This window comes from Natrix helvetica, assembly GCF_964273705.1.
Source record: "Natrix helvetica genome assembly, chromosome: Z".
NCBI classification, from domain to species: domain Eukaryota; kingdom Metazoa; phylum Chordata; class Lepidosauria; order Squamata; family Natricidae; genus Natrix; species Natrix helvetica.
The window spans coordinates 59,429,766-59,501,854 of NC_138554.1; the positions used below are offsets into that span (position 1 = coordinate 59,429,766).

At 43.1% G+C, this 72,089-nt stretch overlaps 1 protein-coding gene across 2 annotated transcripts; it reads left to right on the forward strand.

Moving 5' to 3' along the window:
* The first annotated feature begins 804 nt into the window (after nucleotides 1-804).
* On the forward strand, nucleotides 805-51,078 carry SULT1B1 (sulfotransferase family 1B member 1). 2 transcript variants are annotated; one of them, XM_081971037.1, is made up of 8 exons: nucleotides 805-924; nucleotides 36,453-36,599; nucleotides 36,740-36,868; nucleotides 39,354-39,451; nucleotides 42,259-42,385; nucleotides 48,270-48,367; nucleotides 49,900-50,080; nucleotides 50,272-51,078. In XM_081971037.1, the coding sequence occupies exons 2-8, from the start codon at nucleotides 36,455-36,457 to the stop codon at nucleotides 50,382-50,384; spliced, it is 891 nt and encodes a 296-aa protein (XP_081827163.1). In that variant the 5' UTR covers nucleotides 805-924; nucleotides 36,453-36,454; the 3' UTR covers nucleotides 50,385-51,078. The 2 variants fall into 2 exon arrangements, with proteins under 2 accessions (XP_081827163.1, XP_081827162.1); XM_081971036.1 differs by lacking the exon at nucleotides 805-924 and adding an exon at nucleotides 34,058-34,111.
* The last annotated feature ends 21,011 nt before the right edge of the window (nucleotides 51,079-72,089 follow it).

A 72,089-nucleotide genomic window follows, 5' to 3' on the forward strand; every position in this document is an offset into this window, starting at 1 on the left:
CTGCATTCCAAAGAATCAGGCAGCCACCTTCAAATGTTCTCTTGTTTGACAGGACTTTAAAAAACAGGGAGCCTCTTTTTTGTAGATAAGAGTTTGATATCTGTGTCAAGGTCACTTTTAGTAGTCTCGTCACTGCCAGTAGGATATGTGTGTAAGTGCCGATGTTATAATTTTTAAATGTTTTGTTACACCCAGTCCTGCTCCCTGAATGTAGCAAATTACACACCAGAAGGAGAACCAGAATCAATTCCTCAGTTAATTAAAACAACCATAAACTGCTCCCCGTGCTGGCTCACTAGGGCCAGCATTCAAAACTAAGACAGTCTTCATGTGGAGAACACGTAGGCTGGTGACCTTTCACTCTCACCACCTAGGAACTCCTCCTGCCCTTATGAATAAAATCATTCAGGGAGACATTTGTTTTGATGGGTCATCATTGAACTGGTGAAACTCCAGGATTGTGCTTGAACACAGAGGAGCAGCACAACACAACCCCCTTTGTTCTCCCACACACTCTGCTGAAAGTAACCCACAGCTAAGGACTCTGCATTCTTTCCAGCTTCTTAGGCAGCAGTCCACTAGTGCCCAGCTTTATGTTAGGGATTTTGCTTTTTTCAAGTCTTTCTCCAATGCTTTTTTTCTCAGAGAGAAATACCCCTCATCTGTCATCCCACTCCTTATAAGGTCACAGTTCATTTCCCACTGATGGCTTCTGAGAATTTAAAAACACGCCTTTACAGACTTTTATTGTACATGGTGTGCACTGTTGCTGAGTATGGTGATAACTGGAGAAGAGACTATATTGCCTCTAGGCAAAGGAAGCATAGGCCTGTATTTGTTGTGATACCAACATCTCTAGAGGAAGAAACAAGGGTTTCCATTGGAAGACTCGCCTGAAGCAATTTCCCTTAGCAATCAATGGAGGTAATCCTTGGATGCTTTCTGCCTGGTGAGGGCTTACACCGGGTGGTCTTTTGTGTTGCTAAATGTCAATGTAAACCAATACAGGCTGAGTTCTTTGCATACCAGGAGGGCACGAGGTAACTTGGTGACACAATCTTCACCATCTGAAATCTGGGCATGATAAAAATACGATCAAGTAATACAGCTAAAAGGCAAGTAACCTTGACTTTGGTTAAGCAAAGATGTAAAACTTTGTGGTGAACAGTTTTCCTCAAATATTAGTCTGCAATACTATGTTGATCCCATTTTGATTTGAGATCTGCACATAAACATGCAATTCCTCTCTGTAGTTGTTATTTCACATGAACTCATGAACGTGTGTCTGCATGACTTGGTTTCACACAAAGAAAAAGGGAGGGAGGGAGGGAAGGGGAAAGTGCATACAGATTTGCTTGATGTTATTGCTATACTGTGTTTTACAGTAAAAGTAGCACTGACTTGCTTGTCACTGGCTTCCTAAACTCATCGACCTTGACGGCCTGACACATGGTTGCTTCAAAGTCTGTCCCCACCATACCTAGTGCTTGGGTATGATCTCTATCTACCCTATGACTATGAAGATACATAGAAGTATAGCCAGTTGAGGGCTGTCTTTGAAGCACTCCAAAACATGCCTTGCCCTTTTAAAATGCTTTGTATATAATATTTTAACATGCTACTTGTACCACTTTAGATCTAAACCAGGGTGTCAAACTCAATTTCATTGAGGGCTGCATCAGGGTTGTGTTTGACCTTGGAGGTGAGCATGGCCAGGGTGGGTGTGGCCAGGATGGGCATGGCCAGCTCAACACCACTCATGTCAGGGCGCTCTGCCAGCGAAAATGGGCTCCTATGTTCTGTTTTCAGGTGCGACGGCTTGCTGCAACCCTCTGCAAGTGGAAATGGAGCTTGGGAGGCCTGCAGCTCTCCCTTCATGATATATTGCAACTTTGAAACTAGTGGTGGTGGGTGGGTAAAGAATTGTGATTATTATACATAACAATATGAAATCACATTTGGCAATTCTTTAGCTGATGTTGGTCTTCATAGATATTGAATCTTTCCTAGGAGTTTGGAAGTTGTAGGAAAGAGCCTGGTGACATAATGGTTAGAATGCAGTATTGCAAACAAACTCTGCCCACAACCTGCAGTTCGATCCTGACTGGCTCAGCCTTCCATCCTTTTGTGGTCGGTAAAATGAGTATTAAGATTGTTGGGGGACAATATGCTGACATTGTAAACTGCTCAGAGTGCTGTAAAGCCCTGTGAAGCGATATATAAGTGCTATTGCTATTGTTATAACCTGCATTTCTAAAAGCTGCCTCCTCAGTTTATGCTTGGGGGCAGGGAAACTGGGGCTGATTCCTGTCTCTAAAACATGTTTCTCTCTTTCTTATTTAGGGAAATATAATCTTCTGCCTTTTAAAATATTCCTCAAAGTATTTCATTCTTCCGGCAGGGGGGGGGAGGGGGTTTCCCACAATTCTGTATGTAAAGTTTGTTTGTTAAACATCATAGAGCTTTGTGAAATTCAGAAGTATTCAAGCATTGTGAATCATATTAGAACATTATGGAAGTACTGATTGCTAGTTCTACCATTTCATATGTTACTACTGTACTTGGAAAGCTTCTGAAACTCTTCTGAGTTGCTGTTCTTCATTTTCTATGTGCATTTCTTGAAGAATAGCCATGTTTATGTTACTATTCAGAAATGTTTGGAAACATATTGGTTCTTGGATCTGCTGAACCCTGATTTGGCAAATTCAAATGATATCCCCAATCTCTCTTGTCATTTGGGTCTAAAAAGGTCCATTATTTTGTTTATTTTCATTTTTGTTGCCATGTATCTTGAAACCCAGGAAAGTCTACAGAGTAATCTGGCTGCCAACAGTTGCTAGTTCATTTAGTTCATGCTATTGCGTTATCCAGGGTACACCACGAGCAACCTAGAAACTAAGGAAAAATTTCCAACATTGAGAAAAAATCAGTGGAATGGCTTGCCTTCAGAAGTTATGGGTGGTCCATCATTGGAGGTTTTTGAGTAGAGACTAGACAACTAGTTGTCTGGAATAGTATAAGATCTGCTTGAACAGGGGTTGGACTAGAAAACCTCCAAGGACCCTTTCAATGTTATTCTGCTATTCTGAAATATCAGAAAGTAATTTGCTTCAAAGTGTGCTCCTATGCAATTCTTTTGCTGAACACTAGAGACCAGACTTGTGCAACATGGTTCTTTTTAACTTAAGTTCTCATTACTATTAACCTTTCTTTTTTCCTCTTATCTTTTCCAGTAATGGAAAAACTTACCTTGGAATATTAGCGCACAGATCACAGCTGGAAAAAGCAAAGCCAGCATAAATGTTTTTTACATCTCTAAAACATAATTCAAACAACGTGTATCTTATTTCTTCTGGATAGGTACAGGTCACAGATAAGGTTAGCTTTTGATTTTCACAGAAATCTTCAGCCACAATGTTCAATAAAAATCACAAAAGTTAAGTGAACATAGTGAAAGAACCGATACATTGTTTTGGTAGCAAGCAGAACAGAATCTTTATTTGCAAAATGTTAGCGTTGTAAAAGGGAAATCACAAGTCTTTAATACAGCTGAAATTTCTTTAGCACTTACCAAATGAAATGAAGAAGTGTCATGAAACTTAATTGGATTAGATCTTGGGTTTTTTAATGTGTCTAAATAAAGAAATAAAAACATCAACTTTGATTAACACCTCTCAGTTTCATATCAAGACTATTACAAGCATCCTGTCATAAGCCAGCTGCCTACTTTTTCTAACATTCGTTGCCCTCTTTTTCCTCTCTTAAGAACAGGTCTGTTTTGCTCACAACTGCTTTTTATTGGCCTATGCTGCTATAGCTGCTTTTAGATGTAGCTTTAAGTTTGAATTCAGAATAATAGGTATGTAATTTTATGTATGACAGGGCTATCAATATACATAATAATACAATAATAATAAGCTGAATGAGTTTGGGCCAGTCACTGTTTCTCAGACCAATTGACTCCACAAGGTTGTTGTGGGGAAAATAGGATGAAGAAGTATTAGGTGTGTTCACCACTTTATTACTTATAAAGCAGGGGTGTCCAAACTTGGGAACTTTAAGAACTTTAAGACTTGTGGACTTCAACTCCCAGAATTCCCCAGCCAACCATGCTGGCTGGGGAATTCTGTGAGTTGAAGTCCACAAGTCTTAAAGTTCCCAAGTTTGGACACCCCTGTTATGAAGTAATAAAGGCAGGAGATAAAACAAACAAACAGTACTAATGAAATCTTTATTCCAAGAAATTTTAAGATTCCTTCTATAGTCAAGATTGCTGCTGCTCTTGTTTAGCACTATGCTCCTGTGTTTCCAGAATATCGTGAGTTTGGGAATTTTTCCAATTTGAAAAATTAATTTTCGGATCTAAAGGAAGGCACTGCTAAAGGCAGACTTGCAGCATTTCTGTCAGACTTGCCCCTATCTAATCTCCTAGGAAAGTAATTCTCCATTGATTGAAACCAAAAGGCACTTTTGTTAAGAGATGTTGATTGCAATTAAGTCAAGCGTAATCTAAAATTCCTGTGACTAATACAGAACTAAATCCCTGGTTTCCCCTAGCCCTCTCCCCATGATCCACCTGTGTGTAGCCAATCCAGTACTGCTGAGATGTTATGGGATACGCTAAGGTATTTGGGCTGGTGAAATTCTATTCTCAGGGCAAACAGCCTTGAAAATGCAGTGCACCAACATGGATCCCAAACTACTCTGTTCTTCAATTATCACTTCCTCCCCTCCTAATATCCTATTATAAAGGTACACAGCTTTACAGCATTTGTTTTCCTACCCCTTTCCTGATTGATGATGTTAGACCGGCGAGAAGCAACAGATGAGAGGCGCGAGTGAGTTTAACCACTTTTTATTGCAAGAGTGACTGCGCACAGCCGGCTGGGCTGCTGGAGCTCGCCTTTTAAGGAGCTCTAGCAGACCAGCCGCCAAATGTCAGTAGTTTAAACTTCCCGGGGTTTGGGCAACCAATCCCCGGTGAGCATGTGAAAACATGTAAATTTAACAATGTATGTCCGTAGGTAATACCCCTCCCCTCCTAGAATGAACAATGTCCAATCCCCAGCCTATATAGGTGTAGTAGTCTTTCAGATAGGCAGGGCGCGCCGGTCCCCTCTTTGACCTGCGCAGATCACTTGTCCCTGGGAGCTCAGCCGGTGCGGTCGAGCCTGGTGTTCCTCCGGCTGCCTGGGAAGGAAACTTCTGGAGCTCCTCGGCCCTTGAGTCGAGCTCTGTCCTGGTTCCTTTGACTCCTGAGATGCCATTTCTTCACGGGATGGCTTTGGACACAGCTATGTGTTCGCGGCTCAGGTTGGATGGTCGTCCCTCGATCTCTTGGCTTCGTGGGGCCGGTACCTGCCCATCTGTTTCCCAGCTGGCAGTTGAGCATGCTCTGCGGGGTGGAGACCTGGGGTTCTCCGGGAGTTGTTCTGAGCTGGCGGGTGTGGTCCAATTGCCCTGGTTCCGCAGTTTAACTTCCCCAAGGCGGTGTCGGAGCTGGTCAATGTGCCTCCTCCAGATTCATCCATCCTCTAGCTCTACTCGGTATGACTTTGGCCCATGATGGCCACAATTCGGCCTGCCAGCCAAGTCGGGTACGCGGAGTAGTTGTGGGCAAGTACCTGGTCATTTATGTTGAACTCCCGGGTTGGTCGAGTGGAATCCAGGAGGTTCTCTGGAAGGTAGTCCGGGTGGTACCGGTTGAATCTGGACCTCAGTCTTCTCCCCATCAACAGTTCTGCTGGGCTTTTGTTGGTGGTCGCATGGGGGGTAATGTGTTTGGTGAAAAGAAATTGGTTGACCTTTTCCTGCCAGCTTCCTGGTCCCATTTGGGTGAGGGTTTCTTTTGTGAGCCTCACCATTCGCTCAGCCTGTCCATTGCTCGCTGGATTGAATGGAGCAAAGAGAACATGCTGGATCCCTTGCTCTGTGAGGAATGCCTCCATCTTGGCAGTCAGTTGTGGGCTCTTGTCAGAGACCAGGGTGTCGGGTAGGCCGTGGGTTGTGAAAAGTTTCCTGAGAGCTCTGATGGTGGCTTCTGCTGTGGTTGATTGCATTATAATGACTTCCAGCCCTTTGGAGTAAGCATCCACCACGATCAGGAACATCTGCCCTTCCACTGGTCCTGCAAAGGTGATGTGGACGCATGACCACAGTCCCTTGGCTGCTTCCCACTCTCGCACAGTTGCCCGGGGTGGGGCTGGTTGTGTCTCCTGGCAGGGTCTGCAAGTGTCTACCCACTTCGTGATGTCCTTATCCATATTGGGCCACCAGATGTAGCTCCGGGCTAGTGCCTTCATCCGTACTATCCTCAGGTGACCCTCATGGAGGGCTTCAATGGCTCGCTTCTGCAGCCTCTGGGGTACGATGACTCTCTCCCTCCACAGCTAGCAATCCTTGATAGTTGATAGTTCTGCTTGCTTACTCTGGTAGCTCTGGAACTCGGCAATGTCCCTGGCAGTGACCGGGCTGGCTGGGTTGACATTGATTAGCAGTACCATGGGGTGGGGTCTTCCACCAGCTCCGATAATGGGCAACGGCTGAGTGTATCGGCATGGCTGATGTCCTTCCCTGGGCGGTGGATCAGCTCATAGTCATACGCCATGAGGAAAATGGCCCATCTGGTCATCCTTGGGGACATGTATGGTGGGGTTTGTTGGTTCCCAGCGAGGAGCCCCAGCAGTGGCTTATGGTCCATGACCAGTTCAAATGTCTGCCATACACAGACAGACATGGAATCTCTTAATCCCTGCGACTGCAGCCAAGGGTTCCTTGTCGATCTGGGTGTAGTTGCGTTCAGCCGGGGACAAGGTCTTGGAGTAATAGGCTATGGGAGCCTCTGATCCATCCAGTAGGTGATGGCTGAGGACCACTCCAACTCCAAAGGGGGAGGTGTCACAGGTGATCCGAAACGGCGAAGTATGGTTGAACTGGATGAGCACGCTTTTGGAAGATAGGAGCTCTTTTACCACTGTGGAGGCCCAGTCTTCCTTCTGTCCCCAGGTCCACGGCGCTGTCTTTCCCAGGAGCTTGTGCAGTGGCTCAGCAATGGTGGCATTCTGTTGTAAAAAAAATACTATAAAAGTTCAATAGTCCTAAGAAGACTTGGAGCTCTGTCTTGTTCCTTGGGGTGGGGGCATTTCTAATTGCTTTTACTTTGCTGTCAGTGGGGTGGATGCCAGACCCGTCTATGAGGTACCCCAGGAACTCTTATCTGCCTCACACTGATTTTACATTTCTTTGGGTTCACTTTAAGTCCCTTCTCCTTGAACCTCCCCAAAGTCTCATGCACAAGTTCCATCAGCTGCTCTATGGAATCCCCTGAGATGAATACATCGTCAAAGTATGGTACCACCCTGGGATTTCTTGCAGTAGCCACTCCATTAAATACTGAAACAGTCCTCGGGCTATGCTGACTCCAAACTGCAGTCTGGTGCATTTGAAACCCCCCTGTGGGTCACAATCGTCTGTACTTCTGCGGTGGCTTCATCCACAAGCAATTGTTGGTATGCCTGGGCCAGGTTCAGTTTGGTGAATATTTTCCCGCTTCCTAGGGAATGCCACAGATATTGCACAAGTGGCACCGGGTACGCACTTTGTTGTAAGGCCTTATTCAGCATACACTTGTAATCTGCACAGAGGTGGACGGAACCATCTGGCTTCAGGAGAATGACTATTGGGGTTTCCCATACCGCATGGTCAGTCGGCACAAGGATTCCTTGGGCAATTAGTTTGTCCAATTGCTCATCCACCTTGGGCCATAGAGCAAAGGGGACCCTTCGGGATTTGAGCCTGATGGGAGTTACATGGGAATCTAGGCTAAATGAAATGGGTTTCCCCGTATATTTACCTAGGCCCCCATGGAAGATGTCCGTGAACTCTGCCAGTAGCCAATCCAGGTCGTGGGTTGAAATTCGATGCAGGCCAGTGATGTCTAGCCCCAGGGGCTTGAACCATTCCACACCCAGTAGGGACGGTCAGTGGCTGGCGATGACCATGAGGGGTAGACGGCCCTGGAATTCGTGGAACACAACCTCGACCTCCATTCTCCCTAGGACTTGGATCTGGTTTCCCTGGTAGTCATTGAGCTGGACATTTGGTGGTTTGAGGAGCTTCTTGCTCGCTGTCAGGTTCAATTTCTTAATGGTCTGCTAAGACACAATCGTAAAATATGATCCTGTGTCCAGCTCCATCTTGCATGGTCCCCCTTCAATGGTCATAGTGGCATGGAACTTTTCTCCTTCGTAGGTATCTGAGTGGTCCACAGTGGTGTGATGGATCTCCCTCTGGGCTTGGTACTGTTCCTCTCTCCGCCTATTCCGTTGTTGTCCGGGTCATGGATTTTGTCTCCTCTGCGGAGCCATGGGTCTTAGATGGGATGGGACGGGATGGGATGCTCTGTACACCTTGGCAATTTGGCCTTTCCACTGGTATCTGCGGCATGTGACTTCCTGGAAATGGCACGCCGCTCTTGAATGGAATCCCATGCAGTCTGGGCAACGTGGCTGCCTGCCCTCTATGTCCCTTGTGCTTTGTCTCCTCTCTGGGTAAATGTAGTAGATAGCGTCGGTATCGTCCCCTTCATCGTTGTACTCCGGAACTTCGGATGCCCAGTCGGGTTCCCTGAATGTTTGGTGTACCCCACTGGTTTTCCTTATGTGTGCTGCCAGGTTATTTGATGACTCAGCTGCCCGGGTTTCCTCGACCACATCCTTGAATGAGACTCCCCTTCTGATTAGCAGTTTCTTTTGCAAGGAAAGGTCTCTCATTCCTAGAATGATCCGGTCCTTCATCATTTCTTCTGGGTTGATGAATTCGCAACGGGTCACAATTTCTCAGAGGCTGGCCACGAAATCATTCACCGTCTCTCCTTCCCATTGGCACCGGTGGTAAAACTCATTCCGGCTCACCATGGGGGCGGCGGATGGCATGTAGTGGTGTTCCAGGGCACGCTGTAGGGTTGACCCTGCAATGGTCTCTACGTCTGCTGGGGCAATCAACATCTGTGCCATCTTATAGATTTTTGTTCCACAGTAAGTTAGGAATAATGCCTGCTTCCTATTATTCGGCTGGTTCTGGTAGTCGTTGGCTTCCAGGAACATCTGGAATTGCCCCATGTATGTGTGTCAGTCCTCCGTCTGCAGGTCGAAGATGACTGGTGCAGGGGATGCTTGTGATACCATCTCATGCTGTGGTGCAGGGTCTTGGTCCTTGTGCGAAATGGCTGCTTGTCCAACGAGAGTTCTCAGGGCCCTTTGTCCTTCATTGCCAGTGTTAGATTGGCGAGAAGCAGCAGGCGCGAGGTGCGAGTGAGTTTCAGCACTTTTTATTGCAAGAGTAAGTGACTGCGCTCTGCCGCCTGGGCTGCTGGAGCTCGCCTTTTAAGGAGCTCTGGCAGACCAGCTGGCCAATTACAGTAGTTTAAACTTCCCAGGGTTTGGGCAACCAATCCCTGGTGAGCATGTAAAACATGTAAATTTAACAACGTCCGTCAGTACATAACATATGACATTCATTTCCTGAATGCTGGCAAGGTGCCAAGCTGAAGCTGGTGGATCTGATATGCTTTCCTCCCCTCCTGAGTCAAGGACATTAGTCCTGCAAAACAAATGGAAAGCCAAAACAAAGAGAGAGAAACAAGGTACCTATACAGTCAGAATAGGCTCTATTTTGGTTGATCAAGATACTGGTTATAAATGTTTTTTAGACGTTTTGTGGTTTTAATGTGGTCCACCCATTCAGCTTCTGAAGGAAGAAAATCTTTCCACGCCACTAGATACTGGAGCTTTCCTCAGTGCTTGCAAGGGTCTAAAATGTTCTTAATTTTGAAATGTTGTCCCCCCTCAATCATGAGACGCTTGAGAAGTGGCGGCAGCATTGGGAATAGAAGGGACTGAATTTCAGATTTCAGCAGACTATAATGGAAAATCAGGTGAATGCACCTTTTAAAGTCTTTGGTTTGTTTTTTGTCTTCGTGTTTTTAATAAGTTTCTTTCGCCTCCTCCAATGATGTTCTTACAACTAGCCAGAAGTTCTGTAGTTGGGCAACCCAGTCTTTTAAAGATGAAACAGGGAAGGTGGCCAGGGACAGTTCACGCATGGGCACAAAGTCCTGTCCTATAGCAGCTTTGAAAGGGGTAAACTCAGTGCTGCTATGTACAGAGTTAGTATGGGAGGAGCAGGGACGTGCGGTCAGGGGAGGCGGGGGAGGCAGAGCCTCACCACTCTCATCATGAAAATAAAAAAAAGGGAAAAGGCGCTGAGGAGCCTTCTGCACACGTGGTCCGGGAATGTGTGCAGGAGGCTCCTCTAGCCTCAGCCTCCCTCCTGCGCATGTGGTCCCATTCCCCACCTTCCTGAGTGAACATGAAGGGGACCGCGGAGCGTGAGCCGTGGTCCCGTGGAGCGCGCTCTGTGGTCCCCTTCATGTTGACTCAGGAGTCAGGAAGGAGGGGAATGGGACCACGTGTGCAGGAGGCTGAGGCAGCTTAAGCCTCCTGCACACGTGGTCCCATTCCCTGCCTTCCTGAGTCAACATGAAGGGGACTGCGGCTCGCGCTGATGACGTCACCAGCCTCACCAGCCATAAACCTCACCGCACGTCACTGGGGAGGAGGTGTGTCCAATTGGCTTGTTGGTAAATTATGTAACATCTCAGATATTGTTCTAGAACCCTATTCTCATGTTCATACCTCCATTGTTTCAGGATAGTGATTGGAACTGAGCCCTGGAACATTCCAAAAATGTTTAGGAACTGCTGCCAGAATTTTGATTTGAATTTCACTCTGCGGTCAGAAATTATTTGTTGCAGAGTAGTGTGTAGCCTACAGACATGGTGGATTAACAGCTGAGGCAAAGTAAGGGCAGAAGAAATCTTTTGGCAAAGCACAAAATGCACTAGTTTAGAGAACAAATCAGCAATCAGCCAGATTACCGTGTTGCCTGAGCTTCTGGTAGCTCTACTATGAAGTCCATAGAAATTTCCTTCTAGGGAGCATTGGTTGGAGGACTCCTGGTGTCTTCTCTGTTCCTTTGTCATTGCTTTGTTTATTGCTCTATTATTTTAATTCTGTTTGTGCTCCTTTCTTTTTCTTCCTTTTTATTATTGTAAGCCATGTGGAGTAGTAACCTATTTCATGCAGTGAAATAGGCGGAAAATACATTTATCAAATAAATATTTACAACCCATTTTCAAAGTTCTGACAACAACAACACATCCACATGCTGCATTTTTGGGTGCTTGACAACCAGCTTGCATTCACATGACCACGATGTTCAGGGTGTTTTGCTTGTTTCTGGTGATTTCTTCGGGTTTTCAGCCAAAAACATCCATTGGAGAAAACAGATTTGTTTGTTTGTGTTCACAATTGTGAGCTGTGGCATTCACTTAATCACTTCTGCAAAACAAGTTGCACATTGGTCGCTATTACGTGGTGACCTGCCATGACATATAACCATAATTCCATGCTCAATTATGGTCATAAGCTAAGAACTATCTGTACAGACTGGTTTTCCTCACCCATCTACAAGCACATTTGGGAAGAGGCACTGGCTGGGGGTCGGTAGGCCAATTTTTCTGTCCCACTGATGGTTTGTTTATGCCATCTTTCTTCATTCTCCCTAGTTCTAGGGAGGTACATCAAGCAGGTACATCAAATAAATTAAGACACAAATTAATGAAGGTTTCAAACTATAGAACTTACTGTATTATGAAACAGCTAAATATTAAATATTAAGACCAAAATGTTCTTCTGTTAGGTTTTTAAAAGCCATACTTCAGGACTGAATATAGTTTTGAACATGTTTGCAGAAATGCAGAGGCGGCATCAAAATAAAAAAAAATATTTGCCCAAGTTCAGTGCCTCAGCACCCTTAGGTACTTCTGAAAGGCATGTATGGTCCCATCTCTGAATCTGAATGGATTTGATCCTGTGAATCTGTGCTGCCCTTTGCATGGGTCACATAACCTCTCCCTTCAACAGGTATTAAATAATGCTCTGAGATTACTAGAAAATTCTTTTCTGTTGCTTTTTGATAGGTTTTAAGTTGTCGTAAATGTCCTAGATGAAGCAGCAATTAAATTATTTGCTCTTGGACAATGCTACAATCTGAGACTTTCTCATCATTTTATATTTTGGATAAAAGAATCAAAGTAAATGATGACTGACTGATTGAAAATAATGACTGGATAGAAAGTTTGGTTAAACTTATTGACAAATCAAGTTTCCTTATTAAGAGCCAATTACTGTGTTGCCTACATTCTATGAATGACATACTCTGAAAACTATTTTTTTTTATTTCAAGGGGAATAAGTAATCCTAACTAATTGATTATTTTTATTTATTTCAGTTCCTATACAGAATTTAAAATGATAAATGGTATTTATGCAAGTGGTTTAGTATTGTAGAAAGTTAGAACCCACCCCACTCCTAGAGAAATGAAATATTTTGGAAAATATTAAAAAGGCAGAATATTTCCCCTAAAAAGAGAAGTAAAAACTCAAGAGAGGCAGAAACCCAGCTGCCCCCACCTTTGTGAATAGACTATTAAGGCCTGAGCCAGTCTATTCTACATAACAAAGACCCCCCTTCAGCTCCAGGATGATGGGATTAAGGCATGGGCCTCAGGACATTATAGTATTAGCCAGGGGTGAAATTCAGCAGGTTCTGACAGGTTCTATAGAACCGGTAGCAGAAATTTTGAGTAGTTCAGAGAACCTGAAAATACCACCTCTGGCTGGCCCCAGAGTTGGGAGGGAATGTGGATTTTGCAGTATCCTTCTCTTGCCACGCCCACCAAGCCATGCCCACAGAATAGGTGGTAAAAGTTTTTGAATTTCACCACTGGTGTTAGCCTTTTGCCCATCTCACCACATGGCATCTGGGAAGATTACATTATCACCCAGCAAGTCAAGCAGGCCTGGGAGACAGCCTACAGTTGCCCCTGCATGGTCCCTTGGGAGTCTGACAACCAGTTAGAATACAAGCTCAAGTTCAAAGCCCAGAGAGGGCATAAAACCAGGGACTTTCAGCATCTCTGCCATTTTGTGCTCAGGAGCTCAAGCCATGTGATCCTGTCCACCATTAAACCATCTTTCCATGTTTCCAGTGTCTTTTTCCCCACTTGGAACTGAAGCCAGAAGGACATTTCTTCCAACAGTATCATAGAATCAGAGCTGGAAGGCATCATGAATATCATCCAACATAACTCTCTTCATAATGCGGGCTCTTTAGTAGATTGCCATTATAGGATCCCTAACAGACGGAGAGCCAGGATTGCTGTTTCTTTGCAACTCATGGTTATTAAGCCAGCACTGAAGCAATTCAGGTACTACTGATTATCACTCTTAGGATAAAAACTGTGCATTGTTAAAGCTTAATTTCTGCATTTGCTTCTTAGAGAAGCTACAAATTGGAAAGTGATAGCTACTCTGTATATGGAAGTGTGTAAATTTCTAATCCTGAAATATACCATAGTATATTTACATATTTCCAGTACACTCCCTAGACTACTGTAAAGCATTTTTAATTTCATTTATTTTTGTTTTTAATATTTTAATATTTATAGGAGCTTGGGGTTATGCCCAAACTTCCTACAGTACTGTAATTCCAACAATGATATAAAATAGACACTAGCTTGTATTATTGGCCAATTTTTTTTTAATGTCCAGGCCCTCCTAATCTAAATCCAGAGTCCTTATCCTGATTTCATTCTTCAAATTCACCTTTGGTGAAAGAAAGAGGGACTTCTCACAGTATCATAATACCCAAGAAAAGCAAGGCAGTTAAGTGCAATTGAATAACTCTCATATAGCTAATTTTTTATCTTGCTCAATGAGCAACAGGGTATTTAAAAATATGTTAGGTAATAGGATTACACCATGGTGATAATCCTCAAGGCTTTAATTTTCCCAAGAGCACAAGAAAAGTATGTGAAAAAAGTTCTACAGCTGCTCCTTTCCCTATCCAGGAGAAACTGCGTGCAAACCCCTACAGTTTTCAAACATTTCAGCCTTAACACTTGACCCTCCAAGCACTTGCCTAGCATGGTAATGGTTAAAACTGAGAGGCCCATCTATTCTGAGTCTTCATATATGTTCATATATTAGTAAGGAATTGTCCACAGTTGCTGCGAAGAAGGATTTAGAGCAGAGGCAAACACAGTTTAATGAAACAATGCATTAGTAGCTTCTACATAATTAGCAATATTAAGGTGACCAACTGTCCTCCTTTAGGGAGGACAGTCCTTCTTTTGTAAGTTCTGTCCTCCCTCGAAAAGTGTCCTCCTACATGTCCTCCTTTTTGATATTTGAAGGCTAATCTGTTGCGCGTTATGTGACGTATTTTATTAAACAGTTTTTAATGGTGTTTTTTTTACTTCATCGCAAGTATATTGAATAGATATTGAATCTTGTGTTGAATTTTTATCTAAAGAAATGCTAGACATTAAAATAGACGACAATTGTCTCTTTGAAGAAATTAGAAGGCTGAATGTATATTTAAATTCTGAAAAATTAATACAATGGGAAAATCAAAACGCTGAAATTGATAAAAGATGGGTGGATATTTTCAGCCATTTCAAAAATGAACATATTCCATGTGAACATTTATTTATACTTGTTCAATTTACGTTGTGCTGCCCTGGAACTAATGCAGCAGTTGAAAGAGTTTTTTTCAATTGCCAATGATTTTTGGACAAGTGAGAAATCGAGATTGAATGTTGATACTCTAGCTGCAGCACTTGCTGTAAAATTCAATATGAAGGATATTTCTTGTTCAGATATTTCCAATATATTGTTAGAAGATGACACATTGACAAAAAATATTAATTCAATGGAAAAGTACTCATTTAAATAATAATTAACAGGCATGTAAGCATAATTACAATATAAAATGTTGCAAATGTTTTTATTATGCATATATCATATTTTAGTGTATTATTGTTGCAATGAATAAAATATTTCTTTTATTTACGATATATTTTTTCCAATTTATTTGTCCTCCTTTTCATTGTAAGAAAGTTGGTCACCTTAGCATTTTGGACAATAGAACGTGTTTTGTCCTCCTTTTCATTGTAAAAAAGTTGGTCACTTAGCAATATTCTCCATATTTCACTTTTGCAGTTGTGGATTATTAACATTTTCTCATAGCCAAAAGAGTCATGATTGTTCAGTTAGCTAATCTCCAAGATCCTCTGCTATTACTAAGTAAACAATGATGTCATGGAAATCAGAACTCCCTGCCATTATCAAGGTCTTTAAACCACCACAAAGTATATATCTGGTTGATTAACCCTGCAGCTGGAAGAGATTTAAGCTTCATAAACTTTTTACATCATTGTATTTTTCTTTATTCCCAAGGCACCTATTTATTGCAGAAAATCCTTCTGTGTATTAATGACAACAGATTTCATAATTAGAATATATGTATGATTTTGGTAAACAGGATATCCAGACTGTTTTATTTTTCAAGGCCCATCTTATTTCAAAACACATTTGAAGCTGGGAGAATAGCTGCTAATATATTTCTTCCACTAATGGCAAAAATAGGATCATTAGCATCATGTGACATATCATGACTTTTCCCCCCCTTCATTAAACTGGGCATGGGCATAGCCAGCACCTGATGCATCCGGCCCACGAGTTTGACAGCCCTGACTTAGGGGTTGCAAAACCTAGATGGCCATTAAAGTGATATAGAAAACAAAAACTCTTTGCAGTCTCTAGTAGCTCCCTAGATTTTTGCTGCCTAATAATTTGATATGTTAGAATTCACAAGCACAGTTACTCAGGCTCTGCATTCAGGAACCAGTTAAGGTGGAAACCGCAAGGACATGATAGCGGTAGATAAATTACAAGTATTCCTCAAATTATGCCTAGTTACTTATTCAAAATTACAATGAACTCAAAATAAGATATTTATAACCTGGATTCAGAGGTTTGGACTGGCTCTCCTGAACAGTAGTAACTCTTATGAGCAGTTCGGAGAACCAGCAAATCACACAACTGACTGGCCCCGCCCCTCCCAACCCCTGCCACTCACTCCCACTCCTTTTTGTGCCTCACCTGCCTTGGGCCTAGAGTAACTCCCATGGCATAGCTGCTGATGCTCTCTGGGCTAGTCCCTCGCTTACCTCGACCACATGAACAAGCTGATTTCTTTCTTCGCTCACTCGCCCAGCTTTCTCCCATTTGGCCACTTTTCATCTGGCCTGAGATGGCAGGGGAGGGGGGAAACAGCGAGGTACAGCCGGCTTTCAGACTCACCTCCGAGAGTCACTTGCCCGCTGCCTAGAAGCAGCAAGTCACCCCAGATGCGAGACCCGAGGTGGAGGGGAGGGTGAGCGGGCGGTAACTGACAGCCAGGCCCAAAAGAGGCCAAGCCTTGCCATGTTGTCCCCAAGCCAGCCCTTTGAGCGAACGGGTAGTTCCAGAGCAGATCTCTCCCCTGTGGTATGCCGCTTTTCCCATTTAATGTTGGAGTTGCCCGGTTGAGAGCAGCCCACCACATCCAGGCTTGGCAGAACCCCCCACCCCACCCTGAGCAGCAATCCTGCCACCGTGTGAGCCAGCCAATCTAGCCTGAGTCCATTGGGCACTCCTGGCCAGTCCCCCCGGGACCGTGAGTGAAGGAACGATTGCTCTTTGCCAGTTGGCATGACCATCTGGTCAGGTTGTGTGAGTGCCTGGCCTCCCAGGCCTCTGGAATGGCAGCAGAAGCACACTCCCCTTATCCCAGAAACACTATAAAGCCTCCGTGGCCTCATGTTGTGCTACCCGGCTGCCTCGGGAGCAGGCCGAAACATGTCTTGCTTTGCTCTCCCACCTCTGCTCTTGCAAATTTCATTGCCTTTTATCTTGCCGCACAGCCCTCCTGATCTTTGACATAGCAGTAGCTCTGTAAAAGAGAAAGAAGGAAGACAAAGGGAACCGGGAAGAGAAAAGGCAGCAGAGGCAGGAGAGCAAAGCAAGAAAGTAAACCTTCGGCCTGCCCTCTTTACTCCTCCTCGCTTCCGAGACAGCCGTCTCGAATGGCAGTGGCAGCACACATGGCTGCCTTTCCTCTTGCCATGCGAGCTTTGATTCGCAGCTCCTTAAAAGTAATGGTGCTGTGGTGGCGAGGGGGGGCACAGGTGAGCCAAAGCAGTGGTAGTGATGGCTGAAGCCTTAGTACGCAGAAGTGAAGCACAACTTGCCTTTGCACTGCCATTCTGGTACATTTGTGCTAGCTGGTGGAGTCCAAGGCAGCACTTAATTCCCGCCGCTTTAGCTCAGAGCTTGAAGCCATGACTGGGGTCAATACTAGCTTTGCTGTGCATCGCAACTGGGAATCTCAAATAAAGCTGAGAATGAATGCTTGTGTTCTAGGCAATCCGGGTGCTGGATAGGCTGCCCTCCCCCCTGCAATGTTCAGTGCTAGAAGTCCAGATGATGGGATGTGATCTTTCAGGCACTTAACTTGGTCACCAATTAGCTCCAGTCTCTCCCTCTGCCTCAGCGAGTGGCACACAAAACTTTGGCTACGCTGTTCGAGAGACAGAGTTTGCATGGGCATGATCTAGCACCTGGGCTACAACACAAAAATTCCCTCAGCATCCTTCTTTCTGAGAGATCTGATTGACTCCCCTCTGGCTTCTCCACTTCTCCTCTCACCCCATTAGCCAGACTGCCAGCAGTAGGAGGTGATTGGGTGGGCTTTATTGTTTTCCAGGCATTTCCCACCCAAACGGCATGCCGCATTTGCAATGGGGGAAGTTGTTTGGGGAAGGCTGCAAGGGAATGAGGGGTGGTGGCAGAGGAGCCACTTTCAAGCCATTGATTTTGTGGGGTGGAGAGTCTAGTTATGCAGGCAGAGGCACGCTTCCCTTTTCAGTAGCCCGATGTAGGGAAAATATTTTTTTAAAAAAAACATTTTTAACTTTCGTGTCCTGGATGGGCCCACCCACTCCACCCATAAGTGTGTATCTGCCAGCAGCATATGGTTTGCACAAATGAGAGGCTTTGCCTACCCTGGATAGTAGAACCACATCACTCATTAGTGCTAAGAGGCTGAAGAGAAGGCATTGTGTGCCTGCCAAAGTATCTTTCTGACAGTCTCACCTGTAGCAGAGATGAGAATGTCAACTGTCCCTAGCCCTAATTCTCCATAAGCATTGCCAAACGAGGACCAGTACTGGTAGACTTTCTAAGCCTAAAGCAGAGAGGGAGGGTGGGAGAGAGATATCCATCCAACCTGTGTGTGAGAGAGAGGGGGGAAGGAGGAAGGAAGGAGAAGGGAGAGGGAGAGAGATGTAGCTTCTTGGGGGTGCATTTTGGAGAATTGTCAAGAGAAATGCTAAAGCCTTCTATTCAGTGGTTCAAGACAAACTACTGTTAAACTACTACTAAACTACTAAACTCTTACAGCATTTCCGGATCCCTGCATGTGGATAGCTGCATTCTTGTCAAATAGGCAACAAGTAGTCAAAATAGGGAACACCTCATCAAACCCTGCACCAGTTAACAGCGGTGTCCCCCAAGGCAGTATTTTAGGACACACACTCTTTATATTTTACAATCATATTATAAGCAGCTGTGTTGTCTTCACTGATGATGTAAAACTATTCAACACCACCGACAATGCTGCTACCATTCAAAAAGACCTTGACTATGTGTCAGAATGGTCAAACAATTGGCAACTCCAAATCTCAACCAACAAATGTTTTGGCAAAAAAACCGGAACACCAAATACAAGCTGACCAGATAGGACCTTGTAGACGACCCTGTCACTGCGTTAATTGTTTGCTAGCTGAGCTGAAAGAGTTACTGCGCAGGTCATAGGTCCTTATCAGCAGTGATTTACTGCACATGCTTAACATGTTTATAATACATCACACATTCAAGAGACTTCTTTTCTTTTGATCTTTGTTCGTCTGCTAAGAAGGTGGACGAGAATTGTTTTTGCCAAAATGTAACAATCAGATAGATTTGTTTTATTTCTATTTTCATTTTATTTTCATATTAAAGTTTGTTTTCATTAGAACATGTTCTCGTTTTTTTTCTCGCTTCTTGAGGATATGCTGTTTGGAAAAGCCGTCGATTCCAGACCTCATTAGCTCATGGTGAAATTTTCCCCTGATAATAATGGTAGCAGAGGATGGTTATAATTTATGGTCTTTTCCTTCCAAGTTATCTTCAAGAGATAAGCTAATTAGAAAGAATGGTCTAGCTACTGAGGTACGCGTAAATCAACTTTCTAACCATGCCAAGAAAGAAAAAGAAAAAAGACAGACATGAAGCGCGCTCAGAGGGATCCTTTCCTTCTGACACAGAAATGGAAAATTTTTCAAGCTGGCTTCCAAAGCACCAGATTTCTTCAGCAGCCGGGCCAACTGTGGGGGCAACTTTTCAACAAGAGGAAACTGTTCCAAGAGGTGAAATCTACGGACCGAGGTCAATAAATCTCCCTTCTGATTATGCACGTTCCCAAATATCTCCAAGAGATTATGACATGCTCGGGGCTAAACCAAAACGTTCCACGTTGCCAGAGCAAATTCACTCCCAAACTCTTAGAGATTATGAAACAATTGATTTCTGGCCAAAGCCCTCGCAGCAACTGCCGGCAGAGGAAAAACAGCCCCACGCAGAAAGTGAAACTTATGAATCCTTCTCAGGATTTGAAAAGCTATCGTGACCAGATAGACTTTTTTGAAAAACAGGTTTTTCAAGCTAGAAAACACTATGAAAGGCTAGAGGCAAGTAGGAGCGGTTTCCCCATTCCCAAAATGTCTGAGGACGCCATCTTGCCTTCTCTTCCACAACCTAAGACACACCCCCTGGTGGAAAAAGTGTCAGGCAAATCAGAACAGAGAGATATGTACACGTCACTGAGGTCACGTGATCTCCTTTGTTCTACTTCTTCTGCCACGTACAAAGGTCTGGTGCAGCCAAGAAGTGAAGCTGCACTGCCATCTGCTGGCAGAAATATTTTAATGCAGAGAGCAGATATGCATGTTACATCTATAAGTCGTCCAGATGATCAAGATGCAATGCAACAAATGCCTCCAAAGGTTAAATCTTCAACTCCCCCTGGTGGTGTTGGATTTTCCCTAGATGGAACAAGGCAACGCTTAATGCAGCAAAGGCAAATGCCAGCCTCTCAAGCAAGCCAAGCTCCTGCTCCAGCTGTAATAACACAGCGCCCCCTGGTTCAACAACCAGCTTTTCAACCTGCACAGCAAGTTGTTCAAATGCATATCCCTCAACAGGCATTTTCTGTCACTCCTTTGACTGGTGAGTCAAAATTAAAGGAGTCAGGAGAGAATTATAAAGCCTGGGTCAGTGAGATTGCACTCTTGCTTCGCAGAGAAGCTACCCACTGCATGGTTTTAATCCTCCTGCACAACCATGGACTCCTGCAATAAGAGACCTAGAGACTAGGGCATGTACAACTTTGCTGATGTCTATGGACACTAAACTGCAGGTTACCTTTCCACCTGATGCAACAGCCCAACAAATTTGGGCTATTTTGGAAGATTGCTACAGGCCCATTTCAATTGAATCTTCATGTTTGCTCATGTCTGAGTTCCATGGTTTGAAGTTGAAACCTGGTGAACGAATTGGTGAACATTTGACCAAACTGAAAAGAATGAGAAGTGAATTGAGATAAAGTGGCCATGTAATTGATGATATCCAAATGATTAGCATCATCATTAACTCATTGAATTATGAATGGAAAGATGCCATTGCAAAGATTAACTACGTGCCTATTGCCCAACGCACAGTTAATCATGTGTGCAGACTTTTAGTTGAGGAGGAAGCTATCAAATTAGCCATGCCACATCTGCAATGACCCCCAGCGTCAAAAGCTCCAGCTAGACATCCCTTCCGAGGAAGAGAATGTGCTCCAAGGATGCCAAGATGCTACATCTGTAATCGTATGGGACATGACACCCGGGATTGTCCCCAACAAGTTCCAGCTCCCGTCACATACCAGCCCAGAGGAACAGACTCCAGAGGCAGAGGTAGAGGCAGAAGACAAGGTCATCGTGGTCCAAGGCGTGATCCACAAGCTCCACTCGCAACATTGGCCATAACCAACGTTCCACAACCCTTATCCAAAGTACGACAGACGTCTTTTGTGGACTTTAGATAGTGGAGCAGCTGTACACGTTACCCACAGAAAGGAACTTTTCACAGAGATGGGTGAGCCAGAGCCCGAATATCGAGAACTGTACACCTTTTCCAACCACACTTGTAAGGTCATGGGAAAAGGAACTGTTTACATTGAAGAGCTCGATACATTCATCCCTGATGTCTATTACATACCTTCAGCAACCAGTAATTTGCTTAGTCAAAGTCATTTGTCTAGAGAGTTAAAGTTCCAGGTTCACCACCTCGAAAAAGCAAGTTACATAGTTAAAGATGGAGATATTGTTGCTGAAACCATGCTGATTGGTGGTGTTTATTACTTAAAGCCAAAAGCACAGGCAAGTATGCAAACTCCAAAAAGGGACAGCACGGGCCCAGAGAGAGTTGCTTCAGAGAGAGAACCCGTTACTGTTCCAAAGGCTCCTAAAGCCAACAAATAGAGAAAACAGAAGCAGGTTGCTCAGAGCAAACCTTAGGTTCCTCATGAAACTGTTAATGTTGAGAATTCACTAACTGGTAAACCTTTGCATTCCAGGTGTATCTACAAGTGGCATAGAAGATTGGGGCACGCCAGTTTCCGTGTTCTTAGAAAGATGCCGGAGTTCACAAAAGGTTTGGATCTAAAGGGGTGTAAGGTGTTTTTGGATTGTGCAGTTTGCAGGAAAGCTAAATCCAAGGCAGCTGCAATTCCCAAACACACTACACGCCTGTCAACACGCATTTTTGATTTGGTACACACTGACATAGTGGGTCCTTTCCCACCATCATTTGGTGGTAGAAAGTATTTTCTAACAATTGTAGATAATCATTCTAGATACGGATTTGTATATCCTATGAGAGAGAAATCTGAGACCTTTCAGATCTTTAAAGACTTTGCAACTTTTGTTTCTACACAATACCAACTTCGCATCGCCAGAATCCAGAGTGACCGTGGTGCAGAATTCATGTCTCAGCATTTCCAGGACTGGATGCATAAGAATGGAATTCTTCATCAGACATCCGCTCCATATACACCGGCTCATAACGGAGTCGTAGAAAGAAGACAAGGAGTTCTACAAACCATGATGCATTGTCTCCTAGAAGATGCCAATCTCGGTAGCATATACTGGGGTGAAGCAATCAAACATGCAAATTACATTGTCAACCGTACTTGGAGCAGTGTAATCAATCAAACTCCTTTCTACATGATGTATGGCTACAAGCCTGATCTCAAGAACCTCCACATTTTTGGTTCATACGCTATGGTGAACACTCCCTTAGCGCAAAGAAGAAAAGGAGGTCCAGCAGCAAAGAGACTGAGATTTATGGGTATTGATGATAACTCAAAATGGAGCAAATTTATTGATCCTAAACATGTGATTGTCGTTTCACAATCTGCTAATTTTGAGGAAGACATTGACTGGTCCAGGATTCATTCCAATGATCCTAGAGTTTATTTTCCTAGAGATGATATTGCAGATGCCACACAGCCTGATGACAATTTACAGGCAGATATTCCTTCTACCAGTTCTTCACAACCTGATGTCCCGTCTTTGCAAGCCGCGGATGCTGATGCTAGCGACGAACGTGAGGACAAGGACGAAGAAGAAGAAGAAGAATGGACTGTTGTTCCGAGACGTTCCAAGAGGGTCACAAAAGGAATCCCTCCACAACGATATTCGTGGCAACTGACAAAAACACAATTACCTTTGATTTGCAACGTTACTCTTCGTCCTGAGACATTCACACAAATCAAACAGCTTCCTGATTCCAAGCAAGACAAATGGTATGATGCAATGCAGGATGAAATGGACAGTTTAAAGAAACTTAATGTATTCACACCTGCAAAACCTCCAGCAAACAAGAAAGTCATTGGCACTCGATGGGTCTACAGAATCAAGAAGAAACCAAATGGTGAGTCTTTGTACAAAGCCAGACTTGTAGCTCAGGGTTTCACTCAACGTTATCCTGAGGACTACACAAACACTTACTCACCAACAGTCAGAACTGAAAGTGTAAAAATTGCTTTAACCACTGCAACTATTCTTGGTTTAGAAGTTTTCCAATTTGATGTGGACACAGCTTATCTACATGCAGACCTAGATGAAGAGATCTACGTGAGAAGCCCTCCAGGATTCCGAAAGCAAGAAGGGGATACCTGGTTCCTGAACAAAAGTCTTTATGGTCTGAAACAGTCAGGTTTAATGTGGTACTTATGTCTTACTGACAAACTAAATTCAATGGGCTTTATTAAGTCTGAAACTGATGAATGCGTGTTCACAAAAAGATCTAACAATGCATATGAGATAATTCTTGTTTATGTTGATGATGTTGTTTACATTGGTCCAAATAAAAAAAAATGACTGAGATTTTTGCCCAAAGTTTGCAGAGATACTTCACACTGAAATCTTTAGGACACATTAGCACTTATTTAGGTGTTCAGATTGAAAAAACACAGAAGGGGTTTAGTCTTTCACAAGAGGAGAAAATTGACCACATTTTGCATCATTGCAACATGAAAGATGCTAACACAACAAAGACACCCATGCAAACAGATTTTCACAACTTAACACATGAACCAAGTCCTGAGTTCGAGGACCAAACACTTTATCGTTCAGTCATTGATTCACTGTTATACATTAGTAGTTGGACCAGACCCGACATTGCACTTAGTGTTAATCTTTTATCACGACACGTAGGTAAGGCAACACAATTTCATTGGACATGCATTAAGAAGTTGTTGAAATACCTGAAACACACTAAACATGTGAAGTTATTGCTAGAACCAACACACACTGATCATCCAAAGTTATGTTGTTATGTCGATTCTGATTGGGCAAGTGATAAGAAATCACGCAAAAGCATTTCTGGTTACATGATGTTCCTGAATGGATGTCCTGTTTACTGGCAAGTGAGAAAACAGAGTTTTGTTTAATGTTCATCTACTGAAGCTGAATATGCTTGTGTTTCAGATGCTTGTAATTCTCTAACGTGGTTTGATGCTTTGATCACAGATATCTCGACACGTCCGATTCGACCAATCACCATGATGGAAGATAATGTATCGGTGGTTTATATTTCTGAGTCACATTTCACAGGTTCTAGGTCCAGACACATTGACATTCGTTATCAAAAAACAAAGCAATTAGTTAAGCAAGGTTTTGTTAAATTGCAATATGTTTCCACACATAATCAGATTGCTGACATGCTCAACAAACCACTTCCAGCAGCTCAACACGAATATCTGCGAAAGAAGATGTGCCTTATATGATGATTTGATGACATCAGCCCAACTATCAAAAGAAGGGGTGTCACTGCGTTAATTGTTTGCTAGCCAAGCTGAAAGAGTTACTGCGCAGGTCATAGGTCCTTATCAGCAATGATTTACTGCGCATGCTTAACATGTTTATAATACATCACACATTCCAGAGACTTCTTTTCTTTTGATCTTTGTTCGTCTGCTAAGAAGGTGGACGAGAATTGTTTTTGCCAAAATGTAACAATTAGATAGATTTGTTTTATTTCTATTTTCATTTTATTTTCATATTAAAGTTTGTTTTCATTAGAACATGTTCTCGTTTTTTTAAATTTTTCGCTTCTTGAGGATATGCTGTTTGGAAAAGCCGTCGATTCCAGACCTCATTAGCTCAGGGTGAAATTTCCCCCTGACAGACCCTCACTCTGACAAAAACCTTGGAGTACTCATATCAAGTGCCAGATGGTCAAACAGCATTGCCAAAAAGGCATTAAGAGTTGTCAACCTAATTTGTAAAGCTTCTTCTCCAGTAATATTGTACTGAAAACTAAAACCTTTGCTAGACCAATTCTAGAATACAGCGTGTCTGCCTGGAATCTGCACTGTATATCAGATATTAATACAATTGAGAGAGTCCAGAGGTATTTCACGAAAAGAGTACTCCACTCCTCTACTCACAACAGAATACCCTATGCCACCAGGCTTGAAATTTTGGACTTGGACAACCTAGAACTACAGTGCCTACAGTCTTACCTAAGCAAGGTAAACAAAATTATTCACTACAACGTCCTACCTGTCAACGACTATTTCAGCTTCAACCACAATAATATATCAGCAAACAATAGATACAAACTCAAGGTAAACCACTCCAAACTCGAGTGCAGAAAATACGACTTCAGCAACAGAGTGGTCAATGCCTGGAATGCACTACCTGACTCTGTTGTTACATCCCCAAACCCTCATAATTTTAACCTGACTGTCTACTGTTGACCTCACCCCACTGCTAAGAAGTCTGTAACGGGTGTACATAAGTGCACCAGCGTGCCTACCGTCCCTGTCCTACTGTCTCCATTTATACCCATTTACTGTGTTCATATTTATGTTTATGCTTATACCTGTTATCTTTTACATGTTTGACAAACTAAATAAAATAAATAAATAATAATTTTTAAAAAGAGCAATCATCTTGGGATTAAATTCCAAATGAAAATGGGTCTTCAGGGTAAAGGGACATGAAGAGCTATCAGCTGCAGGTTTCTAAATATCTTATTAAAAGTAATGTCTAAAGGCAGCTCTTTAACTCATTAGTCAAGAATGAGCAAAAGAGAATGAGGGTCTTAGCTATTTAGCTCAGGAATAATAGAATAACAGAGTTAAAAAGGACTTTGGAGATATTCTAGTCCAACCTCTTGCTCAGGCAGGAAAACTGAGGCTGCCAAACCTGAGTGGAGAGTCTGGGAAAGGTGTCAGAATAATACTTAGAAGGGACCTAGGAGGGGATCCTATACCATTTCAGAGAAATGGCTGTCCAGTCTCTTCTTGAAAACTCCAGTGTTGGAGCATCCAGAATTTCTGGAGACAAGCAATTCCACTGGTTAATTGTTCTCACTGACAGGAAGTTTCTCCTTAGTTTTAGATTGCTTCTCTCTTTGTTCAGTTTCCATCCATTGCTTCTTGTTTTGCCTTCTGCTGCTTTAGAAAATACATTTCCCACCGTCTTTGTGGCAGTCCCTCAAAACCCTGTTTTGGTTTGTTTTGTTTTTAATCAATTTTTTATTGTTTTTTTCCATCTATAACAACTTACAATCATCACATTAACATTGTTGTGTCATCATACATATGTATATCAATCTTATATCGCTTCTATATTTATATACATTCATTTACAGTTCTATGCATTTCTCTATTGTTTCTTGGCTAGACTAACTTTATTTCTGTTATGCAACCATATCCCAAATTTCATAATATTCCGACACTTCTTTATCCTTTAATCTTAATGTTAATTTATCCATTTCTGCGCAATATAGAATTTTTTGAATCATTAATTCATATGGGGGAATATTATTCTGTTTCCAATATTGGGCAAACATTATTCTGGCTGTAGTCAACATATGTATTAGTATATATTTAATTTTCTTTCTATATTTCCCCTTGGTTATTCCGAGCAGAAAGAGTTCGGGTTTATATTCTATTTGTTCCTCTGTAATTTGTTGAATCCATTTCCAAATTTTAATTCAATACTTTTGAGTTTCCGGACCATATATGATAGAAAGTCTCTTGTGTTTTTTTGTACTTCCAGCAGGTCGGATTCATGTTCGGATACATTTTGGCCAATCTCATTGGTGGTAAATGCCAATGATAAAACATTTTGTACATGTTTTCCTTGTACGCTACTGATCTCGTTAATTTATAATCTGTGTTCCAAAACCCTGTTTTGTGACCTGCCTATCACACTCTTGGCCTAAGCATGTGAGCCATTTCCTCCTTTCACTGGTCCATGAAAGTATATCTATTGTATGTAGATACAGATAATTAAGTTGAAAAAAGGTGACCAACATTTTTACAAACTATAGATACATTGAGGCCAAAGGTGACAAGGAGTGGTTGGGAGGAGAGGGGCTGGGTAAAGCGCCCCTTGACATGATTGATGTTAGGTTGGCCACGTCTATCCAGTCACATGACCACCAAGCCACACCCCTAGAACTGGTGGTAAAAAAATTTGAATCCCCCAACTGCCTGAGTTCAAAGTATGATGGCACCTCCCTCAGCCTTCATGATCATGTGATCATATTTTGGGCACATCACTTGCATTTACTGCCATTTGAGCAATTGATGACTTCCATCCCCCAACTCCCTAGAAACTGGTGTTTACTTGAAGTTTCCAGCAAAACCATCCTTTGGAATGGGTTCATTTAACAACTTTAGTGTTCATTCTACAACTGCTGCCCGGCAAAATGGTCATAAAATTGATCATGGCCATGTAATGACCCACTTAGTAACCAGCATGACTTCATTCTACTTCTGTTTACTAGTCTTGTATTTGTAATATTCTCCAGTTCTTTGTTTTCTATTTTGCTTTCTTCAGGTATTTCCACATCTACTATCCAGATATTTTGTCTTTCTTATCAACAATTGTTAAGTCTTGCTGTGTGGCAGGTACTTGTCTGTTTGAATTTTAAAGTCACAGAGCACTTTTTATTATTTTATTTTATACAGGTAGTCCTCAATGCAGGACCATAATTGAGCCCAATATTTCTATTGCTAAGTGAGACATTTGTTAAATAAATTTTGCCCCATTTTATGACCTTTCTTGCCACAGTTATTAAGTGAATCACTTCAGTTGTAAAGTTAGTAATATGGTTGTTAAGTGAATCTGGCTTCCCTATTGATTGTCAGACAGTGGTGAAACCCAAAAACTTTCCCTACTGGTTCTGCGGGGATGGCTTGGTGGTCAGGCTTGGTGGTCATGTGACCGGATGGGCATGGCCAACTTGTAAAATGTGGTGAAACTCACGTAATAATGCTCTTGCTTGGCAATCAAAATTTTGGGTTCAATTGTGGTCATAAGTTTTTTTCTTTCTCTCTCTTTCCTTCTTTCTCTTTCTCTCTCTCTCTTTCTTTCTTGTTTCTCTCTCTCTCTCTCCCTTCCTTCCTTTCTCTTCCTTTCTTTTTCTTCCTTTCTCTTCACTTATCTCTCTGATTTGTTTCCCTCTTTTCCCTCTCTCATTCTCTCCCTTCAGCGCTTTTATTTCCCTCTCTCTCCCCTTCTCTCTCTCTGATTTTTCCCTTCACTTTTCCCTCTCTCATTCTCTTTCCATCATTTTCTCATTTCTCTATCTTTCTTTCTTTTTCTCCCCCTTTCTTGACCTAATTTCTTGTGTGTGTGTGTGTGTCTGTGCGCATGCCAGCAAAATACCCTTCGGGAACTAGATCACACTGGTGGGAACGGCGACTCCTCCTCCTCCCACTGCTGCCATTGAGCAGTGAAGTGAGTAGCTGGCTGGCAGCAAGAGAGAGCCCCGCTGTGCAGGAGATTCAGCAGCAGCAACGGTCCCCTTTGAGTTGGCTCAGGAAAGAGGGGAATGGGGAGCAGCATCAGCCGCCATCACCAGATGAAGGGAGGAGAGCTCCAGCTCTCCTGTGCAGTGCAGGAGAGTCCTACGCAAAGAGAGCCCTGGGCAGCGCAGAAGAGCTACAGCTCTCTTCTCTGCATCCAGCTGCTGCTGCTGCTCCCCATTCCCCTCCTTCCTGAGTCAACATGAAGGGGACCGCGGCTGGTGCAGAGCTGCCTCCATAGGATGCGGGATCGCAAAAAGCAGCCAATCCCAGGCAGTGCAGAGAAAATGACAGGGGCTCTTCAGCTGAGTGGCTCTGCCGGCAAGGCCACATGAAGGCAAGCAAGCATGGCAGGGCTGCGGGGAAGTGAGTAGGCTTCTAGTTCCATTCCCTCTGGCCCCAACATGCTTGCCTGTCTTTGATGCGGCCTTCCGCTTGCCTGCCTTCACAAGCTGGCCACAGGGATACTGGGAAGGCCATGTGAAGGCAGGCAAGCATAGCAGGGTTGTGGGATGCGGGGAAGGGAGTAGGGGAGGCAGGCTTGGACGGTGGAAAGCAGAGACTTGGCAGGGCAGGGCGAGCAAGTGGCGACGAGGTGACCAGTTCAGGGGCGTGGCCAGCCAGTGGTCCCTACCGGTTTGGCAACCCAGGCCCAATGTCCCAGTGGTGAAATTCAAATTTTTTACTACTGGTTCTGTGGGCATAGCTTAATGGGCATGGGAGGAGAAGGATACATCAAAATCTCCATTCCCACCCCACTTCAGGGCCAGCTAGAGATGATATTTGCCGATTCTCCAAACTACTCAAAATTTCCGCTACTGGTTCTCCATAACCTGTCAGAACCTGCTGGTTCTGCTGAAATTCACCCCTACTATCAGAAGGTCACAAAAGGTGATCACATGAATCTAGGATGCTGCACCTGTTGTAAATATGTTTCTGTTGCCAAGCATCTGAATTTTGATCACATGACCAGAGGGATGCTGCAACTGTCATAAGTGTGAAAAATGGTCACACGTCACTTATTTCAATGCTGTTTAACTTTGAACGGTCACTAAATGAACTGTTGTAGGCCAAGGAGTACCTGTAATTTGTTGCACACTCAGATGTTCAGACTGGATTTGGCATTTTGTCTACCTACCAAATCTTTCCCAAGAACCTGGGACAGACATATCTGGATGTTTGATGATTTTACAGATAGCACTAGATGTTAGAGTTCCTGGACATCTGGTGAAAAAATGCTATAGGATCTCCTGATTGAGCAGTGGGTTTGAATAGATGACCTCCAAGGAACCTTCCAATTCTGCTATTTTGCTCTGCTCTGCTCTGCTCTGCCATATCCCACCTACTCTACTCTACTCTACTCTACTCTACTCTACTCTACTCTACTCTACTCTACTTTACTCTATTCTACTCTCTCTACTCTAAATGGGCTCTAGGACTCAGGATTGTTGGCTGAGCAATAAGGGCCAGCAGCTGCAGAACTACTGGAAGTTTATCCATCATAAATAGTGATTGAAAACAAAGAAATAATGATATGTTATTTAAGATCAAGTCCAATAAGAAGAAGATATTTGAAAGAAATGCACCAGTTCTGAAAGAACAACATTTAAAATCAGAAATAACTGAACAGAGGCTAGGTGATCAATGTCAATTTATAATACAAAATAAAGTATTCAGAGAAACAGAACTGAAAGAATTGCAAAAGTTTACCCAGGGCAGAGAAATCAGACTGCAGAGACAAACCAGAGGCAGTGGTGGGTTCCAGACCCCGGCACAGCAAGTACCCTGTGCATGGGGCCGGGTGTCCTAGACAGGCACCCTGTGACACCCAGCTGCCTGGCAGAGATTGCACAGGTGCCACACACTATGCGTGGGCCAGTCGTGATATTAAACGGCCATGAAACGCAGGCAGGCGGGTGGAACCCACCACTGACCAGAGGGATTGACAACAGAGAAATTCAGCAAAGAAGAAAAAAACAGTGCTCCACCAAAATCAGACTGGAAAATAAAATCAGCAAACTGAGATCAGATGCAAATAAGCTAGAACAGATGAAAGAAAAAGCTAAAGACCAAAAAACCAAAGAATACCTAATCAAGAAATACCTCTTAGAAACAAGGAAGATCAAGGAAGCTTCGGAAATAATAAAGTAGCAAAAACACCTATAGCCAAGAGATCAGCAGATACAAATCTTGAATTGTAAATTATATGCAGAATCTCCAATTTCAATCCAATCAGAAATGTTTCTATCAACCCATCATTGCTGAGATTGCAGTGAATGAGCAGAATGTGTAAAGGAAGAAATGTCTGCTGGGGCCCTGTATAATAAAGCATAGTATCCTCAATGTGACTGCAGGATCCCATGTCAAACTGTACATCACATCCTGACTGGCTGTAAGCAGAGGGCATATACCACCAGTTGTATCTGATTTTTTAAAATATAAACAATGCTGCACTTTAATGGTGAATGGCCTGGACTTAGATATTTGAACATAGATTTTTTAAAATATTTCTATTTTATTGTGTTCTACTAATTTAGATGAAATGTTTATATATATATATATATATATATATATATATATATATGTATGTATGTATGTATGTATGTATGTATGTATGTATGTATGTATGTATGTATGTATGTATATGTATATGTATATGTATATGTATATGTATGTATGTATGTTGTATTTGTGCTGATAAAATAAAGGGAGATTAGTATTTTATTTTATCAGCACAAATACAACACAAATATAAAAAGGCAACATTAAAAATAACAATATGGGTTTCTGCCTGGATGGTTTTCTGTGATGAGCCGAAAGGACAGAAAGAGGGAGGAGTGAGCTCCCTCCCATATTTGGTCATACCAGGGGTTGTAACACAAACACACACACACACACACACACACACACACACACACACACACATATATATATATATATATATATATATATATATATCAGTGACGTGCGGTCAGTAGAGGCAAGGGAGGCAGGGCCTCACCTCTCTTCATGGAATAATAGTATATAATATTATATACTATATATATAATATTATATACATCCATCCGGCCGCGCCCGGGAGACGCGGAGGGAGAAATGTTGTCGGCGCCTCCGGATGACGAACCAGTCGCTTGCTTTCATCATCGGGAGGCCGACAACATTTCTGCCTCCGCGTCTCCCGGGCGCGGATGGACGAAGGTAGCCAGAATGGCGCCGAAGCAGTCCGGCGAGCGAGCGAGGCAGCGAGATCTTCGCTCGCTCGCTCGCCGGACTGCTTCGGCGCCATTCTGGCTACCTTCGTCCATCCGCGCCCGGGAGATGCGGAAGCAGTCCGGTGGACGAGTGACCGAAGATCTCGCTGCCTCGCTCGCTCGCTCGCCGGACTGCTTTGGCGCCATTCTGGCTACCTTCGTCCATCCGCGCCCGGGAGACGTGGAGGCAGAAATGTTATCGGCCTCCCGATGACGAAAGCAAGCGACTGGTTCGTGATCCGGAGGCGCCGACAACATTTCTCCCTCCGCGTCTCCCGGGCGCGGATGGACGAAGGTAGCCAGAATGGCGCCAAAGCAGTCCGGCGAGCGAGCGAGCGAGGCAGCGAGCGAGGCAGCGAGATCTTCGGTCACTCGTCCACCGGACTGCTTCCGCATCTCCCGGGCGCGGATGGACGAAGGTAGCCAGAATGGCGCCGAAGCAGTCCGGCGAGCGAGCGAGCGACGCAGCCTGATCTTCGGTCGCTTCCAGAGCCGGAGCGGGATGGAGCAGCCACCGCCTTGGAAGTGAGTCGCGCGGACGGAGCTTTGGGGCTGAGGAGAGAGGCAGGGACGGAGGGAGTGGGGGGAGAGGAGCCGCCCCCCTCACCCCCCCAGGCAATGGGGAAAGCTTTCCCGAAATGGGGGGGGGTGTCGTGGGAAATAAAAAGGGCGCGCGCTGGGGGGGACGAAGGAGGCTTTGGCATGCCTTAGAGGTGGGCGGGCAAGCAACGAAAGGAGCAGCGAGGGCGGGCGGTGGCTGCAGGCGGTGGCTGCAGGCGGCAAGGCTTGAGCGGGGTGAAAGGGACTGGTGCCGGTGGAGGAAGTAATGCTACGCCGCGGTCCCCTTAATGTTCACTCAGGAAGGCGGAGAACGAGACCACGTGGTCTGCACACGTGGTCTGGACACGTGGTCCCATTCCCCGCCTTCCTGATGACGTCACCAGCCTCCCCAGCCATAACCCTCACCGCACGTCACTGATATATATTGAGTCCATGTATATGCCATACAACAAACAGTGCAGTTCTAGATTAAGTACAAAAGGATATTCAACTCTCTGCCACATGATTGGATAATCAAGAGCCTAGAGATAGCAGCATCAGTAGAAACATCAAAGGTTTTATGCAAAGATCATGGAAGACACAGTTGCAGGTTGCTTATCTGGGACTTCTCTAAGTGATCAGGTTAAAATTCAAAACATGATTCTATATAGCTTGCAATAGTCAGAAAAGAGCAGATTCTTCCTCCATTTAGCTACTGTGGAAAACCTCAGGAAATTGCTGTCTCCTGATTTGGAAACAGAATACTCAGCACCACTTATCCCATTAGCACTAAACAATTTCATGCCATCTTATTTACAGAGGTGGTGCACTTCTATCATCAGGTACAAACGGAAAAGTGAAACATGAGATCAGTGTTTGTGTTCTGAACATCTTGTTTCAGGAAAAAAACAGAAAAGAATATAAACAATAGGTTGATCAAGCAGCTGAGGTAATCTGCTAAACTGGTGAATCTATATTGCAGTATGTTCCCTGAGTGCCTTTTCTGTGATCTTCCACTGGTGCAACCACCCTTGCAGAATCCAAGTCACATTTCCCAGCACATTTGGGTTCATGCAATTTTAATTTTGTGCCTACAGTACCAGTGCTGAAGAGCACGGGACAGATCAAAAGGCACCTCTCTGTTCAATTAAATATATTCTGGCTACTGAAAAGACAATCTTTTCCTTTATTGTGTTCTCAAAGCACCGCACCAGAATATGGAAACTCATTTGCTTTGCCAGCGTCTAAAGTTCTAAAGTTCTGCAAGGCGATCAAAACAGCCAGCCCTAGAGGACATCATCCCTGACTGCTCTTTAGAAGGCCAGATCCTGAAGATGAAACTCAAATATTTTGGCCACCTAATGAGAAGAAGTCACTGGAGAAGAGCCTAATGCTGGGAAAGATTGAAAGGGGTGGCAGAGAATGAGGTGGCTGGATGGAGTCACTGAAGCAGTTGGCGTGATCTTAAATAGACTCCAGAGGATGGCAAGGACAGGAAGGCCTGGAGGAAGATTTTCCATGGGGTCACAATGGGTCGGATACGACTTCACGACTAACAGCAACAACGTGGGGAAAAAGGAATCTTTTGGAAATGACTGGACAGAAAAATAAAACAGGACTCAGCAACTGAAGGCACCAAACCATATCTGTTCCCTGTTTTTGAACCCTCTTAATATTTTCTTCTTCTAGAAGAAAAAACAAATCATTCAGTTCTACTCCTCTCAGCCTTCCCAGCTCCACCTATTTTGCATACAGAGATTAGGCAATAGCGACCTTTGGTTTCCTTGGCTATGTTTCTCAAGGCCTCTGACTAGTTAAAACCCTCCAGAATTAAAAAGCCCTGGAAAGGGAATCACACTGCCTTATTGTAGGCTGTCCGTTTTGGCTACAAAGTTAAAGGTAAGGCTTTATTTCTAATTCTCAGTGTAAGTGACATGGCTTTCAGAAACTTTGGGCCTGTGTTTACCAACTCTTAGTCAAATCTTCAGGCTTCTTTCATGATTTGAGAGCAGAAAATAATGATACTCCCCTCCCCACTCATTTCAGAAAGCAGGGAAAAAATCAGCTGTCAAGATTTATATCCTCATATAAGAACTCTGTGGTATAATGTAATGTGGGGCGGTTTGAAATTATTTTTGCTGCAATTTTTAAAGAGTGATTTGTGGTGGATGGGGCTATCACCTTGATGGAAGAGTGGGATTTGTGGCTATCCTCAGGCAATATGCTAAAGCAAACTGCACCCAAAATTAACATTTTATGGCTTGCCTAACATGTGAATCTTGCTATTTGGTTTGTAAACTGCATTTTTTGATCAATTTTGGAATCCAATCAGCTGTGAGCGGTTTAAAATAGGGTTTAGGCTAAACTTTAGGGGATCCAGCCTCTGAATTGATATAGAAGAGAGTCTTCTTGACATGGGAGTCTAACCTCACTTCCTGGTTTATTTAAATCACTTTAAAGGGTTTACACATTGTTTTGAATGTTTAAATTATGATTTATGGAACAAGACATAATCGTGGGTTCAACAATCTGAGTCAAAAACCAACAAACATGTAATGATCTTACCTAGGTTGTCATATAGAACAAAGAATACTGAAATACATGCTCAGTTCAATTTTATTTGTGGTAGAATAGTGATCAACTTCAAAAATTATTCACTCTTAAGCAAAAAATTGTAATTATGTGAAACTGCAATTTATTTCTATTTACTAAACAAATATATATTAAACTTGCAAGGTTTTCTGCTTCAAAGACTTTGCATTAATTAATAATTTTCAGCTACAACGCTGTTTTCGAAAACATGGCCATTAGCGTCTGTTAAAAAGATGATGGTGAACTTAACCATAGTCTGTTTAGTTAAATTGACTTTATGGAGATGAAGTATTAAACTGTAAATTAACAATCAGGGACTTTGCATAGCACATTGGCTAAAGTATGATTGGCTGATTTGTAGTTTAAGGTAACGGGTGAGCAAAGCCAATGTAAAGCTTTCCACTTGCAAACACAATCTTATTTCTTATTTATTTATTTATTTATTTATTTATTTCTTAGATTTTTAGACCGCCCCCTCTCCCAAAAATCTTGACTTCTGGCATCTGCCTACACAATTCTGTGAAATTTCCCTGGCAAGGTTTTTCTGCTGGGATTTCAGCTGGATTATCCTGGGCACATCATTAATAACTAGACTACTCACTGCAGGTCCTTGCTTTTCTCTAAAAGGTTGTTTGGTATATTCTGGTGGATGTAATTCAAATGTTGTAAGCAGCGGTGGGATCCTACCGGTTTAACAACCGGTTTGCTGAGCGTGCACTTTGCTACATGACTCAGTTGAGAAGATAAAAGTAGGTAAAGCGCAGGGGTGAGCGGGCGGCCCCACTTGATTGTGGGAGTGAACGCCAATCATCAGAGCTACCTGTTAGGGCAAACCGCTCCAAACCGGGGGAATCCCACCGCTGGTTACAAGCATGCCACCCTCAATCAGAAGGGAGGGCCGTGGGAGGGCTGCATTTACACAGAGCAGGGAGGGCTGTTAGAGGGCCGTATTAAACCGCCCCCCGGGCTGCAAATGGCCCGCGGGCCGGACTTTGGACATGCCTGTCATAGATGGTCTCACAGAATGATACCTTGTAAGTTCCATAAGGGCAAACACTAGGTGCAAACATTTATCAGAAGACACTGATAAATGAACCAACCTCAAGTGTAATTTATACTATCCCAATCATAATTTTTATTTTCAAGAATGCCAGGTAGGGTTTATATGCCAAGCTCGATACTATTTACTTTTTCCTTCAACTGTTTTTAAATTGAAAGAATCTTTAAATAAAGAAGTCAGATGAGTGTTGCAAGAGAAAGTTATCTTTGAACGTGTTGGCAGCATCTCTTTTGGACATTAAAGTAATATTTCCAGCATAATATAGTGCAAGGTGGACTTCTAATTATACAATTACTGTCCAGAGTTTATTTAACAATATTGGTGGTCATTTTTAAAAATAAATATGGAATGGAATATAAAAGGTGTTTTTAAAAGCTCTAAAATGAAATGTTGGTAAGAAGATACCCTTAAAATATCTAGTCAGAAAAAGAAAATGTAAAATTAGTCTTTTATTTGGCATGATGGTCAACATCTAAATTGATTAAAATAAGCTTCCCAACTTATTTAGCAAAATATTTGATAAGGTATGGGAACTCTTGCATATGTTTCTTTTATTTGTTCTGACTTTATTGCTTGACATTTCTCCAGAGATGGATACCAAAGATTACCTTCGTCAGGACTGCCAGATGGTCTATGGCATTCCTATGGTCTATGCATTCTCCTTTGACTGGGATAGAATTGAAAATTTCCAGAGTAGGCCAGATGATATTGTGATAGCCACATATCCCAAATCTGGTGAGTTTTCAGTATTGGAAAAGGACAGCCTGATGATTTGTCACCTTTTTATGATGCCTTCATTTTATGAAGTTTTTTTTTTCTTGGAATGCAGATTTCAATATAACTTCTGACAAACCTAATGGGCTCTTTGTTTCCAGGCACAACGTGGTTAAGTGAAATTGTGGATATGATTCTGAATAACGGTGATGCTGATAAATGCAAAAGAGATGCTATTTTCAATAAAGTGCCTATGTTAGAATTTGTTGTCCCAGGGAAGATGCCAGCTGGTAAGCTTTGATCCTAATTTTTTAAAAAACATGTTTTATTTGCATTGAGTGTATCTCAAAATTCACACTATTTCTAATCCATAACATTTTATATTCACAATATACTTTAACGCACTATTAATATTGATAATACAATTAAATTACCTAATTCTAAATTTCCATCTACTGATCGTAATCTTATTTTTAGTTATAAAAATCTCGCCATCTTCAGGCTGTTGTTTTGGGCTTAAAGCATGATCGGAGCTGCCATCCCTCTACAACCTTGGTGGGGGGTCTTTAAACAATCCTCTTGTCTCCTTATTGTTCTTCAGAGATTCACACATACTTTTTAACATCAAGAATATTTCTTCATATGCCTCATGCCTCTAGCATCCCCTGTAAACCCATTTTATAACAATTTAATAAAAATGACTCAGTATATTTCTATAGTTCCAATGTCTCAATATTTTAAAATTTCATCAATCCCATAATTATACTTCCAAGACCCCTAAATTTATGATCTTTAAAGTTTATAGTCTTATAGTTTTTCGATTATATATCTTCCCAATTGTCCAAATTTTAAAGTCTTATTTAACTTTCCTTCTTTTCTCTTTTATTCTATCACCTTTTGTCTTGTAGAATGTTCTGTTGGATAACATTAATAGTCAAAATCCAAGTTAATCCACTAGATTCCTCAAATCTTTCGAATCCATAATCCAATAGCCAATTTTAATAAAGTTTAGTTATTTGCAAATTAGTTCCTTTTAAAAATCTTCAGGAGGGAAAAAAATATCATTAAATATTCTCAAATTATCCAAGTCATCTTCTAACATAAAGTCAAGATCAGGTCGTCTTCTAGATGTTATTACTTTTATTCTGTGTATTAGATTTTATATGTAATAAGTTCACTTTCACTGAGTATGCTGCGGCTATAGTGCTGTAGTACTTTTCTTCCAGTAGATGGCTCTCTTATTCCCAAAACCAATATTGAACAGTCTGTTAAAAACAGCTGATTAGCCAATAAATCCAGGGGTTTAAAAATACAAATAGACAAAATAGCAAAAATTTTCAGGCACTGAACCAGTAGTAATGCCAGCAGGAACCAATCCCTGGGCTTGGAAGTTATCTTTTAAAATTCTTGTACTTAAATCAGGTCTTTATAATAAAAGTTGATAATTATCTCACCCAGTTTCAATGCTCTGTCCAGAAACCACTCCAGCACAAATCTTGTTGTCCCGATTGTCCAAGTTTTGTGACTGCCAAAAATAGCCATTGTCCTTGCTGCCATTCGGGAGAGCTTGCTTCAGACCTAACGAGGATATTGCAAGTTCCTCGTGGTCAGCGAAGTGCCTCTCTTTCCTTCACTGCCCCCACAAGGTGGTTATGACCCCATAGGGTCTCCCTACAGTGGTTACTAGCTGGATTTTATGGGGCTCAATAGAGCCCGCTATTTTCCAGCCATTCTCGCTGTGACATCTACCGGAAGCCTGATCCTATTTATTCATGTGTACTTTAAAGACACTAGAAAAGATCCAGATCAATAATGCAGAGCAGCACTGCATACTTAGAGGAGAAAGGTCCACACTGATAAATTTAAAACCCTCACAGGTCACTAGGTCAATTGAACTGGCAACAGTGGGCCTGAAAGATGTGGAAGATGTTTGGCAGTGTATCTTTTGGTGCCAGCGGCAACAGTGAATTTACTGACTTTTTCAGAAATGCTTAGGGAGAGGGGTACAAGATGCATGGCAGACTACATATTTGTGCCACCCTGAAGTAGACACTTGTTTTCTTTGACAAACATAGAAGAATGAATAGTGTACAAGTAGTTTATATCCTCCACTGCTCACAAGACTGCTCCAGAACTTGTTAACTTGTTTGGAGTGGAGTTTATCCATATATACCTACAGATATATAAGTTTCCCACAAATTCTCCAGTAGTTGGAAAACATCAGGCAACACTGAATACAATGAATTAGGAATGTCTGTGGATCAATTTGAAAAAAAGGTTCCTAAAACTGGAAGGAAAGTGGTCTTAAATATTGCTTTTATTAAAGGCTATCCAACAGTAAACATGAAGATATTCAAAGACTGCTGCTTAGGTGGATTTGTAGAGTTCAGTTTTCAGTTTTGTAAAAATCAATAACAATGGATATTGGGAAGATGCTGAAAATGCTGCCACAGATAGGCTTCATTAGAAGAAGCTTACAGTCCTATGTGCTTTATGCGGAAGGAACTAAATGATGAGGATGAAAAATCAATAATCATTAACCTTTTTAGTCACATTATATTTTTTCAGTGTTTATCAGTGATCTTTTAGCCTTTTTAAAATCACCTAAATAAGTACTAAATAGTTCCAGGAGTCAAAACTGACTTGAAGACACCCCCTCCCCCCCCCCATACTGAATGTAATCAGTTTAATGGGTGCCTCCTGCATTTCCAATTATTTTCTATACCGACAATGTCTATATGATATTCTTTACCATTTCATTGTTTTGCTTGTAAGGCACAGAACAGTTAACTCATATGCCCTCTCCTCGCATGGTGAAGACCCACCTTCCAGTAAACCTACTTCCCAAGTCTTTCTGGGACAAAGGTTGCAAGGTAAATACATTTGTCAGCAGGATACATTGTGAAAGGGTCTGGCTGGCAGAGTGCTTGTAATCCAAAACAACCCAAACCCTTTAGAAGTAAATTTCCCTCAAACACTGTCATCAGACTTGCTAATTACTCACATCTTTTTTATGAGTGTAGCTCTCCAAGAATAAACGTCGTTTGGAGGATGTCAGATGCCAATCCGTACACTAGGTCATTTGATTCTTCAACTCTTCAAGTCATTTTGTTCTTTGTGGGAAGTCTTGCTAAAATTACAGATTCCTCCATCAGAGGCAGTGGTGGACTCCTGCCGGGTCTCCCAAACTGTATGTTAATTTTCAGAGCAGTTCAAAGAACTGATTGTTGGAAGAAATCATTTCCTACTTTACAAGGCTAATCCTGCAAGGAAACAGGAAGGAAAGATTCTAGTGTGCATGTATTTCTACCCTAATCCTTATATTAATTGCCGCCCCTGCTGCTTTAAGTGTTTTCAGAAACTGCCTCTTGGTTCTTGGCAGTACACCAGACTTTCTGTCTGTAGCTGAACTTCTCCGAAGTCCCCACCGACTCGCCTGAGTTTTTTGTGGTACTTTTATCCCTAGGCTTGAAAAGCTATTCACAGAAGGGTTGGCATAGCCATAGAAGAAATGGCTGAGAGGCAGGATGCAAGCTTGGCATTCTGTCTGATTTTTTTACTGCCTTTCTGGGGGCATGTGATTTTTTCTTAAATCTGGATGATTACCTTAGGATATCTTGTGAGGTGAGTGAGACCAGCTGATATCTTTAAGCAGTGCAAATGGATATAAGGATTGCTTTTCCTGTTTTGTAAATTCACTGAGCATAGGAGTCTCTTGTCTATGGGGATCCTTTAGTCATCCAGGTTATGGATATCCCAAATGTGCTTTTTTCAAGAGGCAATTGGACTTTCTTGGTTTCCAGAAAGCCCAGTTGCCTCTTGAAAAAGCAAGAGGAGTCTCTTGCATTGCTTCAGAGTAGCCAAGCTACATGATTGCTCATTGATAATAAGTGGATCCTCCTTCCAATTTGTTATAGTTTGCTCTCATGATAATATGGCATAGTAACATGGCACCAATTGTAGTTAGTACTCATCCCTCCAGAAGCAGTGGTGGGTTGCAGGCGGTACGCCCCGGTATGGGCATATCGGTGCTTGCTAGGAGCACCAGGTGCTGTTCCGGTACGGTGCTCCGGAGGGCCACCTGTCCGCCCGCTATCCTTACCAGTATTTGAGCTGTTCAGGGTTTTTGCACATGGAGCATACAGCACCTACGTATGATACCCCCCGGTTCAACTTCATACCTGCGTATGAACCCCCCGGTTCAACTCCACCGAGCAGCTGGAGTGTCTCAGAGGCATTGCAGAGAGTTGCGGGCAGTATGTACGCATGTGCGCATGCTGTGCACGTTCATGTGGTGGATGCCCAGCCCTGTTGCACTGTACCGGTTGCAACAGGATCCAGAACTCACCACTGCCTAGAAGAATGAAATATTTTGAGAAATATTAAAAAGAATATATCTCCTTGGATGAGAAATGGAGAAATGTTTTCTTAGAGGGAGAAAACAGCCCTCACCTTCCTTAATAGCTCACAGCAGATGTTACCACTTAATGGATGGGTGACAACAGACTTAAGCTCAACCCCTCCAAGACGGAGTGGCTGTGGCTTCCGGCCCCCCGGTTCAACCAGTGGATCCCATCGCTGGCCATTGGGGGCGAGCAACTGGCCCCCATGGAGCGGGCGCGCAATTTGGGCGTCCTCCTAGATGCCGGCTGTCTATGGATGACCATGTGGCAGCCGTGGCGAGGGGGGCGTTCCACCAGGTTCGCCTGGTGCGCCAATTGCGCCCCCTATTGGACCGGGATGCCCTACGCACAGTCACTCATGCACTGGTGACGTCCCACCTGGACTACTGCAATGCTCTCTACATGGGGCTTCCCTTGAGATGCACCCGAAGACTACAGCTGGTCCAGAATGCGGCCGCGCGGGTGATTATGGGGAGTACGAGATACTCCCATATAACACCTCTCCTGCGCGAGCTGCACTGGCTCCCTGTGGTCTATCGGGTGCGTTTCAAGGTGCTGATCACCATCTTTAAAGCGCTCCATGGCACAGGACCTAGTTACTTGCGGGATCGCATCCTGCCCCATACATCCCTACGACCAATCCGCTCTCACAGAGAGGGACTCCTCCGGGTGCCGTCCACTAAGCAGTGCCAAAGGGCGGCGCCCAGGAGCAGGGCCTTCTCTGTGATGGGCCCAGCCCTCTGGAATGACCTCCCTCCCGACATTAGGATTACTACCGACCTCCGCTCCTTCCGTACAAAACTCAAGACCCACCTTTTCCAACTAGCTGGCCTGGCTCAACTATAGTTCTATCTCCAATCCTCCTGGCAATTTTATACTTTTTACATTTTAAAATTTTAAATCGGGGTATTTTAATTTTTAACCTTATTATTATTGTTGTTTTATGTATTGTAACAATTGTTGTGATTTTATATCTCCTTCGTGTAATGTCTAACCGTGTAATGTCTAATCGTGTAACATGTGATTTATTTATTGTACGCTGCCCCAAGTCCCTTCGTGGAGAGGGAGCAGCTAACAAGTCTAATAAATAAAAATAAATAAATAAATAAATAAAGAGATAAAGGGATAGACAGCTATATTCATAGGCAAAAATTCCCTGCAGCAAGGTCTGAACAAAGACAGAATGGGATTAGCCCTCACTCAAGATGTTAATTTGTTAATTTGTCTCAGAATAGAATTTATACATTATATGTATTTTTTTCTTTGCTCCAATGAAGATTATCTATATGGCTCGCAATGCAAAGGATGTTGCTGTCTCCTTTTATCACTTTGACTTGATGAATAAGCTACATCCAGATCCTGGCTCTTGGAGTGACTACCTGGAGAAATTCATGATAGGAAGAAGTAAGTTTTTAGGAAACAAGGTGACAAGACTGAGTGAGTTTGCTGCTCACTTACTGAAGAAAAACCCATGTCAGATTATGAACAGAATGTTTGTATTTTTTAATAAAAAAAAGAAAAAAAGAAAATGGGTGTTGGCTTACTTGAGACGCCCTTTCACTGGACAGGTGGAGACAGCATCCATGCATGAGTTATACTCATACACTAACCAATAGGACTGAATCTGATATCTTTAAGACACACCTTCTCCTGCAGCTATATCCATCTTTTTCACGAAGACGAATATGATAGCAGGCTGACGTGTGAAAACTAAATCGTATGAGGCAATCTCTCCCACTGATGCTGGACCAGGCAAATAAAAAGAAACTTCAGGGTGGGGCTGGATGCTGTCTCCACCTGTCCAGAGAAAGGGTGTGTCAGGTAAGCCAATGCCCATTCTCCAAGGTTGGTGGAGACAGCATCCATGCATGGGACATACCAAAGCTGTTCCCTGATTATGGGTGGAATGATGACTGGGCCGGATGAAGCCAAATCTCCGCAACCCGTTGTAACACCCGCCTTCCAAAAGTAACCTGGATCGATGCATACTGATCAATTTTGTAATGCCGAATAAGGGGAGAAGGTGAAGACTATGTGACAGCTCTGTACACCTCCTCCAAAGAGGCCTAGGTGGCCCAGGCTGCAGACATTGTTGCCCTTTGAGTAGAATGAGCACTGATCTGTGCCGGAGGAACTTGTGATTGTAAGGTGTAAACGTCTGTGATACATGCCTGGATCCAGCGCCCCAGCATTGATGATAATGCTTTGCGCCCTAATGACTCTGGATCGAATATGGTAAACAACACCTCTGTACACTGAAAAGGTGAGGTTCTGCAGATGTAGATATGTAGAACTCTACGCACATCAAGAGTGTGCCACTTGCGTTCCCTGGGGTGAGTCGGGTCTGGGCAGAAATTTGGTAATACCAGTTCTTGAGAGTGATGAAAAATGGAGTTCACCTTTGGAATGAACGACGGGTCGAGTCTCAGGGCCACTCTATCTGTATGAAAAATACATAAGTCCTGTCTGATGGACAGGGCTGCCAAATCTGACACTCTCCTGACCAAAGTGGTGGCTATCAAAAAGACCACCTTAAATGACAGGTAACATAGTGATGCCTGTCTTAGAGGCTTGGAGGGTGTTCCATGAGCGCTTGGAGCACCATGAGGAGATCGCAGGTTGGAAAACAATGCACCACAGGTGGGCAAAGGTTGGTGGCACCCCTCAGAAACCTCTTGAAGAGGGGGTTGTGCGCCAACGACAAGGTGGCCCCGCAGCATAGGACTGAAGAAAGAGCCGCCACCTGTCTCCTGAATGCATCGGGTGCCAGCCCAGAATCCAGACTCCCTTGGAGGAACTCCAAGTTATGCGGCATAAGGGCCTGAGATGGAAGGATGGCCCTGAGGTGGCACCAATGACAGAAGGCTTTCCAGTGGCGTTGTATATACGATTGGTAGAATTTCGCCTGGATGGTTCCGATGACTGTGGAGACAGAGCTTTAGAGGTCATGGTGCGCTACTCAGCCTCCAGGCGGTCATCTTGATCCACTGGGGATCCGGATGAGAGAAAGACCCTTGTGTCAGAGACCTGGATTGAGTTAGGAGACACCATGGGGGAGCCACTGAGAGAGCCTTGAGATCTGTGAACCAGGGGTGGCATGGCCAAAAGGGCGCTAAGAGAATCAATTTTGCCTGCTCCTCCAACATTTTCTGAATGACCCGCTGAATGAGGGAAAGGGGAGGGAAGGCATAAAGAAGGCCTTCAGGCCAAGGACATCGAAGTGCATCTACTCCCTCTGCCCCCGGAGTCGCATAACTTGCAAAGAATTGTGGGACCTTTCTGTTGGCCCTGGTGGTGAAGATGTCAACCATGGGCGAGCTGAAGTGGCTGACCAGCGCCTGGAAAAAATGTGGATGGAGAGACCATTCCTACTGATCCAGGTGAGTCTGGCTGAGCCAATCAGCTGTTGTGTTGGCCTTGCTGGAGACCTGTTTGGCCAGAGTGAGAGGAGGTTCGTGTATGCCCAGCGATCCGGGCACATGGCTTCCTGCATCAGGTGCTTGGAGCGTGTCCCCCCTTGGCGGTTGACATGGGCCTTGGTTGAGATATTGTCCATGAGGACCAGGACATGTCTGTTGACAACTGCATCCTACAGATGAAGGAGGCCCAGTTGTATTGCTCGAAATTCCAATCAATTGATGGTGTGGTGCCACTCCGACTGAGACCAAAGGCCCTAGGCCATCTCCGACCTCAGGTGTGCACCCCACCCAGACAGGCTGGCATCAGTGGTGATTGTTACCCATGGGGGGAGGTCTTGGAATAATGATCTGTGAAGTTTTCAAAAGATGCCCTAAGTAAATTACGAGCTTCACGACAAAGTTCAAAAGAAATCCAGTCATTTATTAGGAGCAAAAGTTTGGCATTTTCTTCTGCTGCGGAGCCAAATTTGATTTCTGTTTAATGGTGTCTGAACTTTACCCGTGTCTCCCCTCCCCTCAGTCTGTGTCATAAATCACATCCACCAATGAGTTGCTGCAGCAGGCTATGAACTTTCGCACCTCACACGCCTGCTGTAGAAATATGAGGTCCAACTCTGGCTGAAGGTATGCATGGAATTCTCCTTCCCTTCAATGTCAACTTGATAATAGTCATGGAAACGCTTTACAATTTGACATGATCCCTGTTTTAGGACAGGAGAGTCCCACCATGCTAGGGACTTTAGAACTTCTGGGGGAATGTGAATTGACCTGGTTGAGCAATTGGTGTCATCTTTTATGCGTGGCAGCAGGAGCCATTAAAGAGGCCTGCTGTGGAGTCTGGCTCATGGGACTATGGAAAAGCAAGACACCATCTTGCCCTGGAGTTGAGAGAAGACAATCAGCTGCTCAATGGTGCTCTCTGGCCTGCTGGACTAGATTCAATAGACTGACCTGGCATTCCCTGGATAGATAGACCCTGCCTTGAACTTTGTTTATTACTGCTCCTAAATGGAGCAGCCAAGTGGATTAGGATCAGATGGCTTTCCTCCAGGTTGATGGAGAAGCCATACTCCCTCAGGGTCTGGAGTATCACCTCTAGGTCCCATGTAGTTTGGCCGGGGGACCTGGACAACAACAGGATGTCATCCAGGTAACACAAGATCCTGATCAGATGAGCTCGCAGATGGGCCGTGAGTTCCGACAGGACCTTGATAAATACCCTCAGAGCTGAGGAAAGGCCAAAGGGTTGAACAGAAGGGAGTAAAACCCCTGTTCCCACTGATCCTCCAGGACCAGTTGAATAGCCTGGATGTCCAGCAGGTGCTGGATGGCCTGGACCATGAGGCATCTCTTTTCCTAGTTCCGTGAGATGGGACAGAGGAGGAAACATCTCGGGGGTAGGAGAAAAATTATAGGGAGAGGTCATGTTTCATCTTCTCCCTAACCCAGGCATCCATTGTGACCACCTCCCACCGGTCGGCAAAGAAGGCCAATTGGCCGCCAATGGGAAGGTTGTCCTGGCAGTCATTTTTGATGACAGAAGGGCCAATTGGAGCCTGTCCTCATCCTTCTTGGACGCTTTGGACTTCCCCTTGGATTTCCCCCCCCCCTTCTTTGCTGGTGGATTGTGCCTCTGTCTGGTAGATCTGACTCCAGAGGTACCCTCAGGGGAATCTTCGAATAAGGGGGAAGAATGTTCCATCCCTGCTTCCATCCTCACCAAACAAACCCGCATCTAGTTTTGAGATTAGCCAAAGGAGGTGGGGGTTGGCTGCATTAAGCACTCTAGGGCCTGTTCTAGACTGAGGCTTGCTGGGGAAGTTTGAGGTGTATGCCCTCCCGGGCCTGGCCTGCTGCTAAAGGGTGAAGCATAGCACTGTTGGATCTTATTCTTTCTCCAAGGCCACCGGGTGAGAAGCAGAGAGGGGGGGAGACTAAGGGGGGGGCCCTCTTGCTCAGAGAGCATGCCTGGGCCCAATGGTTCCAAAATGGAGATCTCTTAGTAATCTAAAATGGTGGCCACCTTGTGATCTCAAAATGGCGGCCGCCCCCTTCGCGCCTCCGATGAGACTTCCAAGGCTTTTGTGCCTATGCTGGGAACAATTGCTGCCTTCCCTGCCTTCTCCGCTGTGCCCCCCTTGGGCAAATTTAAACTCGCAGAGGTCCGGAGCCTTGATCCGATGTCTGTGGGCTGCTCCAGAACCACGCTGTGCTGGCCGGCACCACGCAGCAGTTCCTCATACCTGTAGAAGCCTCAGGGGATAAAATAAAGCTGTTTGAGAAAGATCAGCCTAATCTGCAATAGAAAGGATAATTTACAGAATTTTAGAAAATTTTATCCAATTAAACTAGAAGAAATTGAAGGAGAGATTGATTCACACGTTTAGTCCTTTGAGTATACTGAGTCACAAAGCTGGGTATAGCTGCAGGAGAAGGTGTACCTTAAAGATATCAGGCTCAGTCCTATTAGTTAGTATATGAGTATAACCCATGCATGGATGGTTGCTGTCTCTATCAACCTTGGAAAATGTCTCCTTTTCAGGTAGGACATCAATCACTTGAGTTATGTTTATATATCTTGTAACACTGTATGTCTAATAGTGGCTAAAATACTCAAGAACAGTAAAGGAGATTAAAGTCTCATTATGTTCATTATACCCTTTTCATCCAAAGTTGAATTCTGGGGAAAAATTTATATGGTTTCATGCACATCTGTCTATGCCAATATCTGTCCTAGAGTGTCATAAATTGAGACATACTTTATTATAATAAGATATTGCTTGAACATTGACATTGAACAGTAGCGTTTATTATTGAAAAAACAAGTGTTATAGCCCAACCAATATTTCATAGTTCTTTGTACTTCTTTTTTTTAACTGTGCAGCTGGGACAAAGCAGTGTTAGTGCCAAAATTTAAAAATGTACTCTGTCTATATATCCAATTTGACAATATTCCTATATTGTTGTTTACAAGGATGGAAGTTGTGCTTACAAGTTAGTCTTGACTCCTAGAGTCAATATATGCAAGTGATTTAGCATTGTTTTCTTAGGGCTAAGAGAGAATGGTTGGCCGGCTAACTTCATGCTTAAGGCAAGACATAGCCTTCTGGTTTGTAGCCTGATGATTTTAATCAGTATACCAATCTGTCAGATATAGTAATTAGATTCAGCCTATTGTTATCCATATAAATAAAGCTAAACCAGAATGTTCCAACATACAGTGAACTTCAATACAGTTTTACTTTATTTTCACAACCAGACCCTTGGTAGCCAGGGTTTTCCTTAAGTTTTGATGTAGCCACAGACTGTCACCCATATATTGCTAGAAAGCCTAATTTGGCCAAATTGTAATAGCATCTTTCTCCCGAAAGCTGACATAAATAGGTGTATGGCAACAATACTACTATAAATCAGTGTAAGCAGTGGCGGATTAAGGCTCCCTGGTGCCCTAAGCACTGATAAATTCTGGTGCCTCCATCCTTTGTACATATTGTTCAAATCTTGGGGTTGTTTTTTTTTTTTTGCTTTCTCAACTTTGTGGTGCCCCCTTGGGCCTGGTGCCCTCAGCACGTACTTAGTCTGCTTAATAGTTGATACCCCACTATCAGCTGTACTTGCAGGGTAAAATAAATGTGAGATTACTATAAACATTTACAATTTAGAAAAATTTAAAGTTCGTTATGCATATTGTCTCATATAGGCCACATTATTCTGGGCAAATTCCAGATGGAATTGAGGCTAAGACTCATGTGAGTTGCCTAAATATTTCTAGTGTGCTTGTGCCTGCGGGGTGATTTAAAACACTGATTTCATAGCTCCAATGAAATCCTTAAACTTATAACTGCTTCGCTCTCTCTTTTTTTTATAAGCAATGATCTTTGGCTCCTGGTACAATCATGTAAAAAGCTGGTGGAATAAGAGAAATGATCACTCCATATTGTACTTATTTTATGAAGACATGAAAGAGGTAATAGAATAAGTACCTTTCAAATATTTTAGCATTTATTTATTTATTTATTAAATGCATATGCATCTCACCGACCATACAACTGGGTGGTAAGGATGGATTTATTTATTTAATCAATGTAGCCCACTTATTGATAACTCTGGGCATCTTACAGAGAGTTAAAACAATTTGAAAACTTTTTAAAAAGCAACCATGCTGGGAGGAATCAGATTATTGAACCATTGCTATTGCTTACCAGAACTATACATAAGGCTTAGAGCCAATTCCCAATGCTTCCTGAAGCCCAGTAGGGTCAGGGCCATATGGACCTCATATAGGATATTAGGGCAGAAATGGTGTAGAAGAAAAATAGTTTAACTTTTATGTGTAATATTTTAAGAAACTTTTTTTTGAGTCAGATATTGGGACTCTTTACAATACAATACAATACAATACAATAGTAGAGTTGGAAGGGACCTTGGAGGTCTTTAGTGCAATACAAAGGATTATAGGTAGTATTTTAATTATAACCATTTGCTTAACAATGGTTCAAATAAAAAAAAGGCCTCAGAAAAGTTGCTTTGCAACCTGTAAGCACTTCTGTCACAAAACATTCCACCCTCATCCCACCATAGTCATGCAATCTGGATGCTTGTGAACCTGTTTCTACTTAAGACCAGTTGCCAAATACCCTGCAAGCATGTGATTACCATTTCCAATCTTCTGTGCTGGCTCCTGCAAGTAGGTCACAGGGAAAGCTGGCCAGAAAAGTTGTTAGTTGCTTACACCTTCCAGAAGGACTCCCTCTTGCCTTGAGGCTGGCTGAAAGAATTGCCTGTTAAAGGATCCTGCTTAGATTTTGGCAATCCAAGCGGTCTCAGAGCTGAAATATAGGTAGTCGAGTTATGACCACAATTGAGCTCAAAATTTATGTTGCTAAGTGAAACATTTGTTAAGTGAGTTTGCCTCATTTTATGACTTTTCTTGCCATAATGGTTAAGTGAAGCATTGCGTTTGTTAAGCTAGTAACACATTTGTTAAGTGAATCTGACTTCCCCATTGACTTTGCTTGTCAGGAGGTCGCAAAAGCGGATCACATGACTATGGGACACTGCAACTGTCATAAATATGAGTCAATTGCCAAGTATCTGACTTTTAATCTTGCGACTATGGGGATGCTGCAATGGTCATAAGTATGAAAAATGGTCATAAGTCACTTTTTTCAATGCCGTTGTAACTTTGAATAGTCACTAAATGAACTGTTGTAAGTTGAAAGAGCTGCATATCTAAGGATTTCAGTTTTGTGATCACTTGGATTGCTGAAATCCAAGCAGGCACAGAACTGAAATAATTCAGCAGGCTCTCATTCATCCAGCCCCCAGAAATGAGAGGGAGCCAAGCACCTGAGTTAACAGCAGATTCCTGTCCAAATTGTAAGTCAAACATTTCCTGTATGTTTATTTTATCCTCTAAGAACTTTCATGTGTGCAGCAAAACTTTATGAAAGGTAATGTGTATCAAAAGGAATATGACTTTAATATGATTTTCCTTAGGATCCAAAGAATGAGATTAAGAAAATCATACATTTCTTGGGAAAGAATCTTGATGAATCAGTTATAGATAATATTGTTTATCATACATCTTTTGATGTGATGAAGGACAATCCTATGACAAACTATAGAATGGCTCCAGCTGCTGTAATGGATCATAGTATCTCTCCGTTCATGCGCAAGGGTAAGAGGTTGCATGACCTCTCTGATCATTTCCTTAATTTCTAAACACAAACGTAAGTCATTTTTTAGAGAATTGTTATTCTTTTATAACTCATTTTCAGCTGATAATGTTGGAACAGAGGCAATATTTCACTAAATACAGCGTATGCTTCATTCTCTATACGTGTTTGATTTTTATTATTTGCATTTTAGGAATTGCTGGAGATTGGAAGAATCACTTTACAGTGGCTCAGAACGAGGCATTTGATGAGAACTATAAGAAGACAATGGCAGATACAACACTGCAATTCCGAACTGAGATCTGAGGCTCCCATGAGCCGTAGCAGAGCTGCTACTTTTATGCAGTTCCATATAGAATATGTCATTCAATATGTTTTGAATTCTTGCAAGTACTTGATTTTAAAGGAGCAGATTCTGATTTGGCAGGTTGCAGAAAATATGTACATGAATTTGGCAAACGGTTCCAGACCAAAAGAACAAGAGGTTTTTGTGACTTTTCTGGGTTTGGGTTCTTATTGGCAGTAACTTAGGTCATAGTCATGTTTTAATATATCTCCATAGAAGCACATCATTTTTTTGCTGTTTTTAAAAGCACATTGGAGAAAAACAAATAGGTAAAAAACTGCAGGAAGTGAAAAGATTCATTAGCCTCTACTGCTATATTTCCAAATTAAAGCGTTGGTCCCATTGGCTGCTATAAATTGAAAATATTGGGACAAAAAAAACCCTACAACTAAACATGAATTGTGAATTAAACATTAATATTTTTGAAATACAGAGAAGATATTCCATACAATATTAGGCACAAGTAATGTATAAAATATATTTCTCTAGGAATTTTAAGGAAAAACAATCAAGCATAATTTTATTTCCATTTTAACCTTCAAATTGTGGTATTTGATCTTACTCCCGCACAAATAACCTTTTATTAAGAATTCTGATTAAAATAAATAAAAACTAATACAAACGAAACTCTTTTTAGAAAAAAAGAGACAAGAATAAAAATACAAGAAAAATGAAAACAAAGAAAAAGAAGATGGAGAATATAATAAAGAAAACATATATAAATGATTTCCAATTTTCATCTCAATAAATATAAATAAATTTAATAACTCTTCACCCTTTTAAAGACATCTCTTCATTCCCTATCCCATTCCTTATCTATAAGGGATAGATGGATGGATGGATGGATGGAAGATAGGAAGAGCCAGAAAACATCAACTTTTTAGTCTTTTCAGCAAAAAACCCATAAAGGGTTGCCAGAACATTGCAACAACGTATCTTCCTTTAACTTTGACCAGGTAAACTAACTTTACATTCATTCCTATTACTTCTAATGCCATTGGTGGTGGTTTGTTATCTGAGCTTGCTATTTAGCTTAAGAAATTTCATCACCAGGCCAGGTGACATCCTCAGCAGGACTTCAGTTGGGAAAGTACTGCTGAGGATGTCACTTCGCCTGATGATGAAATGTTTGGAAGCTACACAGCAACCACATCTACCACCAGAGCTACAAATATTTTCTATCATTTCTACTTCTAGCTTTAATTCAATGAAATATTGTTAAAGAGTTTGATTTCTCTTCAATTCTATTTTATCCAATCACACAGATTTCTTCAAGGTTTTAACAAACTTCTTTTGTAAATCCAATAAGAAAACATTTTTTCCAAGTCATTTTGTTGGTTTATCATTTTTATTTCTCTTTTTAATGTTTAAAACTTTACCCACTTTCTTTTGATTATCTAGTAAAACCTCCTTTTCCAAACCGCTCTCTTCTCTTGTCATTTGTAATCTTATCAGATAAAATGTGTTCCAGATCTGTTAATCATTCATTAACATTTTTAGACATAGTGTATCAATAGATGCACAAATCATTACTCCAGTGTTGATTTAATAAGTGCTGGCTCCATTCTTCAGAGATCTCCTTGAACATTTCTGGTATTATATATCATATCATTCTGTAAATTCCACTTATTAACTAATACCAGACTTGTATTTTTTCCTTCTGCTTAAAATCTTTAGTGCCCTCTAGTGTTCAATTTCTGAAATCATCATTACTTTTTGTTATGACTTGAAATTGCTAGGGTAAGCAAATGAAAACTTATTAATTTTTCTAGTTAATTTCAAATTTTTATAAGAGTCAGAATTCCCATTTGCAATCCATTTATAACTTACTCAGATCAAAAAATTATTTTAGCTTTTTGTTATTTTTTTCAAATTCTTAAGCTTTTAGTTAAATTTTCTTTTAAATCATCTGCCTAAGTCTTTTCAAACCCATCATCCTAGTAGTTTTAAAATAATTAACCGAACATTTCTGAAAATTAGAAAGTGAGATTTGGAAAACTTTTGTCCTTAAAGTCTCCACTACAGTTGCAACAAGACAGCTGATTCTGTCATCTAGTACTCAAACCAATAGAAAACCATTGTGCTGCAGTCTCCTTATGAGTAGACATCGGGAGCACATATGGGTCATCTCCTGAGCTCTCCAAAGATGTCCCAGGGAGCTAGTCTATCAGTTATTTGATCTTTGCCATGGTTGCCATCTCCGCTTTTGCAGAGCCATCTCCAATTTACAATATTAGGGGTTTGTTGCCAGCAGTTTAAACATTAGTGGCTATGTGTTGTGTTATTTTGAGGGGACAGCACATTTGCACTGTTATACAAGCTGTATACTCACTATTTTACATTGTAGCCAAGTGTCCTTTCTTTCATTTGTCACATTAAAAGATATACTTAAATATTTACAAAATGTGAGGGGGTGTACTCACTTCTGTGATATACTGTTGTTCCAGCAAGATCGGTTATGATCACCCAAGAAGTCCAGCTAAAGCAATGATATAAAAGGATGTTGGAGGTGGATGACCGCTTGAATGACAGTAGCAAAGGAATTATTTCATACTGTGTGGGAGAGAGCAATTCCTATATTTACCAGGAAAACTGCATGATAATCAATATAAAGTCATTGATGAGATAGTGATGGATAATGGGTCTCTCAGGCTAGATGGCACTCCACACCCCGCTGAGGATCTTTAAGCATATTAATGGTGTTTATGGCAAAGCTAAATTAAAACCTCTTGTTGCTGATGCTATGCAGGAAAAAGAAAACCTGAAGCTTGAAAGACAATTGCAGTGGAAACATGGACCATAAGCATAAACCAGGGAAAGGTTGATACAGCAGAAAATGAAATAAGTGGTCTATGTATACATTGGCATCTTTGGTATTAACAAATTGAAATTGACTAGAATTGGACAAAAGATTATACTGCCACAGTCCAGAACTTGAAAATCGAATAGTATTTCTATTGAGAAAGTCATAAGAATGAGCAGTATTTGACAATACAATCAATAATTAAATAAAACAATTCAATAATGTTCCAAGTGTTATGTATACCTTATATGCAACTTTATCATTCCTCTCTAGTGTAGTTGTTGTAGCACAACAATGGCGTGTATACATTTTAATTACGCCACATAAAATAGGATGTCAGAAGTGGCCTAGGATGTTGCCTATTGAAAAGGTCAGCCATTGCATAAGGGTCGAGGGCTCTTTCATCTGTTGAGTTAAATCATGCTCAAATCTAAAAGGAATGTTTAAGTATTGTATTTGCCTGCATTTCCATCATCTTTATGGCTGGGATACAATTACAGCTGAAACTGATCACAAGCCGTTAATAACCATATTCAAGAAGCCCCTTTTGTTCCCAAGTGTTTTTAGAGCATGATGCTTATCTTGTAGCATTACAACCTCAACATTGTCTATAAGCCAGGATATGAAATGTTTATCAGTGATATATGATCAGGGCTACATCAGATCAGGTGACACCTGGAGGACAGCTCGAGCATTGTACGGCTTGTTTGTTGCAACAGGAACAAACCTCCTTTGCCAAAGTCAATCAAGTAGACAATGTTACAAATCAGCTGCTACGTCAGCTCATTGGACATTGAGGGAACTCTCTATCGTTGCAATTGTATGGATTTGCATGTGGCTGAGTAGCCTGATTCTTCATATCCAGTGGATGGGCCAGAATCACCTGGTATTACCGTGCTACACTTAGCCACTGACAATAGGGAATGCATAGTGTTGATACCACAGACAAATATTAGTGACAGTCCTGAGCGAGTCAGTATACCTGACAGCAGTCAAATGCTGAACATGCCAGAAAGTGGTGAGAAGAGGATTCATCTCTATTGTTCCTGCGATGCATTTCCTGTTCCTGTTGTATTTTACACTCTCTAATAAGATGGCTTCTGCACAATAATGGCTTGTATAGCATTTTAATTACTCCACATGAAACAACTAATATTACAAGTATTCAAATTTTTGCTCCAATCACTGATAAAACAACAGAGGATACAAGGGCTGTCAGTGGATTAGATTACAACAGCTCATATGGACGTTCCAAGTCAAAGTAAACACAAAGCCAATGCTTTTTATGATATCATATTGAACATACTGTAAGTCAGGGATGTCAAACTCAAGGCCCGGGGCCCAGATCCAACCTGCAGGGTGCTTACATCTGGCTCCGGGGCCGCTCTGAAAACAGCAAAGGACAAGCCAGCAGTGCCTCTGCCAGTGAACACAGAGCTCGGGAGAGTCACAGGCTGCCCTCCTGAGCTCGGTGTGAAGTTCCCAGAAGATGACCTAATTAATTTACGAGCCTCGAGACAAAGTTCAAAAGAAATCCATTCATTTATTAGGATCAACATTCTGGTGTGTACTCCTGCGGAGCCAAAACAGCTTCTGCTTAATTGCGTTTGAACTTTACTCCTCTACCTCCTCCCTTCTGTCATGTGTCATAGATCATATTCACGAACTAGGTTGTAGAAATATGAGATCCAACTCTGGCCGAAGGTATGCATGGAATCCTTCCTCGAATGCCAACCTGATAATAGTCATGACAACACTTTACAAGTTGACATCCAGTTCCCCTCACTTCCCAAAAGTGACTGGTGTTAAACAAAGCAATTAGAGTACAGGTGTACAACTTAGGGATGCGTTCTTCCCCAGGTTTGCCTGGATTTTCTGCATGGAATTTTGCTATAAGTTGATCAGCCTGGATATTCCGACTTTTTACCCAAGATGCCTCTGATAAGGGGTAGCCCTTCCACTTGATTAAGTATTGGAGTTGTCTCCTGTGCCACCTTGAATCAAGGACTCGTTGAACTTCATAATGAGTTTGGCCCCCTATGACCACAGGGGCCGGGGGCTCCTGGTGTAGTGGTCTCAGAGTGGATCCGATTTTTAAGGGTTTTAAGAGGCTACTATGAAACGCCGGGTGCATCTTCCCCAGTAATCAAAGCAGTTTCAATTGCACTGTGACTGGGTTGATGATCTTTACTATTGGGAATGGTCCCATAAACTTTGGCCCCAGTTTCTTGCTAGGCAGTTTTACTCTCCCACCCGGAATGGCCATTGCGGAGACCGGTGTTTATCTGCCTGTTTCTTATAAGTTTGTGCTGCTTTAGCCAGTGCTTTTTTGGCATTTTCCCACGTTGCTTTCAGCATTGACATCCAATCAGTCAAGGTGACTGAGGAGGGGGGATCCCTTGGATACTCAGACATTGGGATGAAGTCCATACTGCTCACTATTTTGAATGGTGTGAGTCCTGTGCTACTGTGAACAGCATTATTGTACACAACCTCAGCAAAAGATAAAAGGTCTGCCCAATTGGATTGCTGATAATTCACGTAGCACCTCAGGTACTGCTGTACCATGGCATTCAGTCTCTCTGCTGCCCCATTGGTGCTCAGATGAAAAGCTGAGCTAAGACCCTGAGATGACCCAATGGACCGCAGGAACTCCCTCCAGAACTTAGCCATGAACTTGATCCCTCTGTCTGAAATAATTCTTCGAGATACTCCATGCAGTTGGTAAATATGCTTCCCAAACAGTTTAGCCAGCTTGTAAGCCGAGGGTAGTCCACTGCAAGGTATGGAGTGTGCCTGTTTGGAGAACAGGGGATGGGGGTGAGGGGCACCGTTTTACGGTGGTTCTCCTCCTTCCTCTCCGGTCGGACGCAATGTGTGTTGACGGGGGAGCAGATGTCGACCCTGAGGCCGCTCACGTGTGGAGTGCCACAGGGGTCGGTCCTCTCACCTCTCCTGTTCAACACATACATGAAACCACTGGGCGAGATCATTCGAGGATTCAGGGTTGAGTGCCATCTGTATGCAGATGACACTCAGCTATATATCTCCACCCCGCACCACCCCAACAAAGCCGTCGAGGTGATGTCCCGGTGTCTGGAAGCCGTCCGGGTCTGGATGGGTGACAACAGACTCAAGCTCAACCCTTCCAAGACGGAGTGGCTGTGGCTACCGGCGCCCCGCTTTAGCCAGTGTGTTCCATCTCTGGCCATCGGGGGGGAACAACTGCCCCCGGTGGATAGGGCACGCAATTTGGGCGTCCTCCTAGATTCCCGGCTGGCACTAGATGATCATGTGACAGCCGTGGCTAGGGGGGCATTCCACCAGGTTCGCCTGGTGCGCCAATTGCGCCCCCTACTAGAGCGGGACGCCCTTCGCACAGTCACTCAGGCCCTGGTGACTTCCCGTCTTGATTACTGCAATGCTCTCTACATGGGGCTCCCCTTGAGATGCACCCGAAGGCTCCAGCTGGTTCAGAATGCAGCCGCGCGGGCTATTATGGGGAGTACTAGGTACTCCCATGTAACACCGTTCCTGCGCGAGCTGCACTGGCTGCCTGTGGCTTTTCGGGTGCGTTTCAAGGTGCTGATTGTCATCTTTAAAGCGCTCCATTGCTCGGGACCTAGTTACCTGCGGGATCGCATTCTACCCCACACATCCCTGCGACCAATCCGCTCTCACAGAGAGGGACTCCTCCGGGTACCTTCCGCTAAGCAGTGCGGGCAGGCGGTGCCTAGGAGTAGGGCCTTCTCTGTGATGGGCCCAACCCTCTGGAACGACCTCCCCCCCGATATTAGAACTACCTTGGACCTCCGCTCCTTCCGTAAGAAACTCAAGACCCACCTGTTTCGATTAGCCGGCCTGGCCTAATTGTAATTACAAGTAACACTCACTACTGACCTTCCTGGATGGCTTTTTAAATTTTAAATTTTGGGGTTTTAAATTGGTTTTAGAATTGTTTTAATTATTTAATGAGTTTGGGTTATATATATAGACTGTATGTTTGTGTTGTTCTGTCTGGTGTTTTATGTCATGTTTTGTTGTTTTTTTATATATACGGTCTGTACACCGCCCTGAGTCCCTGCGGGGAGAGGGGGCGGTCTATAAATTTAATAAACCATAAACCAAACCAAACCAGGTCTATTACAGTCCAAATCACTGTGTTTCCCCCACTTTTCAGCAACTCGACTATAAAGTCCATTACGATCTCCTCCCACGGCCTTGTTGGCTCTGCTACTGTTTGCAGCAGTCTGGGGGGGGGGGGAGATTTCCCGGTCGTCTCTTCATTGTGGCGCAGATGGTGCAATGTTTTTTTTAAAGTTTTTTTTAATTTTCAAAACAAACACAACACATCCTTCATTACATACTGTAGAAAGTGTATCAGTTGGTTACAAAAAGGCTTACGTGCATCTCTTCCACAGTCAACAAACATAATTCATATTAACTCAAGTATTTTAACTCAGATATTTATACATGTTATCATCATCAGACCTCCATTTTCATTTGACTATAATTGTTTAAACGTCTTTCATCATAAAATATACCAAGATTTAATACATAACCACATAGTGGCATTTCATTTACTATTTCAAAAATCCTCCAATAACACTGAATCCTTATGTCCTATTCTAGCTAAACATTCATAATATTTAATAACAACATTTTCTAATCCTTCTTTCCAAATCACTGTTTACAATTTACATCCAGTTTCCTTATGTTGTACCCATACCTGTATATACGTTGTTACCATTATCCCTCCTTTATTTAACTATATCCTGCATCATAACATTTTCCCCCTGATAATCAAGACGTAACTGTATCTAACTTAGTTCTTTTTTTATTAACCTTTATATATAATCCAAAAGGCTTTCTAATCTTCCTTTCATGGGTACCATTCAATATTCATATCCCATTATTGCTTATCATAACACTACACATTGTATACATTATTATCATTATCAATTATTTATTTAACTATATCTATTGTCACTAAATTTCACTAAGTTTAACTAGTTTTAAATTATACTCTTCCATCTATCAACCTGTATCTTTCAAGTAGCAAAACAGTCTCATATCTTCTGCCATTTGTGGTGTCAGTCCTCTAATCATCTCCTTAATCAACTTTGTATGGACTCCTCTTAGCAACTCTTTGCTTATAAAATCTCTCATGTAATTTTGATGCCCTTCTTCTGTTTCCTTAATCAGCGTATCTTTGATTGTTGGTAATGTTATCAATGCTATTGCTAATAAGATTTCTCTCTTTAAATCCATAAATTCTTTTGTTTTTCCTTCTTCTGTATCTTGCCATCTGGGGTAGATTTCCCCTCCATTTAATTCCTCTTTCAGTATTCTACTCTTTCCATTTTCAGAAACAAACCAATCACCATAAATATCAGCAATTTTAATTTCTTTATATTCATTCTCCTCTTAGATTTTTAGGATTTTAACCGCCACTTTTTCCATTTAATGAACATGTTCAACTTCTTCATCATATTTTGCTGTTAGATGCACCAAGTCTTCCAACTTCTTCTCTATCCTCTCACGTGTATTTGATAATTTCTGTATTTCTGAGAATATCTTTTGCAGACTTAAAACTTCTTTCTGCTGTTGAAATTGTGCCATTATCTCCAGCTAAGAAAATACTGCTGCTCTAGCTTAGAAGGTTTTAACAAGATTAAGCATAGATTCACAATAACGTTTCATTTTTACCTTTCTCTGGTTAAGAATATACTTCAAAGGAACTTCTGTGTGCTTTTCTTCTTATCACTCTCTATAAACAAGCAGTGAGACCTTGAAGTGCCAAGCCAGGATAATCAGTGAAAAAAAATAAAAGTGTTTCATTTCCAATACACAAACCTCCAGCCTCCGAGTAGCAGTGTTACTGTTGCAATGTTGCAATTTTCTTTGTTTCTTTTTGTATCTTTTTTGTATTTTAAGTTTAAAAAAAGTCCGATTCTTAAATGAGTTAGAAAAACTCCCATAGTAATGAAAGAGGAGAATTTTAGTCCATAGGTTAGAAGAAAAAAAAAGAAGAAAACTTAATCCATTTGTTTTAAAAAGCTTGCATAAATTCCATCCGTAAAGATAGCATTTAAAAAGTAAGATAACCCGGGTTTCCGGTTCCGTCTACTGATCACGATGGGCAGGCTCTGCTCGCCCCGCGCTCTTCTGGTGGGCCCCCCACCGCTTGGGGGGCACAGGATGCCCCGTAGAGGCTCCTGCCGAAGGGGTGGTGTAGCGGGGGATCCCCTGAGTCAGCGGCAGCCGGGGGGCCCCCGCATCGCCCTAGGCACCGAGAGGCATGATGGGGAGGCGCTGCGGCGTCTTCGTGAGGAGGCAGCTGGAAGAACGTGCTATTTGAAGGACGCGGTTACTGTGTGGTGAGGTGGAAACTTCCCCCCGTTCCCTTGTGTGTTGGAAAGGAAAGAAAAAACAAACTGCCAGCTGCTTTTAAAATTGCTTTCAACTCGGCTAGTGAAGCGTGACTGGAGGGAGGGGGATCTCCCCCCCCTCGGACAGGCGGCTATAAACTTTTTTGCTCTCGGCCCTAGAGGAGGAGGAAGGGAGAGAGCCAACCAATGATTTCACGCTCATAATGAAGGCGGATTTTGGACCTTAACTTTATAAATGAGGTGATGATCTGAAAACTTTGGAAACTTTCTAAACTTTCTGTTATGCCTCTTAATTCTGAAGCCGGCAGGGCAAGATGGCACACTTCCGTTGTCTTTATAAACATTGAAAATTGACTCCACCTATAGAGGTTCAGGCTTCCTGTCTTTGTCTCCGTGACACTCAGACAAATCTCTTGTTGAATTGGATTCCCTTGGAACAAAGAGCTCTATTACTCTATTGCCAGAAGCAATTAGAACAATTTCCCCTCTGCTTGGACTCCTAGTCTCCTGATCTCTCTCGGCGGTTTCCCTCCTTAACTTCCTCTCTGTATTGACTTTGAACTTTTACTGCTCAACATAATGCCACCTAAAAGACCAACCCCGGGGAAGCCGGGCTTCGCTGTCTCCGCCCCGACATCTACAGTATCCAGTCCGAGCGGACAACAGACTTTAACATCTTTGATGCAGCCCAAACCTGCTGAGACAGATTTTCAACAGATGTTCCAACAAATCTTAAAGGGACAGGAGGACATAAAAAGTGAACTAAAGGAGATGAGAGAGCAGCTTAAACAGAACCAAGACCAGACGAGTAAAAACACACAGAGACTGGATCTTTTGGAGGGAGGGACGGTTGAGATGAGGGGGGAGATGAAAGGGGTGCAGAAGGGGAACCAAGAGATTGAGATCCACCAAATGAAAACAGAATTTGAAAGAATGTCCTTTTTCCTTAGGTTCCAAAATGTAGTTGAGGCAGATGATGAAGATTTAAGGAACATCATGACAAACATCTTGGCTGAATACATTCAAAAAGAAAAACAACAGATGGGGTGGGAATTGGATCTGGTTTATAGAGTAAATTCAGCATATGCTAGACACATAACGTACCCAGGGAGGTACATATTAAATTTCTCAGAAAGACCACAAGAGCTGAGATTCTGAGTGCACAAAGGGGGCAAGTGTTGAAATATCAAGATAGAGAAATAACCATTCTGAAACAGATCCCCAAGAAAGTGAGAGAGAAAAGAAAAAACTATTCGCAATTAGCGAAGAAGTTATACCAGAAGGGGGTGTGGTTTAGATGCCTGATGCCTGAAGGTATGTTAATATTCTGGGAGGACATAAGAGTTAGAATTAATACAACCATAGAGGCTCAGGCCTTTATGGAAAAAAATAAAGCACTCCTAGATAAACCTGATGATTCTACACCAGACATACAAGACACGGGAGGGGCCAGAGCCCTGCTGCCGGGGGGAGAAGGGGCAATACCAAGAAAACTCAGATCACAAAAATGAATAAGGAAATCGGTTTGATATAAATTGATTGAAATTATTATCTGAATTTACATGCTGACAAATTATCATTATTTAGTATTGAATTATTTATTTAAATGAATACTCTGAGTATGGGGGGCGGGGACACCTTCTACATATTGTAACTGCCAAAATTTGTAACCCATTCCAATACCCCTTTCCTTTTTATTTTCTAAAAAACCAATAAAATTTTGTTTTTTAAAAAAGTAAGATAACCCACTGTCCAAAACCATTCCAAAATTAATTCTGCCGCTTATTTCTTCTGTTCTCCAATTTAAATTAATTTTAAGTTTTTTATAGGCAGTCACTTTTAAAACGGTAAAAATTCCTCATCAGCTGGAAACACTTACTCTTTCTGTATCCTTCCGTTTTGGAGCTGCCCCGACTTCATCAGCCTAATGGCTGGATTTTTTGTCACCGGCTTGAAGAACTTCTCTTGGATCAATCAGGGACTTTGCGATGTCCCTGAGTTCAGCAAGACATATTCTTCCTGTTCACCATCTCTGTGGGACGGCTTAGGTCCGTTTGGACCACCCAGCAGCAAAAATATCAACTGCGATCTCAGAGCATTGAGATCGCACGTCGTCTTGTTGCGACTTCGGCTCCTTCTCTACATGGTGCAACTTTTCACTAACTATCCACATCTTTCTTTATGCCAGGCCACCAGAATTGCCTTCGGGCTAAGTGTAAAGTCTTTAGGAACCCAAAGTGGCCTGTCGGTTTGGCGTCATGGCTCCTTTGGAGAATTAGGATGCGTAGGGATTCTAGAACATAGAGTTTCCTCCCCTTCCATGCAAGGTCATATCTTTTTGTCAAGATGTGTTGGTTGTATTGCTAGCAGTTCGGTTTTCAGCCTCATGGATAGGTCACTTGCAGGTTGGTTTTGTCGGTCATGGCATTGCCGCCTGGTGCTCACTTGGGCAGCTGTTTGAGTAGAATGAATGATGGCGTCCACTAGGTGTTCCCGTTCACATTTTTACTGGGGCATGCGGGAGAGGGCGTTAGCTAGAAAGTTCCTCCCGCCTGGAATGTACTTTAAGACAAAATCAAAACGGTTGAAGTATTGAGCCCATCGGACTTGTTTAGGTGATAGTTTCTGTGGGGTCCTAAGCGCCTCCAGATTTGTGTGGTCGGTCCAGACTTCGAACGGTTTCTGGCTCCCTTCCAACAGGTGCCTTCAGGTTAGCAGTGCCCATCTCACTGTGAAAGCCTCCTTTTCCCATGCGGCCCATCGTCTCTCTGTGTCTGTGAGATTGCGGGAGGTGTAGGCATAGGGTTGTAAGCTTCCTTGATTGTTACTTTGGAGTAGCACTGCTCCCACTACCACATCGCTGGCGTCTGCCTGGATAATGAAAGGTTGCTCGGGGTCAGGATGCTTCAGCACTGGCTCCTTTGCAAACATTTCTTTTAGTGTCTCAAATGCCTCTTGGCAGGTTAGGTCCCATGGTAGGGGTTGTCCCAGACGAAGTTTCGTTCCTGGGCTCCCTGTCTTCAAGAGGTCTGTTAGGGATTTGGCAATTTTTGCAAAGGAGGGGATGAATTGCTTGTAAAAGTTCGTGAACCCTAGGAATCTTTGTAGTTGTCTGTGGGTGTGAGGGGTTGCCAGCCTCAAATGGCTTGTACTTTGGCTGGGTCCAGCTCTATTCCCTCATTTGACACTCGGTAACCCAGGTAGTCTAACCGTGCACGGTGGAATTTGCATTTTGATACCTTGACGTACAGGTTGGCTGCCAGAAGTTTCTCCAGTACTTGGCGGACCAGGGGTACGTGGTCGTCCATGGACTCAGTGTAGATGAGGATGTCATCCGGGTAGACGAGGACCCCGTTGTAGAGGTGCTCGTGCAACACCTTGTTTATTAACTGCATGAATACCGCTGGGGGCCCCTGCAGTCCTAAAGGCATCACTTTGAATTGAAAGCTCCCTATGGGGCAGTTGAATGCTGTTTTCCACTCATCCCCCTCTCTGATACATACTCAGTAGTATGCTTCTCTGAGGTCTAGTTTGGTGAAGACTTTTCCCTTGGCCAGATGAGATAGCATGTCCTTCATGAGGGGGAGGGGGTACAGGTTGCGTACGCACACCCCGTTTATCCCCCAAAAGTCCACACACAATCTCATAGTTCCATCTTTTTTCTCCTTGAAGATGACTGGTGCCACGACCCGTTGCTTGGCTGGCTCAATGAACTCCCTTGCTAGGTTTTTGTCTATGTATTTGCGCATCTCTTGCATTTCCCGGGGCACCAGGGAATACAGTTTGGGTTTGGGTAGTTTTGCCCTGGGGATGATTTGGATGGCACAGTCTATCTCATGGTGAGGAGGCAGAACATCACACTTGGCCTCGCTGAATACTTCTGCGAGGTCCTGATATTATATTGGAATCAGTTCAGCCTCTGGAGTTTTGTTGGATATGGTTGCTAGTTGTTCTTGTGGGCTCTTTTGGGGGGATTCCTGTGTGGGTCGTGTTTCTGCTCGCTGGTATGGGAGAGGTTGGGGCCCCCTTGATATCCTAAGTCTGCGGGTACCCCCTTTCCACCAGATGGTCGGTCCCCACTTGTCTAGCCAGGAAAGTCCCAGTATGACTGCATCTGTCATTTTGGGGGCTATTATGAATCAAATTACTTCCCAGTGATCCGCTAGCTCTAGCCTCAATGGCTCAGTCGGGTGGGCGGCATAGGATCCTCCCATTAGGGACCTGCCAACCTGCTTGAACCAGATCGGGTGGGCCAGTCTTTTGGCATTTTCCAGTACTTAGTGGACCAGGGTATGTGGTCGTCCATAGACAACCCCAGACTGGAATCAAATATTTTGTGGAGAGATAAATCTTCTCTCCCACCCGGAATGGCCGTTGCAGAGCCCGGTGTTTGTCTGCCTGTTTCTTATAGGTTTGTGCCGCTTTAGCCAGTGCCTTTTTGACGTATTCCCAAGTCGCTTTCAGCATCGATATCCAATCAGCCAAGCTGACTGAGGAGGGGGATCCCTTGGATACTCAGACATTGGGACGAAGTCCATACCGCTCACTATTTTGAATGGCGTGAGTCCTGTGCTACTGTGGACAGCATTTTTGTATGCGACCTCAGCAAAAGATAAAAGGTCTGCCCAATTGGACTGCTGATACTTCACGTAACACCTCAGGGACTGCTCTACCATGGCATTCAGTCTCTCTGCTGCCCCATTGGTGCTTGGAGGAAAAGCTGAACTAAGACCCTGAGATGATCCAATGGACCGCAGGAACTCCCTCCAGAACTTAGCTGTGAACTGGACTCCTCTGTCTGAGATAATTCTTCGAGGTATTCCGTGCAGTCGGTAGATATGCTTCACGAACAGTTTAGCCAGCTTGTGAGCTGAGGGTAGTCCGCTATAAGGTATGAAGTGTGCCTGTTTGGAGAACAGGTCTATTACAGTCCAAATCACTGTGTTCCCCCCATTTTTTGGCAACTCTACTATAAAATCCATTGCGATCTCCTCCTATGGCCTCGTTGGCTCTACTCTGTTTGCAGTAGTCCAGGGGGTTTTCCTGTTCGTCTTTTCATTGTGGCGCAAATGGTACAACTTTTCACGTAACTATCTACATCTTTCTTCATGCCAGGCCACCAGAATTGCCTCCGGGCTAAGTGTAAAGTCTTTAGGAATCCAAAGTGGCCTGCTGGTTTGGCATCATGACTTCTCTGGAGAACTAGGGTACGTAGGGATTCTGTGATGTAGAGTTTTGTTCCTTTCCATGCAAGGTCATCTCTCTTTGTCAAGATGTGTTGGTTGGTTTGGATCCAGGGGTCTGCTAGCAGTTCAGTTTTGAGCCTCATGGTGAGGTTGCTTGCAAGTTGGTCTTGCCGGTCACGGCGTTGCTGTCTGAGGTCTGTTAGGGGTTTGGCAATTTTTGCAAAGGAGGGGATGAATTGCTTGTAAAAGTTCGTGAACCCTAGGAATCTTTGTAGTTGTCTGTGGGTGTGAGGGGTTGCCAGCCTCAGATGGCTTGTACTTTGGCTGGGTCCAGCTCTATTCCCTCATTTGACACTCGGTAACCCAGGTAGTCTAACCGTGCATGGTGGAATTTGCATTTTGATACCTTGACGTACAGGTTGGCTGCCAGAAGTTTCTCCAGTACTTGGCGGACCAGGGGTACGTGGTCATCCATGGTCTCCGTTTAGATAAGGATGTCATCTAGGTAGACGAGGACCCCGTTGTAGAGGTGCTCGTGCAACACCTTGTTTATTAACTGCATGAATACTGCTGGGGGCCCCTGCAGTCCAAAAGGCATCACTTTGAATTGAAAGCTCCCTACGGGGCAGTTGAATGCTGTTTTCCACTCATCCCCCTCTCTGATTCATACTCAGTAGTATGCTTCTCTGAGGTCTAGTTTGGTGAAGACTTTTCCCTTGGCCAGATGAGATAGCATATCCTTCATGAGGGGGAGAGGGTATAGGTTGTGTACGGACACCTTGTTTATCCCTCGAAAGTCCACACACAGCCTCATGGTGCCATCTTTTTTTTCTTTGAAGAGGACTGGTGCTGCGATCCGTGGCTTGGCTGGCTCAATGAACCCCCTTGCTAGGTTTTTGTCTATGTATTTGCGCATCTCTTGCATTTCCCGGGGTGTCATGCCATACAGTTTGGGCTTGGGTAGTTTTTTCCTGGGGATGATTTCGATGGCACAATCTGTCTCCTGGTTGGGAGGCAGAACATTACACTTGGCCTCGCTGAATACTTCTGCAAGGTCCTGATATTCTATTGGAATCAATTTGGCCTCTGGAGTTTTGTCGGATGTGGTTGCCAGTTGTTACTGTGGGCTTTCTTGGGGGGTTTCCAGCGTGGGTGGTGTTTCTGCTTGCTGGTGTGGGAGGGATTGGGGGCCCCTTGATATCCTAAGTTTTTGGGTACCCCCTTGCCACCAGATGGTCGGTCCCCACTTGTCTAGCCAGGAAAGTCCCAGTATGACCGTGTCTGTCATTTGGGGGGCTATTATGAATCGAATTACTTCCCAGTGATCCGCTAGTTCTAGCCTCACTGGTTCAGTCAGGTGGGTGGCATAGGCTCCTCCCATTAGGGACCCATTGACCTGCTCGAACCGGATTGGGCCAGTCTTTTTGCTCTGATCCCCAGTTTCAGGACTGTGGTTAGGTTGATCAAGCACCTTGTGCAGCTGTGTCTATTAGGGCTTGAAAATCCCCCTGGTTTCCTGTTTTTGGGGCTGTGAGGCATATTGGAAAAAGGAAAGGGTGAATTGATTCACTCACCATTGGGTCATTTTCTCCCTCGTCCTTGCTGTCATATGATTCAGGCGACTGGTTGTCACTGCCTGGGGTTCCATCACTTTCGCCTGAGGGGAAAGGGGACTTTGCAGCCTGGAGGGCTTTCCCGGATGTGTTGGTGGTCCATTTGGACCCTCGTTCTGGTCATGCCCTGGGCGGTGGGTCTGGCCTTGGATTTGGGGCTGGGGTTGGGCATGCAGCTGCCATGTGGCCCATCCCCCCACATCTGTAGCATTTCAGCGGACTTTGAGGAAGGGCTGGTCTCAGAGCCTGCTGTGGTGCTGTGGTTCCCTGCTGGCTGGGTGATTTCAGGTCAGGTTGACCTCTCTCTCGCGTGTCTGGTTGGTTTGTCATGTCGTTGGTGCGCAGCCCGCTGTCGACTTTTGTTGCTACTCGGAACCACTCAGAGAGTTGATTTGGGATGTCGCAGTATGCAATTACCTGGGTAATTTGCTTGTCCAGTTTTTTTCTGAAAAAATACACCAGCAGCCGCTCTGGTAAAGGAGATAGCCTTCCTATGACCCTCCTAAATTCACGGATGTGCTCTTTGATGGGGCGGCCCCTCTGCTTTAGGTTGCTGAGTTCCTCTTCTGCATATGGTTACTCCTCCTCCACCTCCTCAAACCTGGCCTCCAGCAGTTGCAGGAAGTCATCTATGTCTTGCAGTTGGGGGTCTCTCCTCTTGTGGAGGGCTGCTAGCCATTCCCTTGCTTTTCCCTCTAGACCCTCTGCGATGGCATTCACCATGGCTCTGGGGGTTGGGTAGAGGTGCCCATAGCATTCTAGGTGGATATCAGCTGAATCAAGGAATAGGGCTAGTTGGTCTGAGTCTCCGTCAAACTTTCTCCTGAATTGGGGTGGGTCATCCAGCCCTAATCCCCCAGCTTCCTGTTGGCCTTGGTATGCTTGCACCTGATATGGCTGGTTATCTCCTTCACCCCTAGTTCGGTGAGAGGGAGGGGTTTGCCTGCTCTTGGCAGCCTGCCTGCTGCATGGGAGAGGCACTGGTTGCCGTTCTGGACTCCTTCTCCTTCCATCGGGATGGGGAGGGGGGCTGCACTCCAGTCTGCATCCCTTCCCTTCAACAAGATCAGATGTCCCTCCCCTCACTTCCTCCCTCCGTTGCTCTTTTGCACTCCCTCGGGATTCCATCTGGGGCTTTGGACTAGGGCAAGGGAATTTCCACCACTACTTATCTTCTCTTGCTTCTGCTTCTGAGAAAGGCATCCCTGTTTTGCTTTGCCGCATACCTCCAGTTGCAATCAATCTCCTGTCTTCCTGATTTTCCCTCCAAGCAACCCAAACATTGGGAGGGAGTACTTGCAGAGGCTGGACTTCAGGAAACCCGGAAAAAAAATATATTTTAAAAGTGAGTTTCAGCTATCAGTGAAGGTTCCAAGAGTTGCCCTAATTAATTTACGAGCCCCGGGACGAAATTCAAAGTAAAACCATTCATTTATTAGGACTAACATCTTAGCACAGACTTCTGTGTAGCTGAAACTAAATCACATTTAATGGCGTCTGACTTTACCCCTGTGCCCTCCCCTCTGCTGAGGTCATCAATCACATTCTCCAACAGGACGTTAGGGCAGGGTTCTGGACATGCGCATTCACATCCCAGTACAGAAATACGAGACTTTTATTCTGGCCAAAAGTATGCATGGAATTTCCCTCCCCTTCTCAAGGTGATAAGAGTCATGGAAACACCTTAGGCGTTGACATAATCAATCAGAGACTTGCGTTGTCCCTGATATCAGCAAGACGTGGTCTTCCTGTTCACTGTCTCTTTGGGATGGTTTAGGTCCAATTGGACCCCCCAGTGACAAAAGTATCGGCTGTACTCTCAGAGCATCGAGACCGCACATCCGTACCGATAGATTTTTAAAAGTCAGTTTTGGCTCTCTGTGAAGTTCCCAGTAATTAATTTACAAGCCTCGAGACAAAGTTCAAAAGAAATACATTCATTCATTAGGATCAACATTCTGACGTGTACTCCTGCGGAGCCAAAACTGCTTCCGCTTAATTGCGTTTGAACTTTACTCTTCTAGCTTCTCCCTTCTGTCATGCATCATAGATCATATTCACGAACTAGGTTGTAGAAATATGAGATCCAACTCTGGCTGCAGGTATGCATGGAATCCGCCCTTGAATGCCAACCTTATAATAGTCATGGCAACGCTTTACAAGTTGACACTTGGTTTTCATTGGCAGAGAGTTGCAGGCCATCACATCTGAAAATGGAGCTCGGAAGCTCATTTTCTCTGGGAGAGTGCTCAGGCCACCACAGGCACCCCCAACATGAGTGACATCAAGCTGGCCATGCCCATTCCAGCCCCCTGAGGTCAAACACAACCCTGATGCTGCCCTCAATGAAATCGAGTTTAACACCCCTGTTGTAAGCCCACCTTTTTCAGAGAAAACATTAGAAACTTTGAAATCCTAAATTCTTTTGTTAGGGAATCAGAGGAACTATGGAATTAAATCATAGAAGATGTTAAGGATGAATGGGAAAAGAAATTGCCACAATCAAGAAGTAGAACTGTCAGAACAAAACCATGGAAATTTCCATGAAGAGAAGCCAAAGCAAAGAAGAGTCTTAGTCAGGAAATAACAAGGAATTTAAGATGGCTGTTAGAAGCAGCAAGAAACAGTGTTGCATACCTTGTAAAGACATTGATGATGAAAATAGAAAAGAATATGTTCCAGATCCCATTGATTAAATGTTGTAATCTTTTGGGACTAAGGAAGTGTGCCTTCTCTGTGGTCATACTTGTCTGGCATTAATAAGTGGGAAGGCTACAGGAAATATATCAATGGAGGAAGGTGGATTTGCTTAATGACTGCAAGACTCATTTAACAAACACAGTGATTTGCTTAACAACTATGGCAAAAAAAGTCATAGGAATTCTGGTCCTAATTCTGGTCTCTCCCATGACCAGCCTGTCCGAGATTCATCAGTGAACATGAAGCACTCCTAGTAAAGGCAGAAGTCTAAATCCAAACCAACACAACAAAGGAGGAACAACTACCAGCAAACAGGAAGGGCAATGGCAGCATGTCACTCAAAAGTCCAAAAACTTGAAAACGCTGCCCCTGCCATTTTAGCTGAACAATCAATTTTATGCCCTCTCCCTGAAAGAAAACATGCAGATACTTGGAGAGTCTTTATCAAGTGTTCCAATGACAGATATCGTAGTAAAAAAAAAGGCATGTATTAGTGATTAGGACTCACTACTCAGAGGACCAATATCAATTTGTAGACTGAACAATTTTTCAAGGGAGGTGTGTTGTCTCCCACATGCAAAGATTAAAAATGTGACAGAGGGTTATTAAAATCACCAATCCTGTCAACTATTATTCTTTTTTCCTCTTTCATATTGGGACAAATGATACAACTAAGAGTCTGAAATCAGTTTTAAAAGGCTATAAGCAACCAGGCGGAAAAGCAAAGGATCTGAATATTCAGGTTGTATTCTCCTCTGTACTCCCAATGGAAAGTCAACATCCAATGAGGGAATGGAGGGCTTTTGTAGTAAACCAATGACTGGTGCTATTGTGAGAACTTTGAATTTCTAGACTACGGTTTTACATTATCTTCAGGAAGGGCTTCAAGCAATGAAATGGCTTTCCTCCCAAAGTTGTGGATGCACCATCACTGGATATTTTCCATAAAGGATTGGACAACCATTTTGCTGGAAACATCTCCTACTGTGGGCGGGGTTAGATAAGAAGACTTCCAAGATCCCTTTCAGCCCTATGATTCTATAATTCTAAGAATGTGTTGGAAAACAACTACCTCAGTTCATCCAAAGAACTTTAAACTAAAACTAGAGAGAGAAGGAGACTAAATTTAGGACTAAACCCAAATCATAAAGCCCAGCACAACAAACCAGTCAATGAGAAAAGGAATGGTGAGAGATGTTAGGGTGTAACCAACAAGTTGGGTAGACAATATATTGCACAAGGCATGTTATGTAACTTTAAGAGAGGAGCTCTGCTAATTAGTAGATTACAGCCTTTAAATTGCAGCTGATGTTGTTGCTCTCTCTCTCTCTCTCTCTCTCTCTTGATTGCTGTATGATAACTGCTGCCTAACTGTTACTACTGTTGCTACTACTTACTGTGTGTAAGTTATTTGCTACTTGTATCCAAGTTATCTTGGTAGTATTGGACTGCTTTTTCTGTGTATGACTTTTTGGCTGTGTTTATGGATTTTGCTATATTCTTCAAAAAGTAAAGATTTATTTTGTTATTTTACTATCCATTATTCAGTGTGGTTGCTTTATCTATCGCACGCTGCGTATACTTTACAGGGTTGCTCTGTTATAACCTCGACCTGGGGTTCATTGCTAGTGCTTAATCGCACCAGTACCTAACAAGAGAGAAGGGGTACACAAGTACAAATCAGAAAACATAAAAGAAAAGCCAAGATTAACCCTAAAGGGCTCAGATGTCTATACACCAATGCTCGTAATATGGGGAACAAACAGGGACAGTTTGAAATCCTAGTACAGAGGTCCCTAACCTGTGGTCTGTCGACCAGCCAGCAACCAGTCCACACAAACAAGCAAAGCTCTATCTGTGGGATGCAGGCAGCATGCAAAACCATGCCCCCTCAGGCCCCTGGAAAAATCTTTCTTCATGGAATCGGTCCCTAAAGGTTGGGGCCACTGTCCTAGTACATAAGGGCAAGTATGATATTCTTGCTATTACTGAACCTATTATTGAAACACATCAATTAGAAGGATATAAATTGTTCGAAACAAACAAACCAACAAAAGGGGGTGGTTGCATTGTATATAAGAAGTTACTACAACTCTATAGAAATACATACTAAGAATAAAATCTTCTTGAAAGTATTTGGGTAAATATTAGAGAGAAAAAATGACTTTGTAATAGATGTGTACTATAAGACATCCAAGCAAGCAAAGGAAATGACTTTTTTGCTAATCAGGTGAGGTGTGCAGGAAAGACACCACTGTAGTAATGGGAGACTTTATCCTAGCATCAACTGAAAAGTCAACTCTGCAGGAAGTGGGAACTGACATGCCTAGTCAACAACTTTATTAGAATAGACATAGACTTGGACTAACTTTATTGTCACTTTGAATGTACACTAATCAGCATACATTAAAATGAAATTTCATTGCATACAACTCTTAAAGGACCACCACCTCCAGCATACACTACATAAACATGACTAAATAAATAAATAAATATGCATATGCCCATATATATATTATATGACAGAAACAACACAGTCTACTTCAAATGCATACATGTACATGGAGAGAAAAACAAATCTTGCAAGTTTACCAGATGAATGGCATAGGCAACAAAGCTGTTACAGAATCAGGTAGTCCTGCTAGAAATACTTCGAAATCTCCTCCCAGAAGGGAGCAACAGAAACAGAACATGAAATGTGTCTGTGGTGTGTGCATGTGTGTCTAACAATGCTCTCAGCTTTAAACACATAACACTTATAAGCAGTATCCTGAATAACAGGAAGTTAGCTTTCTATACTCTTCTCAGCTGTCCTTACCATTCTCTGTATAGACTTTCTATTTGAGGCACTGCTGCCACCAAACCAAATAGTGATGCAGTTTGTTTAAACACTCTCAATTGTGCCTCTGTAAAAAGTGGCCAGGATAGAAGGAAAAAGATGTGCTCTCATCATCCAATGCAGGAAATGCAG

Coding starts and splice junctions, on each gene's coding strand:
- SULT1B1 (XM_081971037.1), top strand. CDS start 36,455: ATGGATACCAAAGATTACCTTCGTCAGGACTGCCAGATGGTCTATGGC. Junction 36,600..36,739: donor AGCCACATATCCCAAATCTG/GTGAGTTTTCAG, acceptor CTTTGTTTCCAG/GCACAACGTGGTTAAGTGAA. Junction 39,452..42,258: donor TCTGGGACAAAGGTTGCAAG/GTAAATACATTT, acceptor GCTCCAATGAAG/ATTATCTATATGGCTCGCAA.